Raw genomic sequence first — 72,089 nt, forward strand, 5'->3', positions numbered from 1 at the left:
CTCTAAGCAACTCTTTGCATTTCCTATCTCTTCTTCCCCTATACACTATCTCCACTCTGTCTAGTATCTCTTTCCTAATTTTATCATTTACAAGGTCTATGCTCACATTTACTTTCCTGAATATTTTTCAATTATATATATGGTATTTTGGTCTGTCTATCAACATTTAAATTATGCAACACTACATACAAGTAACACACTCTTAAAGGTGCATGCATGTATTTAACAGTAATTACTATGGACGTATCTCAGTTTCTGACTGGGATGAAACCCATGTAACTTAAGGGCAGACAATTAAGTTACTGCTAAATTTTTACTACTATTAATATTTTACTGAAATCAGATGCACAACAACCATTTCAAGTCAAACACTTATATCCTTTAAATACCTAGTAGGGAAATTCTAATGTCTAAGTTATCTACCAAAATAGTAATATTGATAAACAACAACAATAAATTAATTTTTCATTGTTAAGAGTCTTGTATTAGTTGAGACTGAGAGTTTAGTTCGTTGTTTCTTGTGGTCTTGGATAAACATCACCTTATCATAATTAAGCTAACTTTTGGGCTGTGTTGAAACTACGGCTATCAAATTTGGTCCAAGCCCAAATGAGCCGCCAAACTCGCCCAAGGTTGGACTGGTTTTTGACCCGCTCATTTATTGAACTCAACTCATCTTGACCCAAACCATTTCAACCCATTTAAAATTGGGGTATTATTACTTTTAGCCCGCGCCAGAAACTATTTACCTCTGGTAGCCGAAAAAGTGTATAAAATTTGTATATAACATACATAATGTATATTTATACAAAAAATATACAAATTTTATATATTTTTTCGGCTATTATTTTAACAGCTGCCAGTGTCATTTTTCCTTTAAAGTTGAGTTGATTTTTAGCCTAAATTGATCCTTGAGTAACTTTGCCAAAACACCTTAAAAATAAATTTATTTTGTTTGATTTGTTATATATGACCAAACAAAAGAAAAAAAAAATCTTAGTTATTAATTATATAATTCATAATACAACAACATATATTAACTAAAGATTGCAAAGAGTTGGGTGAGTTGAGCTATGACCCAAATTTTAGTCTATCTTGGTCCAATCCATCTTAGCCAAAGTAATTTTTGGGCAGATCTCTTGACCCGCCTAATTATTGACTCAACCCGTTTTGACCCACCCAAAATCGACCAAACCCGTTTAATTGGCACCCCTAGTTGAACCCAATATTCATTTCTTTTGACGTGTTATCAAAATCAGACTCGTTTCTATGGGTATTTGGTTATTCAATGTTGGTTTTCCATTATGCTGTATATCAACGCTCAAAGTTGTATCCACTCCTGGGCATGCGAAGGGAATTAAGAGGGGAGTTGGAGTCCCATATTAGTTGATGATACGCGATGTTTTCGGCCTACATGATTTTAGACAACAATTAATGAGTTGCCTTGTAAAATGGAGTCAAGTCCAAAATATGTTTTGCTTGATAATACAGGCTCAAACTACCAAACCAATAAGAAGTTGGATAATAGTAAAACTAAGGTGTGATATTTCCCTATAAATAAACATTTCCAAAATATTGTTACCATACTTTGTAATGGAAGGCCATGAAGATTTTTCAAATTATAAACAAAGTCCCCCCAAAAAACAGATGTCTAAGAGGATTATCTAAAAGCCTTTGCTTTTCTTCTTTTTCTTTTTATTTATTCGCAAATTTTCAATAAATAAGAGTAGTACTTAGTACACGTGAATTGGACAATTTGCTCACGGTTGTCCAACTTCTCAAGCTGTCTAATTCTTAAATTAGGAATTAGAGGATAAATATGCTTCCTAATACAAATATCATTGGTTACGTTGTCTGAGTTAGGACCTCAAGTACTCAAACATTAAAGTCGTGACTTTTTATGAGTTTGACCTGTAACCTTTCATGGGAGGACTTTTTTTTGTACTTGTCATTGTTCAAAGGTGCAAGAATCACACTATGGGCTAAAGATTATCATAATTACATGTGTACCTAGTCGATATTAAGAAAGTCTTCAAAAGCTGTCACGTGAAGCCTTTAAAAGCTGTCACGTGTCATCGATTTGGTTTCAACAGAGGACGGAGACGAGGACGAGTACTTCTTCAGTAAAGTAGTAACGGTTAAGTTTTAGAGATAAGGTCCCCAAAGAATATTTCAGTGAATTGTCCTCACAGTTGTACTATTTAGGATTTTGTGGCCCATGTATCCTTATAAATAGAAATATATGTAGTTAAAGGGGGGATTGTACACTCATTGTAAAAAATAATAAATTGACATTCTCCGAAGATTCTTACTTTATCATTCACATAAAAAAATCCACTTTTTTCTCATATCTTTATCTATCTTTTCTCCCACGGGAGGATCCGAATATTCGAAAGCTTAGCACTATCTATCTTTGTCGGAAGGAATATTAAGGAATCTCACCCTTTTTGTGTGACCCACATTCATTTATTTACATTAATGCCATTTATTATTATTTATTGCTATTTATTGCTATTTTCTATATTTTTGGATCATTGATTATATCATTCTTGTTGTTATTTATTGCTGCTCAAATAGCACACGTGAGATTTTATTACAAAGATATTTGGTCTATCTTTTGGATATTAATATTGTCTAAGATTAACCATACTTTATTATCAAATTCGATTGTATAAACCTAGATCTAAATTTTGGGTCATACAGTTTGGCGCCGTCTGCGGGAATTTCTCAGCTAATTTTTTAGTTTCCATTAGATCCATAACTCATGTGACTTGTTAAGCTAACGAACTACAAAGTTTATATTTTTTTTTGTGCGAACAAAAATCTCCATAGAAGATAACCAAGGAAACGTAACGAAGGCAACAGACAATGTTTCCCTCAACGTCATGAGTGCCATCAACGAAGGCTATGACACCAAAGATGAAGAGGTGATGCCCACAGTCTCTCCCAGACGAGAAAGGTCACTTGCACCTTTCTGCAGCACAACAAAACAAAACGATAAAGGGGTCTTCACGTCCACGGGAGAGATGGCGTCGACTGCTATAAAAAAGTTCCTCAAGGCGTGGCTAACTGACACTCTAGTCAGAGTGCTCAGTAAACAATCCCCATGCACGACCATAGATACCACGAGAGCCCATGCATCACAACACGGGAACGAACAGGACGGCCGATCAAACCCTCTGCCTTCATGTAAAACTTACACTATTACTGACAATGCAGGTGAAAACATCCTCGCCGCTGTGCTGAAAAGAATGGAGGAAATGAAAAACAAGAACAAGGCACTCAGGGACCAAATGAAAGAGCACTAGAAACGGGTAGACAAAATACTAGATGCTCCCAAATTATTACCAAAAAGAGACGCCGACAAGTTTGTGGAATAGTCGTACAGGGAAGAAGAGGCTCCACACGCCATACCAAAGACCTTCAAGATGCCCCCTATCTCAGAATTTACGACGGGACGACCGATCCCGAAAACCATGTCACCCACTATGTCACCGCCGTGAAAGGCAACGACCTCACCAAAGAGAAAGTGTCCTCCATCTTGCTGAAAAAATTTGGTGAAACTCTTATTGGATGGGCTTTGACGTGGTACTCTCAACTGCCAGCTTATTCCATAGAAACTTTCGAAGATATGGCTGATAAGTTTGTAACAGTGCACATCGGGGCCAAGAAAGATGAAACAAGGGTGAAAGATATCTTCGCCATCAAACAATACCTAGGAGAGGGATTGAGGGACTTTCTCGCCCGATTCAACAGGGTGAGGATGACTTTGCCAAACGTCTCCGAAGGGATGGCCATGGAAGCTTTTTAGAATGGGTTAAGTAGAGAAGGTTCGAGGGCGATCAGAAAATTACTGAGTCGATTGATGAAATACCCACCGACCTCTTGGGACGAAATATACAATGCCTATTGTGCCGAGGTTAGAGTAGAAGGTGACGATCTCAATGGACCAACTCAACGGCTTACCTCAGTATAAACCAAGCCTAGGAAAGAACGCAATGATAATACAAGGATGTATATTCTCGTATCATGGTCAGGCAGGGAACGATACCAATGTTATGTCAGGACACCTGTTCCCTCCTTTCATTATGAAAACGGCCCATCTAGGCCGAGATCAGGCACTCACAGGAACTATCGATGTATGCCTCCTTGCTATCTGCTCACAACTTTTGTGTGTCTCCCACAGAGGTGGTCTACGCTCTTAAGAAGCTCGGAACGAAGGTAAAATTACCACCAAAGATGAGATCCGACCCAAGCACAAGGAAATATGATGCCCTCTGTGAGTTCCGCAAAAACGTGGATACAAAACAAAAGATTGCATCACCCTAAGACTAGAAGTAACAAACTTGCTGCAGCAAGGGCACCTCAAAGAACTACTCAATGACAAAGGCAAGAACACCTTAGCAAGGGGTCGAGAACGTCCAGGCCCACTAAAACCACCTTTACCAGCTCGCACCATCAATATGATTATTAGTGGCAGTTATTGCACCTCCATCAATGACATCAAATTCACCGCCACCCACAAGCTCAAAAGATCGATCACCCATGAACGTTATGATGGACTCAAAAAAAGTATCATCTTCGATGAGTCAGATGCTGACAGTTTGACTTTCCCTCCCAATGATGCACTTGTTATTACTTTACGAATTTTAGATACTGATGTTAAGAGAATTATGGTAGATGACGGAAGTGGGGCGTATATCATCCATACTCGAGTCCTTGCACAAATGAGACTAGAGGATAAGATAATACCACGATGCATCACACTAACTTCTTTTAGTAATGCAGTTGAACGGACTTCGGTAGAAATTACACTCCCCATCCTCACTGATGGGTTGACTCTAGAGATAACATTCCATATCATGGACCAGGACACCACATATAACGCCATCGTGTGACGCCCATGGATACACCTTATGAGAGCCGTCCCCTCTAGCTTATACCAACTGATCAAATTCCTAACTCCTTGGGGAATATTTAGTATATGAGTGGAACAACGTACATCCCAGGAATGCTACCGAATCGCCATAGACATCACAAAAACTCAACAAAAGAAAGATAAGGAAAAAGAAGCATAGCAATCAACATGGTCGAGGTCGCCACAAGTCGAAGCCAAAGAAGCTATTATGGACCTAGAGATGGTCGAAGCATCATGATCGACCATAGAAGACATTGATCCCATTCAGCTAGATCCTAGCGACCTCATCAAAAAAGCCTACATCGGCTGCAAACTCCGAGATCTAGGTAAATTTAGTATACTTTTAGTAACTAATATGTATTTGTTTGCCTTTTGTCAAGCAGCTATACCAGGAATCCCCAAAGAAATTGCCATGCACTGACTGCATGTCGACCCCTTCTACCCCCGATAAGGCAGGTCTGATGAAAGTTCAACCCCGCAATCAATGAGGCCGTCCATGAAGAAGTAGAAAAGTTATTGTCAAATGGCTCTATCAGGGAGGTGAAGTACCCCAAATGGATTGCCAATATAATGATGGTTAAAAAGAAAAACAAAAAATGGAGGATGTGCATGGACTTCACAGACCTAAACAATACATGCCCAAAAGATTCATTCCCGCTACCATATATCGACCAACTCATAAACGCAATGACATGACAAGAGCTGTTAAGTTTTCTAGATGCCTACTCATGTTACAATCAAATACTCATGGAGGAAGAAGACCGGGAGAATACTACGTTCATCACATACAGGGGAACGTATTGTTATAAAGTAATGCCATTCGGGTTAAAGAACGTGGGGGCCTGATAACTAGAGATTCTAGTCTATTTTATGCTCCTTTTTGCTTGAGTTTTGGATTAAAAATGTGTACAAGTATTCCCAAAAGCTAACTTGTTGTGCTTGTTTGCAGTGTTAGGTCAAGAAGAGACAAGGATGTCATAACCAGATCAAAAAGGAGTGAAACCTGCACAAGTTCAAAGCCAAGTCAAAGCAGCGCTACCACGGGAAATCCACCGCAGACGCAGAAGACCCACTGCGACCGCGGTCCTTTTATCACGGTTTGCGGTGGCAATGTTCAGAGAGAGGAATTTTCTGGGATTACAAGTTACCATGGTCCGTGGTGATTTTATGCGACCGTGGTACCTCTACCGCGACCGCGGTACCTCTATCGTGACAGCGGTCCTTTTACCGCGGTCTGCGGTACCTCTACCTCGACAACGGTCCTTTTACCGCGGTTCGCGGAGAAGAGATTCAGAGAGCCAAAGTTGAAGCTAAAACTAGAAGACCGCGACCCGCGGTTGATTTTACGCGGCTACGGTAGGCTCACCGCTGCAACGGTCCATTTTCTGCTGTCAGCGGTACCTCCGTCAGGGGCATTTTTGTCCGAAAAATTTAGCTGTGTATAAATACTACTTTTTTAGATTTTTAGGTCATCTTATCTTAGCTGAGCAAGTGAACGCCGACTTTTGTCTATTTTGAGTAATTTTGTAGCTTATTTAGCAATTAATCTTAGACTCTTATCTTGTAATTGCAATTTATGGATTATTCTTCATCTCAATCTATGATTTCTTCTTCAATTATGAATAGCTAAACCCATTAGCTAGGGTTGTGGCTTAACCTTAGTGTGGGTATTTAATGGGTCTCTTATTTTAGGGCTTAGATTTGTATGGGTGATTGATATTTGGCATGATTTATGCTTTTTATGTTGAATTAGTAGTTACAAACACTAATTTGTGCCTTTTTGACTTAGGCTCTTCTTGATAAAGAGAGCTTAAGTCTAGGAAATTCAGGCTAACAAAGAATTGGGGTGTATTCAAGAGATTGATAGCCTAACTAAAGGGTTAAATCTAGAGATAGTAATACCCAACTTGAGCCAACATTGCTTATACAAATTGAACACCCAATTGGGCTTGAGAAAATCAATTAGGGCAAAGTCACTCTTACTACGGAGAGGTGTAGAGTGAGTAGCTTTGTGCATTGGCTATATCACGATCCCAACTATAACATTATTGCCCTAAGTTCTAGAGCCCGTTAGATACTCACCTAGAAGTAAGTCACTTCCCTAGTGCCTCTTTAACCATTTAGAAAACCCTACAAAAAATATCTACTTAGCTTAATTTCGTGCATCATTAGTATAAAATTAGAAGTAAGAAACAAACAAGAATGGTTGGAAGTGTAATCAAGAGCAGTAAACATTGCTAGATTAGATAGGAATCCAACTCCAAACATTATATTAGCTCCCTGTGGATTCGATCCCGACCTTTTCGGGTAAAAGTTTCATCAACTACTCTTGCCACTCTGTAGTGGTGTAGGGTTGGACCCGATCACTTTTTGGCATCGTTGCCAGGGAGCTAACGATTTTGGCTATCTATCTAAATAGTTTTGTGTATTGTTTTTATTTCCTTCTATGATACTAATTTGTGTGTGTCACCAAATCAGGTAAAAATGGTGAACAACGATAATCTTGGAAATGCTATTCCGGGGGAGGAGGTTGATGATAATATTGATGATGAGGTACCTATAGTGCCTCAAGCTCAAAGGAGAAGCCGCCATGCTAATGATAATGTTCCAGACCCTCCCCTGCCACCTCCAAGAGTGGCTCTATGGGTTCTTCCAAACGAAGAATATGCTAGTGCAATTGTCCCATCCCGGACCGGGCGGGCAATTTCCAAATTACAAATGTGATGTTGACTTGTTTGGAGCAGCGAGGGTATTTCACAGGTGCTCCCCATCAGAATGCTTATAAACATCTTAAAGGTTTGTGGATACCTGTTGGTGAAGCAAGCAAACAAATGTGTCAGAGGATGTACTTCGATTGAGATTTTCTCTTTCTCATTTAAAGGGAAATCTTTGGACTGGCTTGAAAGGCTTCCCAACCATTCCATCACTACTTGGGATAAGTTGACGGACAAGTTTATAGCCAATTTTTTCTCGCCAAGGCATATGGTGACTTTGAGAGATGAGATTTTGGCCTTCAAACAGGAACCTAATGAACCAATTCATGAGATATGGGAGAGATATCGGACAATGGTGAAGGAATGTCCGAACAATGACATGATCGAAGCAATGATTTAGCATACATTCTACCGTGGCATTAACACGACCAATCAGTGTGTAGTGAACCAACTAGCAGGGGGAAATTTTATGAACACACCTTATGATCAAGCATGTGAGATATTGGATGAGATGCAGATACTTCCTCAGCTTGGCAAAGTCGAGCCAATGTGACACAGGGTGACTCCACTGTCATCCACTTGCACAAAGAGCTCCATGATCATGGCTAGACAATAGCAGAGTTAACTACCACAATGAACCAGTTGGCAAAAGCTCAATTGCAACAAGTTCAAGCTCCTAGACAAGTAAATGCTATGGAAAGTGTCAACATGTTGGTCAACAAGACGCGACAAAGAGGTCAACAAGGTCAAGGTAGTCCGTATCAATATGACCAACAACAGTGGAGATGATGAGCAAAATGAAGAAGTGAAGTATGTGAATAATTACCAAGGCCAAAGGGGCAATGCTCCTAACCAACAACAACAGTGGAGATCCTAAGGAAATTGGGGGAATTAAAACCAACAAGGCAATAGCAATTGTGGGAACAACAATCAGAATTGGGGCAACCAGAATAACCAGGGCAACTGGAGTGGCAACAACAACAATTGGGGAGGAAACAACAACCAAGGGGGTTGGAACAATGGCAATAAAGGGAATCGGGGGCAAGGCTTCCAATGTATCAACAACCAAACAACCCACCTCCATTTTCGTCCCAAGATCCTAGCTAGTCAAACAATAAGATGGGAATGATCGAGATGATGTTTGAACAAATGATGAAGAAGACCGCCGACTCTGATGCCCAGTTGGCATCCCACAATACTTCAATCTGGAATTTAGAGGTTCAACTTGGCCAGATTTCACATTCTTTGAATACTCGCCCTAAGGGGGCTCTACCTAGTGATACAGTAGTAAACCCAAAGGGTGGGAACAACATCGGGAATGCAATGGCGGTGATTACTAGAAGCGATTGAGGTGGTGATGTGAATAACTCCAAGCAAAAGGAAATTGTGAGTGATGAGATTCAAGTACAAGATGATGATGTTCCTTTAGTTGATAAGCAAGTGAGAGAAGAGAATGTGAATGGGGAAGTGAGGATTGATGTTCATGATGATGAGGTGGAGACCCAAGATGACGTAAACCCATCTAGGGAACACGTAATAGACATACCAAAAATGGTAGTGCCTAAGGCTAAGGCTCCCTTGACAAGGCCTCCTCCACCTTACCCTCAAAGACTTGTGAAAAAAGAGAATAAGAACCAATTTAGGAAATTTATTGACATGATGAAGAGCTTATCGATCAATGTCCCTTTAGTGGAAGCTCTTGAGCAAATACCGGGATATGCCAAGTTCATAAAAGACTTGGTGATTAAAAAGAGATTCATGGATTGTGAGACCATCAAAATGACTCACCAAGTAAGTGCAATTGTGCACTCGATGGCTCCAAAGCTTGAAGATCCCGGCGCTTTCACCATCCCGTGTACCATTGGGAGCACGGATTTTGCAAAGGCATTGTGCGATTTGGGTGAAAGTATCAATTTGATGCCTTACTCCGTGTTCAAAAATTTGGGTATTGGTAAACCGAGAGCTACTTCAATGAGGTTGCAAATGGCGGATAGAACTATAAAAAGGCCACTTGGTATTATCGATGATGTTCTTGTTCGTGTGGATAATTTCATTTTGCCTGCTGACTTTGTGATCTTGGACTGCAAGGTTAATTATGAGGTTCCTATCATATTGGGAAGACCTTTCCTTGCAACTGGGAAGACCTTAGTTGATGTGAAAGCAGGGGAGCTCACCTTCGGGGTGGGTGATAAAAAAGTGGTCTTTCATGTGTGCAAATCAATGAAGCATCCCAACAGTACTGAAGTATGCTCTTTCGTGGATCTTGTCATGGAAGTGATAGTTAATGATACTAGTGCAATAATCAACGCGGAGGATCCTCTAGAGGCGGTGTTGTTGAATCTTGATGTAAATGAGGATGGCGGTAGGGTGGAGTGTGTCAATGCTTTGCATGGAATGGGCTCTTACTCTTATGAGCCTCGAAAGCTCTCTTTGGATCTTGAGAATAGAAAGACTCCACCAACAAGGCCCTCAATCGAGGAACCTCCTGTGTTGGAGTTGAAGCCTTTGCCGCCACACCTCAGGTATGAATTCTTAGGCCCTAGTTCAACTTTGCCAGTTATTTTTTCTTCTTGTCTTACTAACATACAGGTAGATGCCACATTGGAGGTGCTCCAAAAACAGAAGAAGGCAATTGGTTGGACTTTAGCTGATATTCGGGGAATAAGCCCCGCCTTTTACATGCACAAGATTATTCTTGAAGATGATGCCAAGCCCTCCGTGGAACATCAGAGGAGGTTGAATGAGGCTATGCAAGAAGTTATGAAAAAGGATGTAATCAAGTGGTTGGATGCAGGGGTTGTGTATCCCATCTCGGATAGTTCTTGGACTTCGCTGGTGCAATGTGTGTCGAAGAAGGGTGGTATGACTATGGTTACCAATGCGCAAAATGAGTTGATTCCCACCAGGACTGTCACCGGATGGAGGGTGTGCATGGACTACCGCAAGCTGAATAAAGTGAACCGCAAGGATCACTTTCCATTGCCCTTTCTTGACCAGATGCTAGATAGACTTGCTGTGCTTGCCTTCTACTATTTTCTAGATGGGTACTCAGGTTACAACCAGTTATTGATTGCTCTAGAAGATCAGGAGAAAACCACCTTCACGTGTCCGTATGGCACCTTTACCTTTTTTAGGATGCCATTTGGGTTGTGTAATACACCGACTACATTCCAGCTGTGTATAATGGCCATATTTATCGACATGGTAGAGGACATTTTAGAGGTGTTCATGGACAACTTCAGTGTTGTGGGTGACTCATTTGATGAATGTTTGAAGAATCTTGACAAGGTGTTGGCCCGGTGTGAAGAGACCAATCTTGTGCTTAATTGGGAAAAATGCCTCTTTATGGTTGAGGAGGGCATTGTTATCGGCCATAAGATCTCAAAGCATGACATAGAGTTGGACAAGGTAAAATTGAAGTGATCTCAAAGCTTTCTCGTCCTACTTCAGTCAAGGGGGTTAGGAGTTTTCTTGGGCATGAGGGGTTCTACCGAAGATTTATCTAAGATTTTTCTAAGGTAGTGAATCCCTTGTGCAAGTTATTGGAAAAGGATGCCAAGTTTGTGTTCAATGAGGAATGTATGAAAACTTTTGAACTCCTCAAGTACAAATTGACAACCACTCGCATTATTACCGCACCCAATTGGAGCTTACCTTTTGAGCTCATGTGTGACGCAAACGATGTTGTGGTAGGAGCGGTCTTGGGTCAAAGAGTGAATAAGATGTTTCACCTAGTGTATTATGCAAGCAAAATAATGAATGATGCTCAAGTGAATTACACAGTGAAAGAAAAGAGTTGTTGGCAATTATGTTCGCAATGGAGAAGTTTAGGCCTTATCTCATGGGTGCCAAGATGATAGTTCATACCAACTATGCAGCACTCCGCTACTTGATGGCGAAGAAGGATTCTAAAGCTCGGTTGATGATATGGGTCTTATTGCTTCAAGAGTTTGATCTTGAGATTGTGGACAAAAAGGGTGTGAAAACCAAGTGGCGGACCACTTATCCCGCTTGGAGGGGACCACTTGTCCTGCTTGGAGGAGGAAGGGAGGCCCCTTGATGGCCTCGAAATTAATGATTCATTCCCTGATGAACAACTCCTCTCTGTATCTGTGAATAGCATGCCTTGGTTTGCTGATGTTGCCAACTTTCTTGTGACCAGTATTGTTGTGTGAGCTCTCTTCTAACCAAAGGAAGAATCTTAAACGGGTTAGCTTGGACTACTACTGGGATGAACCTTACTTGTTCAAAATCTGCAATGATGGTATGATCTGGAGATATGTTTCGGAGGAGGAGCAAATGAGTATTCTGGATGCTTGCCATTCCTCTCCCTTCGGTGGTCATCATGGTGGGGCGAGGACAACTTCAAAGGTGCTTAGTTGTGGCTTTTATTGGCCTACATTGTACAAGGATGCAAGTGAACTTGTGAAGAAATGTGATGAGTGTCAAAGAGCAGGTGGAATTTCAAAGAAGGATGAGATGCCTCTCACCAGTACTGTTGAGGCTGACATATTTGATGTGTGGGGCATTGATTTCATGGGTCCATTTGTAAGTTTTGGTGGCAACACGTACATTCTTGTGGTTGTTGATTATGTTTCAAAGTGGGTTGAGGTCGTGGCTTTATCCAACAATGAGGCCCAGAGTGTTGTGGCTTTTCTCAAGAAGAGTATCTTTACTCGGTTTGGCACTCCTAGAGCAATCATTAGTGATGGAGGGTCTCATTTTTGCAATAAGGCATTTGACACTTTGCTTGCAAAGTATGGTGTCAATCACAAGGTTTCTACCCCTTACCATCCTCAAGCTAGTGGGCACGTTGAGGTCTCCAACAGGGAGATCAAGAGTATATTGTCAAAGACGGTTAATGCAAATAGGACGGATTGGTCAAAATAATTGGATGATGCTTTGTGGGCTTACGGGACTTCTTACAAAACTCCGATTGGTATGTCTCCGTACCGGTTGGTGTTTGAAAAAGCTTGCCATCTACCGATTGATTTAGCGCACAAGGCCATGTGGGCTTTGAGGAAGTAAAATCTTGAATGGGATGTGACAGCCAATCTTCGGGTGGAGCAGCTTAATGAGCTTGATGAGTTCCAGTTTCATGCCTACTCCAGTTTGTCCTTGTATATAGACAAGATGAAGTACCTTCATGACAAGTATGCTCATGGCAAAGAGTTCAAATTGGGTGATTTGGTTCTTTTGTTCAACTCCCGGTTATGACTATTTCTGGGAAAACTTAAATCAAAATGGAGGGGACCTTTTGAGGTGGTGCTTGTGACTCCTTTTGGTGCTCTTGATTTGAAAAATAAAAATAGTGAGATCTTCAGAGTTAATGGGCAAAGAGTCAAGCACTATCTTGGCAAATTTGATGACAGCCATGTGGTGGCAATGATCTATCTCAAGTGATTGATGGTAACATGCGTCGTGCTGCGACGTTAAATCAGGCGCTTCTTGGGAGGCAACCCATGTGTTTTTCTTCTTTCTTTTTTGATTTTCTTCTTAGTGTAGGATTTGTTTCTGGACTAACTGGTGTGAGATGTGTGTAGGGATGTTTGATGCAGTGCAGGACTAACCTATAAAATTTTACACTCTCTGAAGTTTAGACCGCTCCCGCGCTCCATGTTTGATGCAGTGTAGGGATGTTCTCTGAAGTTTGAGCGGTACAGTTTTCGCTGTCAGCGGTGGCTTACCACTGTCGCGGAGCATTTTTCGCAGTCCACAGTGGTCTCAAAACTGCAACCCTTCTGAACTTCACAACCGCGGTCCGCGGTGATTTAACGTGGCCACGGTAGGTAAGATTGTGTGGGCCCCTAGGACTTTTCAATAAATAGTCGGTCCTAGGCCCTTTTACACTTTTTGCCCATTTCACTCTACAACTACACTCACTACTGTTCATCCACGCCCTAATTGCACAAACACAAGAATTAGATTACATTTTCATCACTCATCTCACATCTGGTAAATCCACTCATTCCTTGGTCGTTAATTTTGTAATTATTTATTTTTAAATTGATAGTTCTTACTTTTTCTTCTTTCTTTTTCTTTTAATTTTGACTTAGGGTTCCATAGTGTTAATTAAATTAGGTTTCAATAAGTTAGAAATGATTATTAACTACCTAGTGGGATTGAGAATGTGTTGTTAATGCTAAAATGCATGAAAACTAGAAACCCTAGGTCCGATGAGCCCTAATTTGACTACCACGACCGCAGTCATTTGTTTATTTGAGAATGTTAAGTCCTGATAACCGCGGTCAGCGGTAGAAACTTCTGACAGGCGACAGCAGTACCTCTCCGCGGCGGCGATGGATTTTTCGTGGTCCGCGATGATAAAGTTCATAGAGGTACATTTGAGGGTATACGACCGCGATTTATTTTCCACGGTCCGCGGTGCACTTACCGTGGCCGCGCTCCTTTTTCCGCGGTCCGCGGTGCTATTGAATCATAGAGTGTTTAATCATAGAGTGGGTGGTTTGAGTCCCACCTCTCCGCGGTCCGCGGTGCAGCCTTTGCGGCCGCAGTGCATTTTTCATGGTCTGCGGTCTGCTGTTTTGTCTTGCACTGTCAACTATTTTTTCTGTACTACTTTTTCTAGTATTTGCATTAACAAGTTTCTACTGATTGTACTTGCAGACAATGGTTAAATCTAGAGGAGGCGGTGAGACAAACAAAAGGGTAGAGCAGAGCCCTCCCGGGGTAAGGGACGAGGGAAAATAAAGTTGACCCCAGCAGTTCGGAAAGCAAATGGGGAGATGAGAAAGAATATCAAAGCTGCAGATAGAGCTGCTTCCCATTCTGAGGGAAGTGAGTATGTGCCCTACCGGGAGGCATCAAAGTCTGATTTAGTGCCAGAATATGTACCCGACTTCCCGGATATAAACAGGTTGAGAGATGTACCTACACATCCCAACTCTCCTACTGATCGTGCTTCAGTTCATATTTCTTCTGAGTCGTCTGAGGGCTCAGCAGAGAGCAGTGATAGTTCAGCTTCAACCTCACCTACACTTTTTGTTAATACCCAATATTTTCTATATATTTTAAATATGCACAAATACCTTCAAAATAGCATATATATATATATATATATATATATATATATATATATATATATATATATATATATATATATATATATATGCATATTAAGCATGCACAAGGTTTTTATAATTTTTTCCATAATTTTAAGGGTTTAAATTGATTTATTTCCTCCCCTTTTTATTCATAAAATCCCCAATAATTATTTCCAAAATTATTGTTATGATAATTTATTTATTTTATTTCTGTACTTATGACAAAATATGGCTAATATAATTTTTATGAATTTTTATAATTACATTTAGTATTTTTTAAGCTAAATTGCAAATAATTCCAATGTTAGCCCATTTTAAGGTATAATTATATTTTTATGCGTAAAATTGGTCCTTATATTTTTAAAATTATAATTATGTATTTTAAATCATTTTGGCACATTAAATTATTTTCTAAAAATTACATATTATTTATTATAAATTAAAATAGGGAAACTGTCTTTTAAATAATAGCCAAATTTGGCTTTCAATCGTCGCCCAAATCGGACCCCTCACCAGCCCAATCTCCTACCCAATTAACCTGATCCAAACCCCATAAACACCTACCCAAACCCGGAACCCACCTACCTAGTTGAATCCTGACCGGTGTTCTCCCAGATCAACGGTCCATACACGACCTTTCCTTTTTAATTCCTAAACGACCCCCGAACCCTACTCATTTCCAACCCCCCCACCTTCAGATGCTCTCTTCTCTCTTCTCTCTCAACCTAACCCTAATCATTCTTCAACCGCCGCCTCCTTCTCCGGCCATCTCCGGTGACCACCTTTCAACCCCAAGCCTCTAATGGGTCTTCCATCGCCTTGCTCATCATCTCTGAGGCCTTCAAGGGTCCAGGGCCATGCCAATTTGGATCTAGGGTTTCTGTTTCTGTTGTTCATGGCTTCTCCAGTGTGATTTTGGGCAAAATCACACCATATATGTTACGATCTGTGAAGTTTACAACAGGTTCTTTCGTTTCTATTTGGGTTTCCTTTGAAACCCTAACTCTCGTTTAAATCTCTTAGATCCGTGCTATTTTTAACGCTTTAAGTCTGTTTCTTCCTATGTTTTGCACTATTCTCAAACTTCTTCTGAAAGATCCTCAACTTTAAACCGTTTTACTTTCTTTAAAACTTAGGATTTCTCGGAGTTTCTTCTACACTTGTTTTAACCGATTTTTTCTTTATAATTAAACCTCTTTCCTTGCTTACCTTGACTGATTTCATGTTCTTAATGCTTTTTCAACTTGACTTTGTTAAAATCCCTAATTTCTTAGATCCTCTTTGTTTTGTTCTGTGTGATAGCATGACTACTTGATCTTGTTAAAGTTTCTATCGCTTACCATGCTTAGAATGGGTTTTCTATTGAGTCTTTAGCCTATTTGCATCACCTTTGTATGATTGTTATTCATCTTGATTTGTTCATCTCTTGCTTCTTTCTGTTGATATAGCTGACCTTACCTATTTTCTACGTTTGTTCGTTCATCTCTATTTATATGTTGCAATATAGAATCATGACCCTCTCTTGATTTGATTCTGATTCACTTATTTGATGGTTCGATTGAAAGGTTTTCTTTAAAAACCCTAAAATTCTACTCGTCTGTTTAAATTGACTGATTTCATTACCTTATTTGCTATGGTACTTGGTTCTTGCTGAATCATTCCTTAATTGGGGTGTTTCTGAACCTAGTCCTAATTGACTACCCTATGCTTACTAAATCTTGATTCTTTCCTTAATTAGTCCTGTACTGATTTTCTTTTCTTGCCTTATATGCTGCTGTTTCTTACCGTTTGAATTAACTCCCTTAACTTAAGGTAGTACTTCCTTGATTTTCTAATTGATTGATTCTGAGTTCCTCAATTTATGGTACTATGATTATTACCTTATTTTACTACCTATTTTCAACTATAAATACCCTATGTATTTCTTTAACACAAATGAACACTTAGGATCAAAAACTACCTCGCTTACTAAAATCTCTACTCTCTCTCTCTCTCTCTTGTGCTATTTGCTACTGTTAGCCGGCTGCAAGTCAAGGCCAATCATTTGTTCTCTCTTGTTCTCTCATTCTGCTTACTTTTCTCTTCACTGGTATGTCCTAGTTTTAATTTAAATCTCTAACAACAACATGCTTCTCTTATTTTTTTGAGTTTCTCTTATTGCTAGTTTGCTTCTACTTGCGGTTCTGTTGTGAAACTTGTAGTTAAGTTACATTATCAACATGTTATTGTCTTTCCCCTTCCTTTAAATTAGTGTATTCCCTTATGTGTGTTTCAATGCATGCCTTGCCAATTGTCTTTTACTTATTGTGTACTTACCATCCTATGAATCCCCAAATCCCTATCACCCCTCTATGTGTTTGTATTCTTCATGACTGGTTTGTGACTATGCCAGTGTCAACTATTTCTGAGCATGTCTAAACCAGTCCTAAGATCCTTGCTGGGTTATGTGTTTGCAGCCAAATGTCTATGTGTCCCAAACCCCTTGACCCCTGTGTGACTACTGAATTCATTTGGATTCTGTAAACTAGCTGTGTGTGATCCTATCTTAAGGTGTTTGAGCTTTGTTTACTACTCCAACTTCTTTTCCAAACAATCTCTGTTGCTTTACTAATTACTTTCAAAACAGACTTTCTAATATAGTCCTTAATAAACGTTTTTCAACTTGTGTCCTGCACTTTCACTTTACTCTTAGTCAATAAGTTCTGCCCCCTCTAGTATGTGTACTGCCTTGGGATCCTCTTGAGAGCCCTCTGAACTCTGGCATACTAAGGCTGGCCTTTCCACACTGCACTGGTTCAATTCTTGGTTGCTAAGTCTAGGTGTAAGCATTGGCCGGGGTCCTTGAGACCCTTATGGAACTTTGATGCACCTAATCTGATTTGTCTATAGAATTGAGTCTTATGAGACCATTGGAGCTTTGGGAAACTTGGGCCTAATTGAAGGCTCCCTATAGAATAGCTTCTTGATTTTCTATTTTACTTATGTAATTCATTCATTGGCCTGTAATAATTTGTAAACAGATATTTGGGGGTATTTAGTAAAGGGGTGGGTATATGAATACTTTCTAGGGTAATATGGGTATAGATCTTGCTCTTAGGACATTATTTTTAAAAGTCTGACTGCTTGCATAAATAGAAAACATGCTCATAGGTCTGCTCTCTTGAATCTGATTGATGTGCCTAAATAGAAATCATGCCAATAGGATGTCACTTCTAAGTTTGTTTGCATCAAGTAGAAATCATGTTCATAAGGTTATGCATTTTGTCATGTTAGAAACCATGTTTATAGGTTCCAAACAATCATGTCTTAAATCAGTAGTTGCCATGCCTATAGGACTCAATTCCGATTCAGTTCTAATGAGTATTCCTATATGTTGCTGCAAATCGAATAAAATCAGTAATCCGCCTAGATATCAAGCCTATAGGGATCTCCACTCGCAATTCTGTCTGATAATTTAATTTAGCCTAATAAATCAACTTCATTACGCGTAGTTCATTTTTTTAAAAAAATTGGTCTTATTAAGTGTTAAACATTTCCTCACACAAGTTCTTTCAAAATTGCCTCAATCTCATTAGATATCATGCCTATAGGTATTAAAGGAGTCTATTTCGAAAACCTATTTGTTTTTGCATTAACATAGGTACTAGTGTTCTGCATATAGGCAAGCCTTAGGGCATTTTCAAAAACTGCATTTCCCTGAAGCTGTCTCTGTCGCTTAACATTTCTGATTCTAACAGGCTTTTAAAAAGAGTCCCTAGGCAATCACTAGGGTATAACTTCTGAGTATAAAAGGTTTTATCTGTTTCTGCATCTTCACTTAGATATCCTACTTAAGGACATCGATTAATAAGACCTTAACTGTGTTTAAGTCGTGTTGATTTGTACGTTTGTTTGAGGAGGAAACTTTGGGCCTCTTAATTGCTCCCATTATGTGTGAAAATCCTAAATGTTTTGACTGTCGCCTTAGAGTTTTCGCCTTTCTAAACCTTAGGGGTACATCTAGAACTACCTATAGGTAGAGGTCCTAACTCCCTCTTGGATCATTAAGAAGGGACGGGTAGCAGCACACAATAGGAATCATTGACCAAACACTCGCTTTGCATGACCAATAAGGGGATGGGAAGGGTACACATGGGGTTCATTATCTAATGGATCTTTCCGTTCTAATACTCTATCCGAGAGTTATCAGTATTTATCAAATCTGTTCCTATCTAACGGAACGCTATTGGATCAAATGACAAAGACATTGTTGAGAAAAAACTTTTGTTTTTACAACTTGTTCAAACCTTTTTCTTGTCACTCGAGTTATCTAATGTGCTTTACTTGCAACTTATTTGATTTAACTGTTTATATGGACTAATTTGTGAATATAAGTTCGGCCGGGACCCACAGTTGTAGACCAAGAGAGGTGCCTAACAACTTCCCCTCGAGGTTACATCGAGCCCTTACCCTAATCTCTAGTAATGCAAACCAACCCAAGAGTTAATCACTCTAGGTTTCCTAACACACCATAATCCGTTAGGTGCCGACTCTTCAAATACCCAATTCCCAAAAGGAAATGAGTCATTACACCCCGTGAATATCGAAACTCGAACCTCTTCCCCTGTCAAAAAGCGGAGGGAAAAAGGGGGCGCGACAACATGGCGACTCTGTTAGGGATATTTTTAGGCTCTTACCATAGCGAACTTGTCTTTTACAGTCAAAGAGGGGCAGCTGTAAGCACATGATTTTTGACCCTCCCCGGGAATTTTTACGCTCTTAGCTTAAAATATCTAATTTAGGACTAATATAGCTATTTTAACTATTTTTTACTTTATTTCGTTGCAAAAAAGAAAATTTCAAAAAATATATATATAAATTTTAGTTTATGTATCTCTCATAAACTTGAAAAATACAAAAATTGTACTTTATTTTGGTACTTTATATAAATTCGAAAATTACAAAAAATATAGTTCTATTAATGTTTGCAGTCATTATAATACAAAATATTACTTCATATTTTTGTCTTTATTAAAGAACGAAAATTACAAAAAAATAGTTTTATTAATATTCTATAATTATTTTAACTTTGAAAAATACAAAAAATATTATTTCATATTTTTATTACAAAAAAATAAGTTTTATTAATATTTTGTAGCTATTTTAAATCTTGAAAAATATTTAAAAAAGATATAGTTTTGTTTAAATACTAGTCTTATTTTTGGTAGTTATTTTGCTTACATAGGACTAGTTAAGCAACGTGTTCCTATTTCTCGGGTCCGGGCAAAAGAATAATATTCGGGTTTAAACTACCCGGTTTTAGGCCTAATTTTCGGACCTAGCCCATAATAAACCGTGTCCAGGACACATGGGGAACCCCACCACGCGTGGGGGACATATGCCTCGAACCCCACCACGCGTGGGCTCATTTTTCTGGGCAGAACCCAGTGCAAAACACGGACAAAAGCATAAAAGGACAGGGGGGACCAACGAAAAGGGACTGGGGAAATTTTAAAAGAAGAAAGAGAGAAAAACCTGCAAAAGAAACGAACGAGGAGGACTTTTGGACTTTTAAAAAAGAAAAAAACCGACTGGGACCAAAGGAGGGACTTTTGGAGAATTTGGAAAAGAGACCACTGTAGCTCTTTCTTCTTAAAAAAGAAGAAAGCAAAAAACCCTACAGGCACTGTTCACGCTTCTTCTTCCTCAAGAAGAAGAAGCAAAAACCCTAGCTCAATCCCATTCCCAAACTGCCTCACGAGCTCCCTCTCCGCCATAACCACCAGCCCCACCATCGTCAAAACCATCTCGTCGCCAAACCACTGCCCGACGACCAAACAACCAGTTGCACCTCCACGCACCTCTATCACGACCACCACTCCGTCCCGACCAACTCCCCCATAATAACCAACAAAACCACCTCCATCACGAACCAGACCCACCTCCGTCAACCACCATTGCCATCCGCCACGAGCTCCAGCTCCACCCAAAACCAGTCGCGACTCGGAACAACCATCGCTGCTGTTCCGTTCAGCTCCCTCTCCGCCATCGTCACTGCCCACGTTGCCACTGTCCCTCGTCGTCGACCACCAAGCCTCCCAAACAACCACCCTCCGACACCCCAAACAGCTCCCTCCGTCCCTTCTGTCCCAACGACCAAAACCAACGAAAACCCTCACCCAAACCATCTCCGGCTGCTGCGTCGTCCAACCACCCCCCGTCGTCAACTGCCCAAACGACCTCTCCAAACGCAGCAACAACCAGCTCCGTCAACAGCCAAACAGACCTCCATAGCTGCTCCTTTCATCACCTCCAACGACCCCTTTGTTGCAGCTTCTCGCAACAGTTGCTGCGTCGAAAATACAACAGCTGTTGCTGCGTCGCTGCGTTGCTGAGTAGCTCAGCCGTTGCTTCAGTTCGGTGAGGTTGTTTTGATCGTCGAGGTCTGGTACGTCGAGGTGCTGTCCGAGGTTCCGTCGTTGTTCTTCGTTCAGAGAGGTCCGGCTTGAGTTCCGTCGGAATCGTGTTTGTTGTTCTGAGTTTGTCGAGGTGCAAAGGTTAGTAAACCTCGACGTATTAGATAAATAAACTTTACGTTGAATGTTTGAGATGCAATATAAAAATTGGTATGGAAATTTTCCGCCTATGTTTCATTGTCTGCATTTTGTTCATTTTCATGTTATGTTATTCTTGTTTATTTGATGTCGTTTAATTAAGTTGGACTAGTCGTACTATGACACAAGTTTGACATTAATCTGTTCGTCCTTTCCTTCGGTTAGTTCATTCGAAAAAATAGTATTAGTGCATGCTGTTACTACTACCGAAATGCTCATTTGCTAAAACTCTTTTTATTAAACTTCTAACAAGTTATGAGATTTTAGTTGTAAAGAAGCTATAAGGTTTAATATGGTTAAAAGCGTAAAAATGGCATCCCTTTAAAAATATAAAAAATAAATAAATAGTAAATAATAATAATAAAAAATAAAATGAGACGAGCCTCGCCAAATAAAAGGGACAAATTGCGGGGCCCTCACAAAATATATGTATTAAATATTTAGATTTCGGGATGGGTCGTTTAGCAAATTTCACGGCCCTACCCCAAAATAATAATGCGCTAGTTGCTTTAGGCGCGCCTTTAATAATTTTATCTCCCTAAGCTCGGGTGCACATTTATGTGACCCAAATCCAAATCTCAACGGAGTCGAAATATGTCTCTAGTCACGGGCGCATTGATTGTGGCGTGGCCCGAGATGCATTTCCATGACGTTGCAAATTCTTTAAAAAAAATAGGAATGAGATGAGCCTCGCCGAATAAAAATACAAATTGCGGGGCCCTCAGTAAATACTTGTTTAAAATTTCTTAGAATTCAGGAGGGTCGATTAGCGAATTTCACGGCCTCCGCAAAATAATAACGCGATAGTCGCTTTAGGCGCGTCTTTAATAATTTAATTTTCTTAAACTCGGGTGTGCATTTCATGCGACCCAAATCCAAATCCTAAAACATCAAATAAAATATGTTTCGGATTGTGGGTGCATTTCATGTGACACAGTCCAAAGATATATTTTAAGCGATGTTCACATTCTTGTAAAAACAATAATAATAAAGCGGTTAAAAGTTAGAATTCGCATATAAGGTCATACTTGTATAAAATCAGATAATCAAGCCGAATATAACAGTTGAGCGACCGTGCTAGAACCATGGAACTCGGGAATGCCTAACACCTTCTCCCGGGTTAACAGAATTCCTTATCTAGATTTCTGGTACGCAGACTGTAATATATGGAGTCATTCATTTCCTCGATTCGGGATTAAAATTGGTGACTTGGGACACCCTAAATCTCCCAAGTGGCGACTCTGAAATAAATAAACCAATCCCGTTTCGATTGTCCTTTAATTGGAAAAAACTCCCCTGCGCCCCCGGGCGCGGAAAAAGGAGGTGCGACAGCTCTGGCGACTCTGCTGGGGATTAGACCCAGAACCACTGGTTCAGGTTTAAGAATTCGAGCTTGAAATAATTGTTATTATTTGGCTTTATTTATTATCTGGTTTTTTTTTACGTGTTTGAGCCTAATGTGCTAAATGCTGCTTTTACCGCTTTGATATTATTTGGACTGTATATAAACTGTGCCGAAACCCTTCTCTTCTTACCTCCAGGGAGAAGCTCGCTGGTCGAGACTCCCTATTCTGTTAGTGTCAATACCCGAAATAAGAAAGGGGACGGATAAGTTACGAAGCCGGACGGCCTTTTGGTTCCCGGTAAGTTGCCCCTCCTCGACTCGAGTTGTCCGCTCGGGTACACTGTCTAGAACACTTACCCAGGCTTTTGAACATAGAATAACGTGACTTCATGCCGGATCCCTAGTAGGAACGTTTATTTGCATCATGTGCATTTGACTTAGGGGACTCAACATAGGGGTTGGGTCCGTCTAGGACAAGCAACCTGAAAATAATAGACCATCTTATGGCATCCTATGTGCTACATGTTGTATTCAGTCAAGGGCGAATGAGTCATTTGGTCATTTCCAGCATGATTTTATTTTAATCAAAGCATGGGGAACATTTGTGAAATCCAAGAAGCCTTGGAATTCCCTATGTCCTCCACGCTTGCTTTTTGGGAAAGCACATGGGGAACATTTGTGGAATCCAAGAAGTCTTGGAATTCTCATGTGTCCCCCACGCTTCATATGTTGGGAAAAGCGCATGGGGAGCATTTGCGGAATCCAAGAAGTCTTGGAAATCGTTATGTCTCCCATGCCACATTTTGAAAATATAATAAAAATAAAAAATAAAATATATATGTATATATATAAAATAAAATAAAAACATTGAAAATTCAAAAAAAAAAAAGGATTGTGTATGTTTTCATCATCATCCACAAATTAGAAAATTGTGGAAAAGAGGAGAAAATAACAGCGTGGAGAAAAAACCAAGTAGAGTCGAAGCTCTGTCGAAATTTGGAGAAAATAAAAAATGTCTTATTAGTTTGTTTATTAGCAGTCTTGTTTTGAAAAAATGTCAAAAGTCCAAAAGTTTATTTAGGTTATAAAAAAAAAAGAGTCGGGCGTCGAAAGGGGTTTAATTATTGCAAATATATGTTATATATAACAAATCCAAGAGTTTTCCTTTATTTCCAAAATGTATATATATCTTCATGTGTTGCAAGTGCATTTGTCTTGCCAAAGATTTAGAGAAGTTGTTAGAACCCCAATCTTCAAAAATAAAAAAAATCCGAATATATTTTCCATTATTGACTTCTTTAGAAAGTCTCGCTAATTGTGTAAATAATAATAATAAAAAAAATATAGAAAATGGAAAAGGGTCCTCTCAAAAACAGTTTATTTGCCCGAACTACGCGGGTTTGATTCTCACCGGATGTGAGATACGTAGGCAACCCTCATCGGGTCCAACCCCACCTTTTGCTAAAATAGCTAAAAATCAAAAAATTTAATCTTGTCATAAATAAGTCGGGTGATGTCCAACCCACCTTTTGCTAAAATAGCCAAAAATCAAAAAATTTAATCTTGTCATAAATAAGTCGGGTGATGTCCAACCCACCTTTTGCTAAAATAGCCAAAAATCAAAAAATTTAATCTTGTCATAAATAAGTCGGGTGATGTCCAACCCACCTTTTGCTAAAATAGCCAAAAACGAATAAATAAAAAATATATGTCAAATTTTAATTTTGCCATAAAGAAGTCGGGTGACGCTGTTTTATCAAGACATAGCCGAATGTTCTCGAAAGGGACGCCGGAAGGCTGACTTTGCATAAACAGCCATCCTTGGGTCATTTTTTTAAGACTTGGTCCAGTTGACCCCCACAGCCTAAAAATCTTCGTCCCCGAGACGTTGAAAGGCCGTGTTTGCAATATTGACTTTTCTCATTTGAAAAACGATAAAAAAAAGTTATAAATAAGTCAGGTGATGCTGTTTTGTCATAAAAAGGGCCGAATGTTCCCGAAAGGGACGCCGGAAGGCTGACTTGGCATAAACAGCCACCTTTGGGTCATTTTGAGATATGGACCCACACAGCCTTATAAATCTTCATCCCCGAGGCGCTGAAGTGCCGTGTTTACAACGCCAAGTCTTTTATTGTAATTTGAAAAGAAAAAAAATCAAAGAGTCAGCGGTCATGTGAATACCGTCTTTTGTCATAATAAGCCGAGCCAGCTTCGGCCGCGTCTTAAACCGTTCTTGCCAAAATAGCCTTAGAGTATCTTTCAGTTGTCGAAAGGTTATTTTCGTAAAAGAATGGACAAGTTTTAAAGTGTCAAAATAATCCTCCCCGGCCTCAAAATTCATGTGAAAATTGGAAGGGGACACATTTGCAAAAAATAACCATTTGGTTGCATTTGTCGAACAGAGAAAGGGAGCTGGAATTTTATTTTTATGTCTACCAATCTTTTGATTAGAACATGCGGGTTGTTTAATTTTCAAGCTTGTGGGTAATCTTTAAATCCTTGAAACCCAGTTTGTTTTAATTTTTTTTTTAAAAAAATGTGTGTTTAGTGTTGTTTATCTTTTATTGTTCCGAACTACGCAAGGTCTGATTCACGCAGGGACGTGATACGTAGGCAATCTCCATAAGATTCGACCACCACTAAAAAATAAAAAAAAAAATAAAAAAAATAAATAATAATAAATAAATAAAAGAGAGTGTGGAAGATTTTCAGGGGGCACAATTGCCTAACTGCTTGGGTACATTTTTGATATATGATTGTCTGTCCAATGCCCTAACACTAACGTGATGACTTCCCTTTGATGTGTCCATATATAGAGAGTGGTTGGTTGTGGTAACTCCTCCCTGCAAAGCAAAATCAAAGGACAATGGCTCAGAACCGCAGAACCGAGTGGGTCGGTACTGATGACCGACAACAATTGATCGAACGGAACAACGGGTTGGTAGAAGAAGTGAAAATGCTGAGACAGCATGTGGCAGACATGTATCAGGCATGGATAACAGGAAAAGCACCACCCCCTCCACCGCCAAGTCTCTTGAGCTCGGTCATTTCCCAAGCACCCAACACCATAATGGAAGATCCCCCATACTCTCCATCCCAACCCACTTATGGCAGCCTTCCCAGCTACCCGAGTAGCTCCATCACTCCTTAATGCTTCTCCACTCCCCAACACCACTTCTTTCCCCGCCATACTTCACTTTCCAGGCACCCGGCTCCACAAAATTCCTACCCACCTACACAAGCCTACCAAAAGCCACCTGGATCAGGTTTCCGGCCCTGTCAACATGCAAGAATGAAGAGGTTGCTGAAACGAGGAAAGGCTCTCACCCCCATCGGGGTATCTTATGCCAGTCTGTTTGAAAGGCTAAGGCATGCTGGTTCGATTGAGCCACTCCCCGCATGTACTATAAATCCGCTTGCAAGGAGCTTTGATCCGGCAGCACGATGCGCCTACCACTCCAATGTCGTAGGGCACAACATTGAGAGCTGTCATAGCTGGAGAAAGGAAGTAGAGAAAATGATCCGAGAAGGGCGGGTTGCGATTAATAACAGTGACATGGAGCACTCGAACCTCCTCAAGAACTTGCCTACGGAGGTTGATGAGGTTGAAGCTGGTAATATTGATGCAAAGCTCAGTGGCTAAAATGCCAATTTTGATAAAGTGGGAGGACGTTTTGTTCCTTGGTCAGCAAGAGAGAAGCTTGTGGTGGCTCATTTTGTTGTCATTTCTGTTGTTCGGATTATTAGGGTTATGAGTCGGATGTTGTCTTATCCAGTTTGTTTTTAGGATTTTGTTCTGGATTGTTTTGTTTGTTTTGTTATTTAAATCATTTCGCCGGTAGTCTAATGCAAAGCCGGTCTTTTGTTAAGTTCCAGTCGTCTTTTTGTTTAGTCCTTTTATCATTTCGTTCAATGCCGATTCTAGGGACATGACATGCACCCAGTTTGGGCCTAATCTTAAAAGTTAATCATAAAACCCTAGGAAGGTGATCAAAGCATTCAAAGGAAATAAGAACGGTTTGAGATTATTCAGAGCCCGAGTCATGTGGAACTGGGGCAAGTTAAACACAAAGAAAATCGTTAAATAAAGATTCGCCTAAATTGGCATGAGGGTCGTTCATAATAATGAGAATGAGAGTGTCGCCCAACGGTGCTTTAGAAGTGACAAATGAACAAACAGACGTTTAACATAATTGTCAAGTCCAGCACCATCAGAAGGGACTACAAGTTTAAATTGTGTTGTTTGCACTTGGCATGTTTTAAAGACTGGAATGACGAAGGCATTTTGTTCTGCTACCTAAACACTTTATCCTTCGTTACCCCTTTTGAGCCTTATTTATTTTTCCTTCATACCCCTCGTTCGGAATTAGCAGCAACGAATAAAATACGCGAGCATGGCGGGTAAGAGAAAAGAAAGAAAAGAAAACAACAAAATGGAAGAAGAAGAATAAAAGAAAAAGAGAGAAAAAAAACGACAAAAAGAAAAGAGAAATGAGAAAGGAAAAGAGAAAAGAAAAGAAAAGTGATAACAAAAAAAAAAAAAAAGAAAGTCAAATGGAAAAGAGGAATTGGGAACTACGTTTGACCTGATTCCTCAAAGAGGATACGTAGGCGCTTCACGGCTCGGTCATAGTTTTGAAAAATGAAAAAAAAAATCAATTAAAATATCCCCAAGCAAGAAACTGGGGCAGATGTTGCGTTTGATGTAAATAAATCTAATTCCGAAGGTTGTAATTAATAACCCAAAATTAATGCATTTTTGAGCCTTTTATACCCTTTCTTTCTAGCCCTATCCAAAACCCACATTACGGTCCAAAGAAAGACCTTCCGATCAGTCTTCAAAAGATGCCAAGTCAGACAAATGAAGAGTCTTACCGGCGAACATAACATTCTATTCCACAGTAGAAAGGACTCTAATCTCCAACAGAAAGAGTCATACCAGCAACACTTCAAATCCCCAGCTGGAGAGAGATATAAAACGAGAGAGTCTTATCGGTGAAAACCTTCACAGGCACCATAAGGCGATGAAAGCTGAGAGAAGAACCCAAAAATGAGAGAGACTTGATAGTAAAAACCCTTCGGGCACTACAAGTCGAATAAGATTGAGAATCAGAGGGGGAATCACCAATTGAAGATCTTGAAAGATGATTGACGGTAAAGGATAGGCCTTATATGCGTGTCATGGCCATTAGAGTCGGTATCTGCGTTTGGTAGGTTTTTATTTATAGTTTCTTTTGTAAAAGAGTCATCGTTTCCTTTGTCTTTTGTTTTGTATCTTTTATCTTTCTCCTTTCATAAAAAAAAAAAAAAGTTCCCCAATAGAGTTTGTCCGGTCAGAACAAGTATGAAATGATTTCAGAATATGCCATCAGCTTTCCAATATGAGATCTGACTAGTATATCCAAATGGTATAGTCAGCGAGGAACAAGCGCGAGGCCAGTGTCACAAAGATAACCCCAGCAAAAAAGAATTGACAGAAGGATTGACAAGCGTCAAGAGGGATACCATTGCCTTAATCAAGGTTATAAACCTCAAAGACAAAGCCCGTGAACAAATCAAGGAGAGCAGTGAGCATGATTCGGCGAAATCCATACTAGACTAAATGGTCGGGGAAATGCCAGTTTCCAAGCTATGCCACAAAAAGAAGAGGGATATCCCCCAGCAGGAAGGGATTATCCCCAGCACATAATATTATCCCCAACAAGTTGTGCAACGCAAAGCAAGGAAGGAAAAAAGGAAAAGCCATCCCGTTGGGAGTATCACAACCAACCACCATGTTTTAAACTAACAATTTTGTTTGATTTGAAACAGGTAAAGGAAATGGCATTGATGCCAGAACTGCATGCCACAAGGGATATTATCAAACTGGGGCAGAAAATTTTCCTTCCATTTAGAAAATTTTCTGGAAGTCAGGTACCCCCAGCTGATAACATTTTACCCCCCAACAGGTAAGTAAATAATTCCCCAACAGTGTTATCCCTAGCAGTTGCGAGGAGTCCAACACAAGGTTGGAAAGACGGTATCCTCAGCGGTTCCTTTCGGGGAAAGGCAAAACGACTCTCAAGGGAGGTAGTCTTCGAAGGAAGAGGCTATGCAAAAACATAAAAAAAAAAGAATAATAAAAAGAAAAAAAAAGAATAATAAATAAAAAAAAAAGAATAATAATAAAAATGGGGAAGGTAGAAAAGGAAAATTCATCCCAACCCCCAGCAAGTATTCGAGGTAAGACATTTTCAAGTCTTAAAGATATTTTGGGTTAATCCGCCCTCAAATAGGATCTGTCGGGTTCATCCGCCCTCAAATAGGATATGTTGGGTTCATCCGCCCTCAAATAGGATCTGTTGGGTTAATCCGCCCTCAAATAGGATCTGTCGGGTTCATCCGCCCTCAAATAGGATATGTCGGGTTCATCCGCCCTCAAATAGGATCTGTTGGGTCCATCCGCCCTCAAATAGGATCTGTCGGGTTCATCCGCCCTCAAATAGGATATGTCGGGTTCATCCGCCCTCAAATAGGATCTATTGGGTTCATCCGCCCTCAAATAGGATATGTTGGTTTCAGTCTTTTTATTTCAAGTTTTAAAACCAGGCGCCCACCTGTATAACGAGAGGAATACTTTTATGTCTTAGTTTCACCAGGCGCCCACCTGAATAACGAGAGGAATACTTTTGTCTGTGCATTTCATATTTTAGGCGCCCACCTGTATAACAAGGGAATACATTTTCTGTCTTTACCATTAGGCGCCCACCTGTATAATAAGGGAATACATTCCACGTCTTTACCCATAGGAGATGCATTTCCTCCTAGGTTTGTTTAGTTTTACCCATAGGAGATGCATTTCCTCCTAGGTTTGTTTAGTTTCACCCATAGGAGACGCATTTCCTCCTAAGTTGGTTTTAGTTTCACCCGTAGGAGATGCATTTCCTCCTAAGTTGGTTTTAGTTTCACCCATAGGAGATGCATTTCCTCCTAAGTTTGTTTCAGTTCTACCCATAGGAGACGCACTTCCTAAGTTAATTTCATCAATAGGAGACGCACTTCCTAAGTTTATTTTACCCATAGGAGACGCATTTCCTCCTAAGTTTAAGTTTTACCCATAGGAGACGCAGTTCCTCCTAAGTTTAAGTTTTACCCCCTAGGAGACGTATTTCCTCCTAAGTTCATTTTAGTTTCACCCGTAGGAGATGCATTTCCTCCTAAGTGGCTGTTAAAGATAAAAACAGAAAAAAAAACAACCAAAAAGAAAAAAACCCTAGTCTGACGAACCTTCTCCTAGGATCAAAATCTCAGTCTGATGAATCTTTCTCCTGAGATACCAAAAACAAAAATGACCTAGTCTGATGAACCTTCTCCTAGGATCAAAGTCTTAGTCCGATGAATTTTTCTCCTAAGATAGAGACCTAGTCTGACGAACCTTCTCCTAGGATCAAAATCTCAGTCTGATGAATCTTTCTCCTGAGATACCAAAAAGAAAAAACCTAGTCTGATGAACCTTCTCCTAGGATCAAAATCTTAGTCTGACGAATTTTTCTCCTAAGATAGAGACCTAGTCTGACGAACCTTCTCCTAGGATCCAAATCTTAGTCTGATGAGACCTATTCTGATGAACCTTCTCCTAGGATCAAAATTTTAGTCTGATGAATTTTTCTCCTAAGATAGAGACCTAGTCTGACGAACCTTCTCCTAGGATCAAAATCTTAGTCTGATGAATCTTTCTCCTAAGATAACCATAAAACAAAAAATGACCTAGTCCGATGAACCTTCTCCTAGGATCAAAATCTTAGTCTGATGAATCTTTCTCCTAAGATAACCAAAAAAAAATGACCTAGTCTGATGAACCTTCTCCTAGGATCAAAATCTTAGTCTGACGAATTTTTCTCCTAAGATAGAGACCTAGTCTGACGAACCTTCTCCTAGGATCAAAATCTTAGTCTGATGAATCTTTCTCCTAAGATACCAAAAACAAAAAAATGACCTAGTCTGATGAACCTTCTCCTAGGATCAAAATCTTAGTCTGACGAATTTTTCTCCTAAGATAGAGACCTAGTCTGACGAACCTTCTCCTAGGATCAAAATCTTAGTCTGATGAATCTTTCTCCTAAGATAACCAAAAAACAAAAAATGACCTAGTCTGATGAACCTTCTCCTAGGATCAAAATCTTAGTCTGACGAATTTTTCTCCTAAGATAGAGACCTAGTCTGACGAACCTTCTCCTAGGATCAAAATCTTAGTCTGATGAATCTTTCTCCTAAGATGCTAAAAAAAACATTTTGAAAAAAAGAGTCATTTTCCTAAAGCCAGGCGCCCACCTGTATAACGAGAGGAATACATTTCAGTCCTTACATTTCAAGCATTGAAGTTAGGCGCCCACCTGTATAACAAGGGAATACATCCTAATCTAGTGTTTAGTTCACTCTCAGCACTGCATCAGTAGTATCAGTGGGCTACGATTTTTCTAACGACTCACAAACCTTCCCAGTACAAACTGGGTTAGGAAATTTTGTTTGTTTTGTTTGTTTTGATTGTCAGGGGCCTGCCTGTAGAGCAAAAGATTGTTATATGTCAAAGATTGAAGAAGTTAGGGGTCCGCCTGTAGAACAACGGGATCGTTCAAAGTCAAGACGTAACCCATTGGAAGCCAGAAAGCCACAACAAAAATCCCCAGCACTCAATCCAAGATAGAAGCAACAAGAATCTCGCCCCAAGAATGCGAGTCAACAGTCTGAGAGGGTCAACAAAAGCTAGTCACAAAAAAAAAAAAGAAGAAGAAGAAAAAAGAAGAAAAATGAATGAATCCGAAGCACGGAAGTGGAGAACGGATGTAATCTGCTCAAGAACTAGCGCCTACAACTAGCAAGTATCAAGGTTCAAATCCAAAGTCTGTATGAAGCACCATTCAAGACTCAAGACCAAGTTTCAGAAGACTTAAGAGATAGGAATCCTTGTAACTAGTAGCTGATAGGCTTAGTTAGTCTTTTTCAGTTTTCATTTTTGTTGTAATGACAGGACCGCGGACCGGAACCTCAACGGAACAGAACCTCGATCGGCTCTTCACCTCGGTACACTCTACCATCTCTCTCATATCCGAACTACACGTGGCCAGATTCCTGTATAACCAAGGATATGTAGGCAGCTCAGATACCAGGGCTCGGTCACATTCCCTCCCTTTCCTTAAGTGTGGTCCGTCCAAGTAATGGTCGGGTCAAAAACACGTCTAGTAGTTCTTTGTCGGAAAACTCTTCGTGTTTCCAGTCAAAGAGGGGCAGTTGTAAGCACGTGATTTTTGACCCTCCCCGGGAATTTTTACGCTCTTAGCTTAAAATATCTAATTTAGGACTAATATAGCTATTTTAACTATTTTTTACTTTATTTCGTTGCAAAAAAGAAAATTTCAAAAAATATATATATAAATTTTAGTTTATGTATCTCTCATAAACTTGAAAAATACAAAAATTGTACTTTATTTTGGTACTTTATATAAATTCGAAAATTACAAAAAATATAGTTCTATTAATGTTTGCAGTCATTATAATACAAAATATTACTTCATATTTTTGTCTTTATTAAAGAACGAAAATTACAAAAAAATAGTTTTATTAATATTCTATAATTATTTTAACTTTGAAAAATACAAAAAATATTATTTCATATTTTTATTACAAAAAAATAAGTTTTATTAATATTTTGTAGCTATTTTAAATCTTGAAAAATATTTAAAAAAGATATAGTTTTGTTTAAATACTAGTCTTATTTTTGGTAGTTATTTTGCTTACATAGGACTAGTTAAGCAACGTGTTCCTATTTCTCGGGTCCGGGCAAAAGAATAATATTCGGGTTTAAACTACCCGGTTTTAGGCCTAATTTTCGGACCTAGCCCATAATAAACCGTGTCCAGGACACATGGGGAACCCCACCACGCGTGGGGGACATATGCCTCGAACCCCACCACGCGTGGGCTCATTTTTCTGGGCAGAACCCAGTGCAAAACACGGACAAAAGCATAAAAGGACAGGGGGGACCAACGAAAAGGGACTGGGGAAATTTTAAAAGAAGAAAGAGAGAAAAACCTGCAAAAGAAACGAACGAGGAGGACTTTTGGACTTTTAAAAAAGAAAAAAACCGACTGGGACCAAAGGAGGGACTTTTGGAGAATTTGGAAAAGAGACCACTGTAGCTCTTTCTTCTTAAAAAAGAAGAAAGCAAAAAACCCTACAGGCACTGTTCACGCTTCTTCTTCCTCAAGAAGAAGAAGCAAAAACCCTAGCTCAATCCCATTCCCAAACTGCCTCACGAGCTCCCTCTCCGCCATAACCACCAGCCCCACCATCGTCAAAACCATCTCGTCGCCAAACCACTGCCCGACGACCAAACAACCAGTTGCACCTCCACGCACCTCTATCACGACCACCACTCCGTCCCGACCAACTCCCCCATAATAACCAACAAAACCACCTCCATCACGAACCAGACCCACCTCCGTCAACCACCATTGCCATCCGCCACGAGCTCCAGCTCCACCCAAAACCAGTCGCGACTCGGAACAACCATCGCTGCTGTTCCGTTCAGCTCCCTCTCCGCCATCGTCACTGCCCACGTTGCCACTGTCCCTCGTCGTCGACCACCAAGCCTCCCAAACAACCACCCTCCGACACCCCAAACAGCTCCCTCCGTCCCTTCTGTCCCAACGACCAAAACCAACGAAAACCCTCACCCAAACCATCTCCGGCTGCTGCGTCGTCCAACCACCCCCCGTCGTCAACTGCCCAAACGACCTCTCCAAACGCAGCAACAACCAGCTCCGTCAACAGCCAAACAGACCTCCATAGCTGCTCCTTTCATCACCTCCAACGACCCCTTTGTTGCAGCTTCTCGCAACAGTTGCTGCGTCGAAAATACAACAGCTGTTGCTGCGTCGCTGCGTTGCTGAGTAGCTCAGCCGTTGCTTCAGTTCGGTGAGGTTGTTTTGATCGTCGAGGTCTGGTACGTCGAGGTGCTGTCCGAGGTTCCGTCGTTGTTCTTCGTTCAGAGAGGGCCGGCTTGAGTTCCGTCGGAATCGTGTTTGTCGTTCTGAGTTTGTCGAGGTGCAAAGGTTAGTAAACCTCGACGTATTAGATAAATAAACTTTACGTTGAATGTTTGAGATGCAATATAAAAATTGGTATGGAAATTTTCCGCCTATGTTTCATTGTCTGCATTTTGTTCATTTTCATGTTATGTTATTCTTGTTTATTTGATGTCGTTTAATTAAGTTGGACTAGTCGTACTATGACACAAGTTTGACATTAATCTGTTCGTCCTTTCCTTCGGTTAGTTCATTCGAAAAAATAGTATTAGTGCATGCTGTTACTACTACCGAAATGCTCATTTGCTAAAACTCTTTTTATTAAACTTCTAACAAGTTATGAGATTTTAGTTGTAAAGAAGCTATAAGGTTTAATATGGTTAAAAGCGTAAAAATGGCATCCCTTTAAAAATATAAAAAATAAATAAATAGTAAATAATAATAATAAAAAATAAAATGAGACGAGCCTCGCCAAATAAAAGGGACAAATTGCGAGGCCCTCACAAAATATATGTATTAAATATTTAGATTTCGGGATGGGTCGTTTAGCAAATTTCACGGCCCTACCCCAAAATAATAATGCGCTAGTTGCTTTAGGCGCGCCTTTAATAATTTTATCTCCCTAAGCTCGGGTGCACATTTATGTGACCCAAATCCAAATCTCAACGGAGTCGAAATATGTCTCTAGTCACGGGCGCATTGATTGTGGCGTGGCCCGAGATGCATTTCCATGACGTTGCAAATTCTTTAAAAAAAAATAGGAATGAGATGAGCCTCGCCGAATAAAAATACAAATTGCGGGGCCCTCAGTAAATACTTGTTTAAAATTACTTAGAATTCAGGAGGGTCGATTAGCGAATTTCACGGCCTCCGCAAAATAATAACGCGATAGTCGCTTTAGGCGCGTCTTTAATAATTTAATTTTCTTAAACTCGGGTGTGCATTTCATGCGACCCAAATCCAAATCCTAAAACATCAAATAAAATATGTTTCGGATTGTGGGTGCATTTCATGTGACACAGTCCAAAGATATATTTTAAGCGATGTTCACATTCTTGTAAAAACAATAATAATAAAGCGGTTAAAAGTTAGAATTCGCATATAAGGTCATACTTGTATAAAATCAGATAATCAAACCGAATATAACAGTTGAGCGACCGTGCTAGAACCACGGAACTCGGGAATGCCTAACACCTTCTCCCGGGTTAACAGAATTCCTTATCTAGATTTCTGGTACGCAGACTGTAATATAGGGTCATTCATTTCCTCGATTCGGGATTAAAATTGGTGACTTGGGATACCCTAAATCTCCCAAGTGGCGACTCTGAAATAAACAAATAAATCCCCTTTCGATTGTCCTTTAATTGGAAAAAACTCCTCTGCGCCCCCGGGCGCGGAAAAAGGAGGTGTGACAATGTGAACAGGTGGCTGATTGTATGCTTGAGCATGGTTAATGGAAAAATGAGGCTCTGAAGGGTGATAGTAGTGTTGGGAGGTCCCCAGTTTCAGTATGGTTAGCACGCCCCCACTCTTGCTAGACTGGTGGAGGAGTCTTCCATTAGATGACCAAATCAATGAGTGGAAAGAGAGGGCTGCCAAAGCTAGCGAAAAGTTGGAATATCTGGAATACAGTCTACTGGAATTGGAAGGAAAAGTGAGGAAGAGAGTCACTGATTGCCAGAACGTTGAGGGAAACGAGGGAGAACACCTGGCAAAGTCATTTTTACTAGTGAACCTACACGAACTGGAGGATTTGATCAACGAGAGCATTCAACCCGAAGGAAGTCCTCCTGGGACCAAATAGATTAGATTTACTTGTTTTTCTTAAAATGTTATAAGGCCAAGTGCCAGTAGTGACTTGTTTTATTATTATGTTAGTGTTGTTTTTGGATTTGTCTACTTTTATATTATGAAATGAAGCATTTATTGGCATTTGAAGTTCTCCAAATTTATTTGTCGCTAGGCCTACCTCAGTCACAACGACACTCCCAAATTAGGATACGAGTTTATATTTTGCAAATATTTCAGGATCCCCACTAACTTGTTACCTTTTTGTTTTGTTTATTTATTTTTTATTATTCCCATCCCCATAGGTTGGTTCATCCATACTGGTCTCGTTAGCATATCATACCAGATCTAGAGGCCCTCCACCTGCTCCTCCTCCAAGCAACACAAAAAACAGAGGGAAATCAAAGATGGACGACTTAAGTGGAATCCGAAAGGAAAACATTGAGAACGAAGAGACTTCCGATGGCCGTTGTACTCCGGACCCGAATGACCTGGTTTTGAGACTTGAACAAAAGATACTAGAACTACAAGGAGACCTTGATCATGTCCGAAATTTGGCAAACTTGCCACTCACCCTCAACGTCCCTGATATCCTCCACCAACAAAACACAAAGAATACAATGCCTCCTCAGAACACACAAAACCAACAACCATAAAATCCTACCGCACCAAGTCAATACGCAACTCCACCTCAAAATATCAATCCATTGTCAGTACCAACTCCATCATAACAACATCATCAGCCAATTCCATACCCACCAACCACCACTTACTACACTCCTCAAAATACATCGCCACTCATTCCCGATCCACAATACTCCACCAATAACCATCACTACACCCAAGTCCCTAGCACCCATCAGAGCAACCCCATATACGTGGAAACTATACCACATTCTACCCAGCCATTATCCTATGCATCGAAATCCTCCGTAAAGGACATGCGCATTAAGAACACGGCCGAAGAACTCAAGAAGTTAACAAGCCGAGTTCAAGGTGTTGAAGGCGATAGAGGAATAGAAGGTTTGAACTATGATGATCTGTGCATACAACCCGATGTGGAATTGCCGGAGGGATACAAACCTCCCAAGTTCGAAATGTTCGATGGAATAGGTGATCCCAGGGTTCACCTAAGGACCTAATATGATAAGCTGGTCAGGGTTGGAAAAGATGAAAAGATTCGGATGAAGCTCTTTATGAGGAGCCTTAATGGGGACGCTTTGACTTGGTATATCAGTCAGAATCCCAAGAAATGGTAAAATTGGGTGAGCATGGCGTCAGATTTCATGGACCAATTCAGGTTCAACACAGAAAATGCACCGGATGTCTTCTACATTAAGAATCTCAAGAAGAAACCTACTGAGACTTTTCGCGAATATGCTACTCGTTGGAGGTCGGAAGCCGCCAAGGTCAGGCCCGCTTTGGATGAAGAACAAATGAATAAATTCTTCGCCAGAGCACAGGATCCACAATATTACGAGAGACTGATGGTCATCAAAAATCACAAATTCTCTGATATCATCAAACTCGAGGAAAGGATCGAGGAAGGAATCGAGAGCGGGATGGTAACAAATTTCGAGGCATTGCAAGCCACGAATAAGGCACTCCAATCAGGTGGCATATCAAAGAAAAGAGATGTCGGGGCAGTAATGGTGGCCCAGGGCCCAAAAACTCCACTCATATATCAAACACCTCCACCCACCTATCAAACACCTCCACCCACATATCAAACACCTCTACCCATATATCAAGCATCACCACCTACATATCAACCCTCATCTCCCAGATATTCTCAACCAGCCACTGTCCATCATACCTGCAATTCCCAACCATCCCACTTCCAATCACCACCAACCTGCCAAAATTATCCAATACCAAGACCCAATTTCGACCGCAAGCCACCCAGACAATACACCACCATTGCTGATCCCATCGACCAATTGTATGAAAGGTTAAAGGCCGCAGGTTACGTCACTCCTATTCCCGCTGTGGCGCTAGAAAATCCATCCCAATGGGTCAATCCGAACAAAACCTGTGCATACCACTCCGGTATGAAAGGGAACACCACTGCTGAGTGCCGAACATTGAAGGATAAGATCCAGACACTCATTGACAACAAGGTCATACAAGCAAAGGAAGCCGCACCTAATGTCCGCCAACAATCCCCTCCCTAATCATAGAGGTGACAGTGTACATGTTATAGAAACAAATGAGGAATAGGACCCTGAGGGGTCAATCGGGCTTATCCAAGAAGGCGATGACTTTAAGGTTGCAGTTACACTCACTCCTATCGTGGTTCAGACTCAGGCACCTATTGATGTTGAGGTAACTGCATCAGTTCCATTCGATGTGGAAGTAGCTCCGCCCATAGCCACCTCTGCTCCATTTGAAGTAGAAGTGGTCACACATTTCACTGTGACGGTGTCAACCACACCCCATTCAACTCAAAAGCGATACCCTGGGATTATGTCGCCGAGGTTCGGCAAAAAGGGAAGACTAAGATTGGGGAATCTGACGCCGCACAAGGGATGACTAGAACTAGAAGATTCTACACGCCTGAACACCTGGGAGGTTCAAGTAAGGATGCCACTGCTAGGCAACCTGTCATTAAGACCGGGCCGGATGATCTATGGCAGAAAGTACAGGCAAAAACGTATTCTATTATTGATCGCCTAAACAAAGTCCCTGCTCAGATTATCTATCCTATCGCTATTACAGAATTCAGAGGCACACAAGAGCGTCTTGATGAAAGTATTGAGTGAGGCTTATGTACCCAATAATATCACCGGTGGAGAAATGGCCAAAATGGTCGGTCAGGTGCTGAAGAGCCATAAGATTATCTTCCATGAAGATGAGCTGCCACCCTAAGGTTTGAATCATAATCGAGCATTGCACATTACGGTACAATTTGAAGACAAGTTCATTGCCAGGGTCCTGTTTGATAGAGATTCGAGTCTAAACATTTGTCCGTTGGAAACCCTGAAAAGGTTGGATAAAGGTTTCCATGAAATACAGACCAGAAGCATGAATATGAAAGCTTTCGATGGGTCCTAGAAGACCACGATCAGGGAGATCAACCTTTGCTTGCAGATGGGGCCAACCTGGTTCGACGTTGAATTCCAAGTGCTTGACATACTAGCCTCATATATAATATTTTGTTAGGCTGCCCGTGGATCCATGCTGCTGGAGCCGTGCCCTCCACATTACATTAGGTCGTAAAATTTGAATGGAACAGTAAGGAGGTAATCATTCATGGAGACGGGAGTAACCCCATCTACACTAGTCAAACCATCATGGCCATTTGACATAGAAGGAGGCTAGGAGGGGAAACCTATCATCACATTGAATGAGCCAATGCCACTGAGAAGGATAAGTGGTGTAGTAACAAAATAGAAAGCATACTAGCATGGTTCGAATATGAACCCGACGAAGGGTTGGGAAAGAACCTCAACCGATACAACTGAAAAATTGTGGTACCACCTTTGGACTCGGGTACCAGTATACATGGCAAGAGTACAAGGAGTGGTTGCCTCCATGGCGTGGACATTATTACCCTCTTGAGCAACCAGTACCCTATTTGGAACAAGCTTTCCATTAGGCTGACACAATATGGGGAACTGCGGAAGAAGAAACACTAGCTAGGCTGAAGGACCTGTTCTTGGAAGATGAGGATTTGGACTGTAGTGCCATAATTGAGGAGGAGGACAAAGAAGGCCTCTCCATTCAGACTGTGGCAAAGGGAGCTATTCTAAGAAACTAGACCGCCATACCATCCCAAGCCCACCGAGTCCCTGGGTATCTTGGCAAAATTTATAGTCGTTCTAGGCATTTTAAATTTCCAGCAATTTTGTTTTAAGATTTCTTTGTTTCAAAATAAATGCTTGATCCACCGAGCCAAGCTTTGTTTGAACAATTTTCTCAGCTTTAATCAAATGCATTTGTCCTTTATCATTATTCATTACTATTTTTATACTTTCCCTTCTACAGTGTTATTATTACTTTTCCCGTTGAACCAGTGACTGTTACATGTAATGAGGCAACACAACATGAGAATAGTGACTCAGAGGAAGAAGATGAGATACCCAAGGAAATTTTAGGGAAGTTGAGAATTTTGAGAACAAGCCTAAATCCAACTTGGACGAAATAGAAGCAGTAAATTTGGGAAACACCGAGACCGTCAAAGAGACTCGCATCAGCATTCATTTGTCACCAACAGAAAAGGAAGAGTACATCCATTTTCTAAAGGAATATGAGGATATCTTCGCATGGTTGTATGACGATATGATCGGTTTGAGCACATCTATAGTAACTCACAAGTTGCCTACCAATCCCATGTGCCCGCCAGTCAAGCAGAAACTCAGAAAATTCAAACCAGACATGAGTTTGAAGATCAAGGAGGAAGTTACCTAGCAGATCAAAGCCAAAATTCTCAAGATGGTTGAATACCCAACCTGGTTAGCTAACATCGTGCCAGTTCCGAAGAAGGACAGGAAGGTCAGGGTATGTATTGATTATCGGGATTTAAACAGAGCAAGGCCCAAAGACGACTTCCCACTGCCAAATATACACATCCTGATCGATAACTGTGCCAAGCATGAACTCAAATCCTTTGCAGATTGCTTCGCAGGTTATCATCAGATCTAGATGGGTGAAGAAGATGCCGAGAAGATAGCTTTTATTACACCTTGGGGTGTATACTATTACAAGATGATGCCGTTCGGTCTAAAGAATGTTGGGGCCACTTACATGAGGGCCATGACAACTATCTTTAATGATTTGATACACAAGGAGATAGAGGTATATGTGGACGACAACATTATCAAATCTAAGAGGGCCGCAGATCACATAGTAAACTTAAGGAAATTCTCTGACAGGCTCAGGAGGTACAATTTGAAGTTGAACCCCGCAAAGTGTGCATTCGGGGTTCCTGCAGGAAAGTTATTGGGATTCATTGTCAGTCGCCGAGGGATCGAGCTAGATCCAGCTAAAGTCAAAGCTATTCAGGAGTTACCACCACCCAAAAGCAAAAAGGATGTAATGAGCTTCCTAGGACGGCTCAACTACATCAGTCAATTCATAGCACAGTCCACTATAATATATGAAGCCATCTTCAAGATGCAGAGGAAAGATGCCGAGACAAGTTGGACCGAGGATTGTCAGAAATCTTTTGACAAGATCAAGGAATACCTGTCCACACCGCCAGTTCCGGTCCTGCCAGAACTAGGACGACCTTAACTACTTTATCTATCCGTGTTAGATAGAGCCTTCAGATGTGTTTTGGGACAACATGATGAGACATGAATAAAAGAGCAAGCCATATATTACCTGAGTAAGAAATTCACACCTTATAAAGCACGGTATTCTCCGCTTGAACGCACTTGCTGTGCTTTGACCTGGACAACCCAGAAGTTGAGACATTATTTCTGTGCCTACACTACATACCTTATATCCAAGATGGATCCTCTGAAATACATATTTTAGAAGCCCATGCCTACTGGGAAGTTGGCTAAATGGTAGATACTACTGAGTGAGTTCGACATCGTCTATGTAACTCAAAAGGCAGTCAAAGGACAAGCATTGCCAGATCACCCCTCGCTGAAAATCCAGTGGGAGGAGAATAAGAACCCCTGAAAATGTATTTTCCTGAAGAAGAGGTATCATTCGTAGGAGAAGACATTACGGAAGCATATGACGGTTGGAGGATGTTCTTTGATGGAGCCGTAAATTTCAAAGGAGTAGGCATTTGAACAGTTTTGGTATCAGAAATGGGTCAGCATTATCTGGTATCTACTATATTCAGATTTCCCTGTACCAACAACATGGCAGAATATGAGGCCTGTATACTAGGGCTCAACATGACAGTCGACATGAACATTCAGGAGTTGTTGGTGATCAACGATTCAGATTTGCTTGTGCACCTGGTGCAAGGAGAATGAGCTACCAAAAATTCCAAGATATTTCCATATCTGCACCATGTGCAGGAATTGAAAAGGAGGTTCACGAAGATAGAATTCCAACATGTGCCTAGAATTCAGAATGAGTTCGCCGATGCATTAGCCACCTTGATCAATGATACAACATCTAGATAAGAACTATATTGATCCCATTCCGGTGAGGATCCATAATCAGCCGGCATATTGTGCTCATGTCAAGGAAGAAGCAGACAGAAAGCCTTGGTTCCATGACATCAAGGAGTACTTATCCAAAGGAGAATACCTAGAGCATGCAAATCACGCTCAGAAATGCACGCTCTGAAGATTGTCAAATCACTTCTTCCACAGCGGAGGGAACTTGTACAGGAGAACTCCGGATTTGGGTTTACTAAGGTGTGTCGATGCAAAGGAAGCTTCTAAGCTATTTGAGGATGTGTCTGCTGGGACCTGCGGTACGCACATGAATGGTTTCGTTCTAGCCAAGAAAATACTCAGTGCAGGTTACTTTTGGATGACCATGGAGAAGGATTGTATTCAATATGTCCGCAAATGCTTTCAATGCCAAGTGCATGCCGACATGATAAAAGTGCCACCAAACGAGCTCAATGCCACAAGCTCACCTTGGCCATTCGCCGCCTGGGGAATGGATGTTATTGGTCTGATTGATCCTACGGCTTCCAACGGACACCGGTTTATTCTGGTTGCCATTGATTACTTCACAAATTAGGTAGAAGTTGCATCTTACAAAGTTGTAACCAAGAAAGTCATCGCAGATTTTGTCAAGGATCGTATTGTCTGCCGATTCGGAGTTCCTAAGTCCATTATTACTGACAATGCCGCCAACCTCAACAGTGATCATATGAAAGCTATATGTGAAACTTTCAAAATCAAGTACAAGAATTCCACCGCCTATAGACCTAAGATGAATGGAGCCGTAGAAGCTGCCAACAAAAACATTAAGAAGATACTGAGAAAGATGGTAGAGAATCATAAGCAGTGGCATGAGGAGTTACCCTTTGCTCTGTTAGGGTACCGCACCACAGTTCACACATCCACTGGGGTAACCCCTTACATACTGGTTTATGGTACCGAGGTTGTCATCCCAGCCGAGGTGGAAATTCCTTCTTTGAGAATCATACAGAAAGCTGAACTCAGCGATGCAGAGTGGATAAAGAGTCACTATGAACAATTGGCCCTTACCGATGGAAAGAGGATGAACGCAGTATGTCACGACCAACTTTACCAGAATAAAATGTCTAGAGCTTTCAACAAAAGAGTCAAACTAAGAAGTTCGCACCAGGGCAACTGGTATTGAAGAAAATCTTCCTGCATCAAGATGAAGCCAAAGAGAAATTCTCTCCCAACTGGCAAGGTCCGTACATGGTTCACAGGGTCCTGATAGGAGGAGCACTCATACTTGCAGAAATGGATGGGGAAATCTGGCCAAAACCAATCAATTCAGATGCAGTCAAGAGATACTATGCCTAAATTATTTCACATTTATTTTCTTTTGTAATTGAACTACGCTTGACCTGATTCCCATTTAAAAGGGGATACATAGGCAACCTTATGGGTTTGGTCATATCATAATAAACTTTTCCCCCAGAATCAGAAACTGGGGAAAAATTTTGAGGAGGGTCCTCAAAATTCCGAGACAAGTCCAGCCAGTGCCATCACATGCCAGGAAGTCAGTCATCAGTCAAGAACTGGGCCAGAATTTTGAGAAGGTTTCTCAAAATTTCAATGAAGGTTCAGCAAGGTCCGCCATCCGCAAACAGTTAAAAAATCATTTATCAAACTGGGGCAGAATTTTGAGGAGGACCCTCAAAATTCCAACATAAGAGAGCTGGAATGCCTTTGAAATATGTCACAGTCGCTAGTTCGTCGAAAGTTACTTGATATATCAATACGCTTCCAAAACAATCCTATTTTATCAATGAATTCATATTTTTCAAAATTTCTATTTTTCATAACAGTCAGGTGCTACCTAGGGTAACTCGAAGGGGGCTTCCAGAGCGGAGCAAAGCAAGGCCGGCAGACGAAGCAAGAACCAACCTCCCCTCATGAAACTTACAAGTTTTCTTTGAACGCAGACATATTTGACGATAGCATTCGTACACAAAGAAAATTCACCATCCATACGGACGTTAGACGCTGAACATATCCTAGCTAAGATATACTCTACCCTTATCTGCTATTTTCTCTTTGCATGAGTCTAATCTCTGACTCCATATTTGCATGAGTCTAATCTCTGACTCCACATTTGCATGAGTCTAACCCTTAACTCCACATTTGCATGAGTCTAATCCTTGAATCCACATTTGCATGAGTCTAAGCCCTGACTCCACATTTGCATGAGTCTAAGCCTTGACTCCACATTTCCATGAGTGTAATCTCTGACTCCCCATTTGCATGAGTCTAATCCCGAACTCCGTATTTGCATAAGGCTAAGCACTGCCTTCTCTCTGCATGAGAATAAGCCCTAACTCCAATCTTGCATGAGTCTAATCCCTAACTCCATATCTGCATAAGGCTGATCCTTGCCTCCATACCTGCATGAGTCTAAGCCCTGACTCTATATTTGCCTGAGGTTGATCCTTGCCTCTATACCTGCGTGAGTCTAAGCCCTGACTCCATATTTGTATGAGGTTAATCCTTGCCTCCCCATTTGTATAAGGCTAATCCCTGCCTCTCCACTTGCACGGGACTAAGCACTGTCCCTCTTTGCACCAATATTGCTCTATTTTCTACTACTATCTACTTGATTTTCAATCGGGCTAAGCTCTGCCCTCTACCTCGAAAGATTAAACCTTGTCTTGTCACATCATATTATTGCATATCATGGGCTGAAATATCGCCAATCTATCCAAAGACATCATTGTCTAAAGGCATCATCCTCATAGCCGGAAGACACCATGCCATGGCCTGAGGATCTCTCAAATTTGCATATCATTATTCAAAGGCATTATTGTTCGGGGGCACCATTTTCATGGCCCGAGAACATCATTTCATGGCCTGCGAATCCCTCACTAAACAATTCATGGCCCAGGACGTCATAGTCCAAGAACATCATCTTTAACCGTCCGAAGACAATCTTCATTGTCCAAAGGGAATCTGCATCATGTTTAAATTCTCGCAAATATGTTTGTAGCATCTTTTACCTGTAGGTAATCAGCAAACAACCGCTATCCTACCAGGAGTGATCTCGCTCCAGTACCCTCTGACCGTCCCGAGCCTTAACCGCTCTCATAGCCTCTTCCACATCTCGTGTCTGTTCTTACAATAATTTCATCGGCATACTCCGCAGGTGAATCCAAAACTACACGTGGCCTGATTCCTGAAAAGCCAGATATATGTTAGCAACTTGAATACTGGAGCTCGGGCTCTGTCTTTCATATATATATATATATATATATATATATATATATATATATATATATATATATATATATATATATATATATATATATATATATATATATATATATATATATATATATATATATATATATATATATATATATATATATATATATATATATATATATATATATATATATATATATATATATATATATATATATATATATATATATATATATATATATATATATATATATATATATATATATATATATAAGCATGCACAAGGTTTTATAATTTTTCCATAATTTTTAGGGTTTAAATTGATTTATTTCCTCCCCTTTTATTCATAAAATCCCCAATAATTATTTTCAAAATTATTGTTATGATAATTTATTTATTTTATTTCTGTACTTATGCCAAAATATGGCTAATATAATTTTTATGTATTCTTATAATTATATTTAGTATTTTTTAAGCTAAATTGCATATAATTGCAATGTTAGCCCATTTTAAGGTATAATTATATTTTTATGCGTAAAATTGGTCCCTATATTTTTAAAATGATAATTATGTATTTTAAATCATTTTGTAACATTAAATTATTTTCCATAAATTACCGATTATTTAATATAAATTAAAATAGGGAAAGTGGCTATTTAAATAATAGCCAATTTTGGCTTTCAATTGAAGCCTAAATCGGACCCCTCCCCAGCCCAATATCCCATCCAATTAACCCGATCCAAACCCTATAAACGCTTACCCAAACCCGGAACCCACCTACCCGGTTGAATCCTGATTGATCTCCCTAATCAATGGTCCACACACGCCCAATCCTTTTTAAATCCTAAACGACCCCCTAACCCTACTCATTTCCAAACCCTCGCTGCCTTTAGATGCTCTCATCTCTCTTCTCTCTCAACCTAACCCTAATCATTCTTCAACCGCCGCCTCCTTCTCCGGTCATCTCCAGCAACCACCTTACAGCCCCAAGCCTCCAATGGGTCTTCCGTTACCTTGCTCATCATCTCTGAGGCCTTCAAGGGTCCTGGGCCATGCCGATTTGGATCTATGGTTTCTGTTTCTATTGTTCATGGCTTCTCCGATGTGATTTTGGGTAAAATCACACCATATATGTTATGATCTGTGAAGTTTGCAACAGGTTCTTTCATTTCTATTTGGGTTTCCTTTGAAACCCTAACTCTCGTTTGAATCTCTTAGATCCGTGCTATTTTTAACGCTTTAAGTATGTTTCTTCCTATGTTTTGCACTATTCTCAAACTTCTTCTGAAAGATCCTCAACTTTAAACCGTTTTATTTTTTTTAAAAATTAGGATTTCTCAGAGTTTCTTCTACACTTGTTTTAACCGATTTTTCTTTATGATTAAACCTCTTTCCTTGCTTACCTTGACTGATTTCATCTTCATAATGCTTTTTCAACTCGACTCTATTAAAAGCCCTAATTTCTTAGATCCTCTTTGTTTTGTTCTGTGTGATAGCATGACTACTTGATCTTGTTAAAGTTTTTGTAGGTTACCATGCTTCGAATGGGGTTTCTACTGATTCTTTAGCCTATTTGTATCACCTTTGTGTGATTGTTATTCATCTTGATTTGTTCATCTCTTGCTTCTTTCTGTCGATATGGCTGACCTTACCTATTTGCTACGTCTGTTCGTTCTTCTCTATTTATATGTTGCAATATAGAATCATGACCCTCTCTTGATTTGATTCTGATTCCCTTATTTGATGGTTAGATTGAAAGGTTTTCTTTAAAAACCCTAAAATTCTACTCTTCTGTTTAAATTGACTGATTTTATTACCTTATTTGCTATGGTACTTGGTTCTTGCGGAATCATTCCTTAATTGGGGTTTTTCTGAACCTAGTCCTAATTGACTACCCTATGCTTACTAAATCTTGATTCTTTCCTTAATTAGTCCTGTACTAATTTTATTTTCTTGCCTTATATGTTGTTGTTTCTTATCGTTTGAATTAACTCCCTTAACTTAAGGGAGTACTTCCTTGATTTTCTAATTGATTGATTTTGAGTTCCTCAATTTATGATACTATGATTATTACCTAATTTTACTACCTATTTTCAACTATAAATACCCTAAGTCTTTCATTAACACAAACAAACACTTAGGTTCAAAAACTACCTCTCTTACTAAAATCTCTGCTCTCTCTCTCTCTCTCTTGTGCTATTTGCTGCTGTTAGCCGGCTGCAAGCAAGGCTAATCATTTGTGCTCTCTTGTTCTCTCATTCTGCTTACTTTACTCTTCACTGGTATGTCCTAGTTTTAATTTAAAGCTCCAACAACAACATGCTTCTCTTATTGTTTCAGTTTCTCTTATTGCTAGTTTGCTGCTACTTGTGGTTCTGTTGTGAAACTTGTAGTTACGTTACATTATCAGCATGTTATTATCTTTCCCCTTCTTTTAGATTAGTGTATTCCCTTATGTGTGTTTCAAAGCATGCCTTGCCAATTATCTTTTACTTATTGTGTACTTACCATCCTATGAATCCCCAAATCCCTATCACCCCTCTATGTGTTTGTGTTCTTCATGACTGGTTTGTGACTATGCCAGTATCAACTGTTTCTGAGCATGTCTAAACCAGTCCTAAGACCCTTGCTGGGTTATGTGTTTGCAGCCAAATGTCTATGTGTCCCAAACCCCTTGACCCCTGTGTGACTACTGAATTCATTTTGATTCTGTAAACTAGCTGTGTGTGATCCTATCTTATGGTGTTTGAGCTTTGTTTACTACTCCAACTTCTTTTCCAAACAATCTTTGTTGCTTTACTAATTGCTTTCAAAATAGACTTTCTAATACAGTCCTTAATAAACCTTTTTCAACTTGTGTCCTGCACTTTCATTTTACTCTTAGTTAATAAGTTCTGTCCCCTCGAGTATGTGTACTACCTTGGGATCCTCTTGAGAGCCCTCTGAACTCTGGCATACTAAGGATGACCTTTTCACACTGCACTGGTTCAATTCTTGGTTGCTAAGTCTAGCTGTAAGAATTTCCCGGGGTCCTTGAGACCCTTAGAGAACTTTGATGCACATAGATTCTGATTTGTCTATGGAATTGAGTCTTATGAGACCATTGGAGGCTTTGGGAAACTTGGGCCTAATTGAAGGTTCCCTATAGAATAGTTTCTTGATTTTCTATTTTACTTATGTAATTCATTCATTGGCCTGTAATAATTTGTAAACAGATATTTGGGGTATTTAGTAAAAGGGTGGGTAGATGAATACTTTCTAGGGTAATACGGGTAGAGATCCTGCTCTTAGGACATTATTTTTAAAAGTCTAACTGCTTGCATAAGTAGAAAACATGCTAATAGGTCTGCTCTCATGAATCTGATTAATGTGCCTAAACAGAAATCATGCCAATAGGATTTCACTTCTAAGTTTGTTTGCATCAAGTAGAAATCATGTTCATAAGGTTCTGCATTTTGTCATGTTAGAAACCATGTTTATAGGTTCCAAACAATCATGTCTTAAATCAGTAGATGTCATGCCTATAGGACTCAATTCCGATTCAATTCTAATGAGTATTCCTGTATGTTGCTACAAATCGATTAAAATCAATAATCCGCTTAGATATCAAGCCTATAGGGATCTCCACTCGCAATTTTGTCTGATAATTTAATTTAGCCTAATAAATCAACTTCATTACGCCTACTTCATTTTTTAAAAACTGGTCTTATTAAGTGTTAAATATTTCCTGAAAAAAGTTCTTTCAAAATTGCCTCAATCTCATTAGATATCATGCCTATAGGTATTAAAGGAGTATTTCGAAAACCTATTTGTTTCTGCATTAACATACCCCCCAGTGTTCTGCATATAGGCAAGTCTTAGGGCGTTTTCTAAAACTGCATTTCCTTAAAGCTGTCTCTGTCGCCTAACGTTTCTGATTCTAACAGGCTTTTAAAAAGAGTCCCTAGGCAATCACTAGGGTATAACTTCAGAGTGTAAAAGGTTTTGTCTGTTTTTGTATCTGCACTTAGATATCCTACTTTAGGACATCGATTAATAAGACCTTTACTGTGTTTGAGTCATGCGGCTTTATATGTTTGTTTGATGAGGAAACTTTGGGCCTCTTAATTGCTCCCATTATGTGTGAAAGTCCTAAATGTTTTGACTGTCGCCTTAGAGTTTTTGCCTTTCTAAACCTTAGGGGTACGTCTAGAACTACCTATAGGTAGAGGTCCTAACTCCCTCCGGGATCATTAAGAAGGGACGAGTAGAAGTACGCAATAGGAATCATTGACCAAACACTCGCCTTGCATGATCAATAAGGGGATGAGAAGGATAGACATGGGATATGATGACTACGCGTTAATGTCAAATGTAGCCCCTTATTGAGGAGTATTTATCGGACATTGCGTGGGGTGATCCTATAGGATAAACAACCTAGGACCCCTCTTTACCAAAACCTCTCTCTCTTTATTTAAACTTTTTGTTTTTTACAACTTGTTCAAACATTTATCTTGTCACTCGAGTTATCTAATGTGCTTTACTTGCAACTTATTTGATTTAACTGTTTATATGAACTAATTTGTGAATATAAGTTCGGTTGGGACACATAGGTGTGGACCAAAAGGGGTGCCTAACACCTTCCCCTCGAGGTTACTTTGATCCCTTACCCTAATCTCTGGTAATGCAAACCAACCAAAGAGTTAATCACTCTAGGTGCCCTAACACACCATAATCTGTTAGGTGGAGACTCTTCAAATACCAATTCCCAAAAGGAAATGAGTCATTACACCCCGTGAATGTCGAAACCCAGACCTCTTCCCCCGTCAAAAAGGGTAGGGAAAAAGGAGGCACGACACCTTCGTCACTTGGATAGGATATAGATATTGGGGTACCAGATTAAGAGGGAGAGGGTGTGACCCAAACCGGGGGTATGGAAAGAACTAGAAACCCTGAAGTGTGGTAAAAGTGGTTCATCAGTGAGTTGGCTTATCACAAGTTCCGAGAGTGGTGGCATCTAAGGTCACTTATTCATGAGCGCCAGTTCATAGAGAGGGATCTCCTGCCTCACAACCCCAATGTGAAACATCAATTCAATGAACGAGTGGGGTGGGATTACTTCACTAGCAGGGTGTCAAATGCAAATGAGCACTTAGTCAAGGAGTTCTACGCCAATGCCTCCCACACCAAGAAGGATACAAAAGTGACTAAGGTGTGGAACTTGAAAGTGAAGTTTGACAGGAAGATAATCAATGAATACCTTGGCTTCAATGAGGAAGATAAAATATTGTACTTGGAGAAGGTGGTGCTTGATGAGGCATCCCGCCCGTAGTTGGCATCATACCTGGCTATCCCGGACACCACCCTAGCATGGTTGACAGCAAGGGTTACTATTTTGAGGAAACCCTAAATTTTGAGGCAAAGGGGTGGGAGACTTTTGTATGCAGCATACTAGACCCCACTACCCATGAAAATACCATGCCGGTCTCCCAGGCAATATTAGCGGCGACTATTATGGAAGGGTTCCCGATCAATGTCGAGAATGTCATGTCTAGGGTGATCAATGAGGGTGATAGATCATACCCCTTCCCAAACATCCTTACAATGTATTTGGAAGATCAGGAGGTAGAGAAAAGAAACTTTGACGTGAAGGTGAAACCCAAGATGCCATTTTCATAGTACAACCTCAAGGGTCCAGACAACCCCAAAGCCAAAGAATCCAAGGGCAAAACCACTACTTCTACTGGCCAGTCTGAAGAGCCAGTAGTGGTAGTCACTACTTCTCAGCCTTCCACAACCATACCAGATCCTGCCTCCAGACAATCTACCTCATTGCCTCCAGATATTCCATCCTCCTCAGCATACCCATTGACTGCCCACAGATTGAGCCAACCACTCTCCAGTATCAACAACTGGATGCATGCAACAACTTTTAAGCTGTCTGTGGTATCTAGTTCAGTGGCAGCCCAGTCAGTGCCCCCACAGCCACATGTGCCAGCTTCGGTAGAGGAGTCTCTCAAGGAGCTTCTGGACAACCAGAAGAAGCTCTTGGAGAACCAAAAGCTTATAATGGAGGCCCTAGCAAATCAAGGAAAATCACTTCAGGAGCTGAGCAAGTACACAAAGAAGCTGAAGAAGACTCGGGCCTCGAAGGAGTCAGTTAAGGAATTGAGGGGTGAAATGGACAAGATGAAGGCAGCTGGCCACTTGCCTTTGGAGTTACTATTGCATGATCAACCTCCAGCAGCTCAGACAGAGAAGGTTCCAGAGCAGGGGATTGAGAGAGCTCCAAAGAGGAGGAGAGTGATGCCCCAGGTGGATGATGTAGAGATTGAGCTTGAGGAGACAGAGGGTGTTGCTTCTGGCCAGCGACAGGCCCCCCCCGGACAGATGATCCAGGTGCCCAGTCACAGGACCCCATCCAGTTACAAGACCCTATGCTACCACTGGATCCCATGCAGACGGAGGATCCATAGGGAGTTTTCTTCACTCTCTATCTTTCTTTTTGAGCTTATTTTTGGTTAGTTAGCATTGAGGACAATACTAGCTTTCATTTGAAGGGTGGACCTACTTTGATACTTTGATGATTTGGTTTGTAATTATGACATTATTTTCTTTCTTTCTGCTTATTTTCATTTTTGGTATGTATATAACTTTACCTTTTATTTCACTTTTTGTTATTTTTCGATCTTGGTATGTATATAAAGTTACTCACTTTACCTTTTATTTCACTTTTTGTTATTTGTCGATCTTGGTATGTATATAAAGTTACTCTCTCTCTCATGTATATATTCATTCCCTCTTATGTATATTCATCTAAACCCCCTATTGTACATATTCAGTTTACTTTCCGCATTTTATTTCATAGTTTCTTTTGCAATTTCCCTTAATAGTATAGCTTTTTATTTCATTTAATAGCTTCTTTTTTGGTTCGTAGCTTCTTATTTTACAATTTTGTGTGATCAATAAACCTTTGGTTTTCTTAAGGCCACGGGTCTTTCCAAAGGTAGAGTTTGTGTGAACTGGATGGCTCTTCCTGATGATGGATGGCATAACAATCTTCTTAAGGGTTTGAGTCTGTTTTTCTTTTCGTTTTTGTGTAAATAGTAGTTAGTGAGAAATGGTTCCTCAGGCAAAGCTTCACTTGGGCCTAACACATTTACCTTTGACCTTATGGTTAAAAACAAATTGGTGTGTATAGGATGGTGATAGTTGTGACCTTGAGACTCTTGTGTTGGCTAAACAATCATCGAGTGGTTTCTCAGAACTATTTGTGTTGCTTAAATTTTAGCTAAGGTTGTTGTGGGCCCCCGACTCTATTTCTTTAGCAATCCTATAGCTTGTGTGGTGAGGTATTGATTTGCAAGTCCAAGTCCTGTGCCAATGAGTCTAGAACTAGCCCTGAATGTCTGTCTAGGCAAAATCCTAATTGAAGCTCGACTTGAGAAGTGAGTATAGGCTCTCCTTGATCCTAATTGAGACTTTAAAACATCCATAGCCTACCAATGATGATATCCCTAGTCAACCCCGTTGAGCCATAGCCCTTATTCTTTCAATAACCATGATACAAGCCGTTATCCGTTCTGAAATGATTCTCGCTTGGCACCCTATCTTTCCTTAGCACAAGGCAAAAGCATAAGTTTGGGGGGAGAGACAAGGAATGCAAAAGTGATAAAAGGTACAAAATGAAGAAAAGGAAAGGCAAAAAGAAAAAGAAAGAAAATCCAAAAAGTCAAAAAGAAAGTGAACAATGTAGAGGAAATGAAAGGGATTCAATAAAAGCAAAAGATGAAAGGCATGGAAAGATTAGAAAGGAGAAAAAGGATTGAAATGAACAACAAAGAGTGACAATGTGTCTCTCTAGCCCCTAAAGAAGAAGTAAATGACTCAAAGAGTCAAGAAAATGTGTGCCAAAATGAAGCAAATGAAGTGCTTAAGGGAAGATGAAACCTTCTTAGACCAATATATCCTACCCTGAACCAAAAGCCTTCATGACATTTACACAAAAGCCCTATATAATCTTGACTTGAGTGAGCTTACATTAGTGATGACTCACATAAGGGGAAAGCTTATGGTACTTAGAGCCGGACTAGTGACCTTCCTTTGAGAGAGATGAGCATGTTATCCACAATCCTCGTTCTGAGTGCAACAATCTAAAAGTGAGGTTTGCTTATGGAGAGTTGAGAAGTATGAGTTTGGGTTCCTGAACGACCAATGTAACAGAAAGAGTTTCCTTGATGAGTTGAGTTAACTCTTGATGCTTTTGTGTCGCACTATAGCCATGGTGCTAACATGTTGTGTATTGTTGATAATTCATTTGAGTTGAGGGTAATTGTTAGTCCCAATTGATTCTAGATGAGGTTACTTTAGGACAACTGAATTTTCCTTTCTTTTATCTTGAGGAGGTGGGAATTACTTTGTTTGCTTGAGGACAAGCAAAAACTTAAGTTTGGGGTAGTTGATAACTAGGGATTCTAGTCTATTTTATGCTCTTTTTTGCTTGAGTTTTGGATTAAAAATGTGTACAAGTATTCTCAAAAGCTAACTTGTTGTGCTTGTTTGCAGTGTTTGGTCAAGAAGAGACAAGGATGTCATAACCAGCTCAAAAAGGAGTGAAACCTGCACAAGTTCAAAGCCAAGTCAAAGTAGCGCTACATCGGAAAATCCACTGCGGACGCAGAAGACCCACCGCGACCGCGGTCCGCGGTGGCAAGGTTAAGAGAGATACATTTTCTGGGATTGCAAGTTACCGTGGTGATTTTATGCGACCGCGGTATCTCTACCGCGACAGCAGTCCTTTTATCGCGGTCCGCGGAGAAGATATTCAGAGAGCCAAAGTTAAAGCTAAAACTAGAAGACTCCGACCCGCGGTAGCCTCACCGCTGCAATGGTCCATTTTTTGATGTCAGCGATACCTCCGTCAGGGGCATTTTTGTCCAAAAAATTTAGCTATGTATAAATACTACTTTTTCTGATTTTTAGTTCATCTTATCTTAGCTGAGCACATGAATGCCGACTTTTGTCTATTTTGAGTAATTTTGTAGCTTATTTAGCAATTAATCTTAGACTCTTATCTTGTAATTACAATTTATGAATTATTCTTCATCTCAATCTATGATTTCTTCTTCAATTATGAGTAGCTAAACCCATTAGATAGGGTTGTGGCTCAACCCTAGTGTGGGTGTTTCATGGATATCTTATTTTGGGGCTTAGATGTGTATGTGTGATTGATATTTGGCTTGATTTATGCTTTCTATGTTGAATTAGTGGTTGCAAACATTAATTTGTGACTTTTTGACTTAGGCTCTTCTTGAGAAAGAGAGCTTAAGTCTAGGAAATTCAGACCAACAAGGAATTGGGGTATGTTCAAGAGATTGATAGCCCCAATTAAAGGGTTAAATCTAGAGATAGTAATACCCGACTTGAGCAAACATTGCTTACACAAATTGAACACCCAATTGGGCTTGAGAAAGTCAATTAGGGCAAAGTCACTCTTACTATCGAGAGGTGTAGAGTGAGTAGCTTTGTGCATTGGCTATATCAGATCCCAACTATAACATTATAGCCCTAAGTTCTAGACCCCGTTAGATACTCACCTAGACCACTTCCTCATGAATTTATCTTGAATCGAGATCTTTTGGCTCAACTTTATCCCAGTTTGCCGAGGGAGCAACCCCATTTTTCACCTTGAATTGGTCAAAATATGCGGAATTTCTTACTTTTCGTGGAGGATCACCAAGAGAAAGTCTCTCTCTTAATCTTAAGGTGAAGCGCGTTTCAGCCAGCTGAAGGAAGGTCGCGTTAGCGCCCCTGCAATCAGAAAGCCTTTTGATAACCTTACTACTAATAGATAGTAAGTCACTTCCTAGTGCCTCTTTACCCATTTAGAAAGCCCTACAAAAAATATCTACTTAGCTTAATTTCGTACATCATTAGTATAAAATTAGAAGTAACAAACAAACAAGAATGATTGGAAGTGTAATCAAGAGCACTACATACTGCTAGATTAGATAGGAATCCAACTCCAAACATTATATTAGCTCCCCGTGGATTCGATCTCGACTTTCTTAGGTAAAAGCTGCATCAACCGCTCTTGCCACTCTGTATTGGTATAGGGTTGGACCCGATCAGGGCCACCTACCAAAGGTTGGTCACAAAGATGTTCAAATACCAACTCGGCAAAATCATGGAGGTGTATATCGACAACATGTTGGTTAAGCCCGTAAAGGCTGAGGATCATATCGACCACCTAAGGGAAGCCTTCGACATACTATCAAAGTATGGGAAGAAACTAAACCCCGAGAAATGCGCGTTTGGCATATACTCGGGGAATATTTTGGGGTTCTTGGTATCACAAGGAGGGATTGAGATCAACCTAGATCAAATTAAGGCGATCGACGGGATACTACAAGAATTAACAACTAAGAAGAAAGTCCAGAGACTGACTGGTCGAATTTCCGCCTTATCCAAATTCATCTCGTGATCATCTGATAGGTGTCACAGGTTCTTCAACATACTCACAAAGGAAAACAGCCTTAAGCGGACGCCCGAGTGTGTGAAAGCGTTATTAGAATTGAAGGAGTACCTGTCTTCACCACCCTTTCTCTCAAAGCCCGAGCCCAAGGAGCGCCTCCTCATTTACCTTGCCGTCTTGAAAGTGTGCAGTCCTGGTTCGAGAAAACAAAGGTACACAATCTCCTATTTATTATATCAGTAAAACACCGATCGATACCGAGATGAGGTACCACACCTCGATAAACTGGCCCTGGCCCTGGTCGTAGCTTAGCGAAAGCTCATATCATACCTTCAGTGCCACCCAATCTTGGTTGTCACCACTTTCCCTTTAAGAAATATATTGCACAAACCCGAGTTGTAGGGGAGGCTGTCCAAGTGGGCCATTGAACTAAGTAAACATGACATCACTTATTAGCCTCACACAATAATAAAGTCGCAAGTGCTCGCCGATTTCATCGCAAACTTTAGCGCAAAGGTAATGTCTGAGGCCGAAAAGGAAGCTGCTCAAGCTTCTCTCCAAACATATGACCTTTGGGTCCTGTACACCGATGGCACATCCTATGCCTTCGGTATCAGACTGGGACTCGTGCTCGAGGTTCCCACAGGTGAAGTAATTTGCCAATCTATAAGGTTCCCATTTATGACTAACAACGAGGCTGAGTATGAGTTCGTAATTGCATGTTTTTGAGACTAGCACTCAAATATGTGGTGAAGCGATTAAAACTCCGTTGTGATTCTCAGCTCGTAGTCAACCAAGTTATTGAGACTTTCCAAATCAAAGAGCAGAGGTTGCAGAAATATCGAACGGAGATCTGTAGACTACTGCCCAATTTCGATGAATGCCAGCTTGACCAAATCCTACAAACTTAGAACATCGAAGCAAACGGCCTCGCCAAATTGGGCACCGCCACCAGAAGCATAAAGACTGGGGACTATAGCATTGTTCATCTCCTCAGATCGGCATTAGACCATATCGAGGTAAAATCTGCAAATTTAACTTAGGACTGGTACTATTGTATTATTAATTATTTGCAGGACGACACCCTTCTAAGCGACAAAAGGGAAGCTAAAAAAGCTAAGGATGCAAGCCGCTAGATACAGCCTCCTTCACAACGACTTATACAAAAGAACGTATGACAACCTTTTGTCAAAATGATTAGGCCCAAACCAAACCCAACGCGTTCTCGAGGAAGTCCATGAAGGTCATTGCGGTGCTCATTCTGGTGACCGGGTACTCGTTAGGTGCCTCATACGAACCAGGTATTATTGGCCCACCATGAAGAAAGATGCCTCGGAATTTGTGAAGAAATACGAGCAATGTCAAAGGTACACCCCTATAATCCACCAAACAGGCGAACACCTACACTATGTCACCTCTCCATGGCCATTTATTAAATTGGGAATGGACATCGCGAGACCGTTTCCCCCAGGACGAGGTAATGTAAAATTCCTTTTAGTTTTAACTGATTATTTCTCTAAGGGGATAGAAGCAGAGGCATTCTCCCAAGTTTTTTAGTAAGAGGTAATCACTTTCATATGGAAAAATATCATCTGCCGATTCGGCCTACCTAAGGAAATAAGTTGTGACAATGGGCCCCAATTCACAGGAAGAAGAACCACCGAGTTCTTCGAGAAATGGCATATTAAAAGGATACTTTCAACTCCTTACCACCCAGCTGGCACATTGGGCCTCCACGCCCTTGCTCAATTCGAGCTCCTTTTCCTTTCTCGTCAATGAACCCTCAAGAACACTGAACCTCTCCATAACTGCCATCAACTCTTCATCCTTCTTCTTTAACTCCTCCCTCATGGCCGCCACGTCTCCCTCCTTTCTGAGCGTCCCAGTACTTGCCACGAAACTCCTAGTATTTTCCTTTCAGCCTCTGATAAATCTCTTTTGTTTCTTCTCCCTCCGCACACTTTAAACTCTGGAATAATAGTCTACAAAACAAGGAAGAGTGAAAATTAGAGCCTAAAATCAAGTCAAAGGAAAGAAGGAAGAACGAAAAACAACCACACTTACCCTAAGTGCGAGGCCGACAATTCTCATCGACAGGGTACCACCAGTTAGTTCCTTTAGAGTCACCCGCTCGGCTTCGGAGCATAGAGGATCGAGAGCGTTGACCACGTTCTCGGTATTATTCAGCAGATCACGATTCTTGGGAATTGTAATAGTCCTTGAACCCCCCTTTCTGTCCTCACCTCGATCTGGGTGGTCCCTTCGTCAATCATCTTAAGGTCGTCAAGGTCCATGTCGACCCGACTAGTCTCCCTCGCCGACAATACCTTTGCCTTTATCCCCTTCACTAAGATAAGCATCCCCTGATGACCTAGAAGAAGAGGCCTCATTTGCCCTAAAGGCATAAAACTATCACCGATTGCCCCCTCCGTAACCTTCTCCTCCTCGGGATGCAAAGTCATATCCACATTGGTCTCTTCGAATTGAGGGGCCTCAGAAGTATCCCCAACATCGTCCTCGATGTGTATCGTCATTGTCTTCCATATCACGAACTCGTCCTCTAACGATTCGATAGCCGAGGGAACTCCTCCTCCTATGTCCACGACCTTCCTTTTACGGGGCCTCAGGTTAGTGTCATGAGGATGGACCTCATCATCTTCATCGATGAGTGAAAATAAGGGAGGAGCGGGTGCAACAGCCGAAACGGGGGTAGAGATGAAAGGCGTACCGACCCTTCTACTCCTGAACGAGGGCATAGGCACCCTATTCCTTATTGTAGCTACCCTAACTGAACCTAGAGAAAAACATAAAAGATGAGTGCAATGATACAAGCCAATACGAGTATGAAAACGATTAGGAAAAGGAGATTACCTGTCGAGGGGAGGGCCGGTTTGAACTTCTAAAAGAAGATAGATTAGTCACGAATCCCCATAGTGCAGGGGAGAATCTGTCTAATCCAGTCAGTGAGATGTATCACCAACTGAAGAGGTCGACTAGTGGCCGTAGAAAAAGATGAGTTACTTAACCATCTCATAATGAACAAAGTATGTGAAAGGGTAAAAGCAAAAACACGAATACTTACGTGTGTGGTTCCAGGCCTTAGAGAAACCAGCAACATCAGCCACGACGGCCTCAGTCTTGACAAAGAAATAGTCGAGCCAGAACTGCCAACTACCTTTATCATTCTTCTTCACCACCAAACATTTGCACCCACGATGTCGAAGGTTCAACATCGTTCCTCAGTAGTAGCCTCCATGAACAGATGCATCAAGTGCCGCATCATGACCTCGACTAGCTCGGCAAACTTCGGTAACATTTTGATCCCTTTATAAACGTATGAGGCGATCTGAGCAGGCAAACGTTGTAATGTCGGCAAAACTCCTCCACCAGTAAAATGAGGGGGAGCGAGTAGTAGATGGCGAATAGGTACACATAGAGAGCACAATACCCAGGACGGTGAACATGAACGTCATCCTCACCAGCAGGGATTAACTCTACATGGTCAGGGAAACCAAACTTGGCTTTGAATTCAGCCAAGCACTTAGACATCATCGACGATTGAAATTTTCCAATTATCACATCCGGCGGCCTTTGAAAATCAGATTTAGAGTCAGGATTACGGGGAATTATTTCCTCCACTGAAGGTAGGGCCTCCTCCTCAGCGGCGGCGACGGTGTCTCCCTCGTGAATGGGAAATACAACAGCCAAGGGAATGGGGTGGCTCTCCTCATTAACATTAGAAGGAAGTTTCGACATAGCTGTGAAACTTGTAGAAGGTTGGGATATGGAACATAAGAGTATGATGATAAGCTAAAAATCATAAGGCAAAGAAAATTCGGATGTGATAAAACTAAAAGAACTTCTGTAGAACAAAGATGGTTCCAAAGAAAGTAAAACATGAATAATGGTGGAACAATCCCTATTTATAGAGATGAAGGCATTGAACACAAAATGGTACATCATGATTGACACAAGAATCGAAATGAAAGAGACAATCAAAAGTCACACGTAAATCGATGAGATGCTTCGGGAACATACGTCATCATGACGAACGACGTCATAATGTCACTTCTTTTCTTGGACAAGACGGTTCCAGAAAATCACCCTGGAAAATTACGAGTTTGAAATATGCGGTCCACAAAAAGCCACTTCGCCTATTTGTCACAACGACCATGACCGCTTTTATCTGCTCATTGAACTCGCACATGAGCACGATCTCAATAAGCCGAGGGGCTAACTATATGAGCTAAAAATTATCATAATTATATGTGGGCCTAGTCGACATTAAGAAAGCCTTTGAAAACTGTCACGTGTCATCAATTTGGTTTCAACAGAGGACGAAGGCGAGGTTGAGATGACTCAACAGAGGATGAAGACGAGTTCCTTCTATTAAAGCAGTAACGGCTAGTGTTGTACCGAGGGCTCCCCATAGAATATTCTTGCGAATATTCCTCCCAGTTATACTATTTAGTATTTTGTGACCCATGTACCCTCATAAATAGAAAGATATGTAATTATAGAGGGGATCGGACACTTATTTTGTAAAGAACAACACATTGACATTCTCTGGAAATTCCTATTTTACCATATACATAAAAGTCCACCTTTTCCCCATATTTTTATTTTTTATTTTCCACGGTCCAAGGAGGATTCGAATATTCAAAGGCTTATCACCATGTATCTTTGTCCGAATGAATATTAAGGAATCTTATCTTTTTTGGATGACTCACATTCATTTATTTACATTAATACCATTTATTGTTATTTATTGCTATTTGTTGCCATCTTCCATATTCTTGGATCATTGATTATAACATTCTTGTTGTTATTTACTGCTGCTCAAATAGCACACATGAGATTTTACTACAAATATACTTGGTCTATCTTTTGAATATTAATATTGGTTAAGATTAACCCAACTTTATTATAAAATCAATTGTATAAACTTAGATCTAAATTTTCGGTCAAACACACGCAAATTAAATTCAATCAAATTTTACCATCATGAATACTAAGCCAAGGACACCAAGGAACATTGGTGTGGATCGAGTTCATCTCTTTTACTAACCAATTAACAACTACGCCCAGTGGGCTATCTTTTTAAATTATTTTTCTCTTTTGCCCAATTACGAAAACACATGTCGGGGTTTAGCTAAATTCTCATTTAGGATTGCATACAACTAATTAATAATAATAATAAAATTATATTATTATTATTATTATTATTATTATTATTATTATTATTATTATTATTATTATTCAAATTGAATGATGCACTAGCTCCGCCCCTGCATGGAGGCGTGTTTATTAACTGTAACTTAAAAAGGCGGTTGTTGAGTATCTTGTTTTCTGGTAGTGATAGAAAGCTACTTCTCAAGTGCTTTCTCTCCGTCCAGTCAGCACTGATGATGATTATAATTAAGCACTTTACAACTCAACCTTTTATCGTTCGATCGAATTGTAACATTTTAATCACGTCATTGCACGTTAATTGGTTGGTTCTAATCAACTTTCATTGTCATATACTAGTGTGGATATGCCTGGGCTAAGCCCAGGCCCAACGGCTATTTAATATTAGGAAATTTTATCTCATAGTGCAAAGATATACACCCTATTTATTATAAATCAAAATCATTTTAAAATATTATTTTCTACAATTACCTTTTATATTTTATAGCAAAATAATTATTTATGGTGTGTACTACCATTGAGGCATGAAATACGCTATTTATATTTTTCCTTTCTCTTAGACAACTGGACGTACCTATTTTTAAGGTGATTGTCGTTACTGTATTTATGAATACATGACGCGAATACATGTAAATACATGCACATATAGCTGGATTGCCCTGATTTTAGGCGGTTTTTACTGCTGTATTCATGAATACAACAGTGCGAATACATATGAATACATGCGCGTACAGCTGGACTGCCCTGATTTTAGGCGCTTTTTACTGTTGTATTCATGATACAACAGCGCAAATACATGTGAATACATGCGCGTACAGCCGGACTGCCCTGATTTTAGGCGATTTTTGATACTGTATTCATGAATTCATGGCGCGAATACATGTGAATACATGCGCTTACAGCTGGACTACCCTGATTTTTTGGCGTTTTTTGCTGATGTATTCATGAATACATCAACGTGAATACAGCGAATACACTACCGTATCAACTAAGTAGTAGCTACAGAAAGTAATTATGTATATAGTAGCTATAGGAAATTAATAGCCGCTAAACAATAATGGTTCATGAAAATTCCTCTTAATATTATTATTCAACTCCGCATTTAAATTCTTGATGTTGATTTTAGGTATGGTGATAGATTTATGCTTTTCAGGGCTATTTACAACATGCTGACCATTCTTTTTTGCAAATCAGAACTAAATACGTGAGAAATTTATATCTATATGACTATATGTATGTTTAATTGTTTCTCTGCCTATTCCAATGATAATACCGTTTTGGTACCATTTAGAAACTTTTGAAGTTGGCTATATTCATCCAATTGTATTTGTAGGAGGCTACTTAAGTGATGAAAATAAGTTCCATTGTACGTTTAGCTCTCTGAGCTTTGAAGCGTGGGAAGTGAAGTAAATAAGATGTTCTGCTATAACGACATGTATAGAAATGGAAAATACTAAATGAAAATAGCAGAATGGTTAGAAAAAGCAGTTGTCAATACGTTCAATGAAGCAGATACTTTGAAAAAAAAAAACAATACTTTGAATTTTTTGTGCATGTTCTGACGATCTGTCGAAATTTGCCAAACAATTGGTACCAAAGTTGTGATACAATTTGTACCAGAGCTTTGATGATCCGCTTGGAGTCGTGGCAATGCTCATTTACCAAAACTTTTGGGGATCCTGTTCCAAATTCTCTCAGGCAAGTTATTTTAGCAGCACTTATTTTACCGCGTAAAAATTTAAACAATGACACAAAAAATAGTATTTTTGTGCAAATCACTTAGGGAATGCTACTATAATTTGTTTAAATTTTGCATCTTCTATTCATGATTTAAACTTCTCAATCCCTCTAGTTTGTAACCTTTTCACATAACCATCTTAAGATAACCTATAGTATTGATACAGTTTCTAAAATACTAAACTTAAATTTTCCATCTATTTTATAACGGATGCATACAAAAGCACAAAGCTATTTAGAGACAGTCCATTACTCCTAATAACTACGTAGAAATATTGCAAAGCTGGACATAAGCTACTGAAAGAGAGTGAAACATTGAAATAAGGCAAAAGTGAAAAAAAGTTATCCAGAGAGAGACAAAAGTATTTACATATTTAAAAAAGCAACAAATAGAAAATTCAGTGGCCCCTAATTTCTACTATCTTATAAGTGAGAGTTAGCATAGACTCTCCGTCAACATGTCTGCTTGTTGACGAGGGTAGTTTTGATAATTTAAGTTGAGTTCGTTATTCTAATTGGTCGACATAAAATATTACTGTAGCAGCTTTGGTTATCTTTCTTTGTGCTGACATTTTAGCCCTAAACAGTGGACCCCATCTACACTTTTTGTCACACCCCTTTTTTATCAAACTTCACTAAGCTCTCTTAAAAATAATAAAAAGATTTACTAAACCTTGAAATGGTTTTCAATTAGAAAGTGACAAAATTTTGTTCAAAAGGAAATAACTCAGAGTCGCCACCTGACATTTGATTTCGGTGTGTCAGGTCACCGTTTTTTTTAAAAATGATTTTTCCTTTTAAAACGTTTCAGACTCTAAAACCAAGTCCACACCAGAGATTCGGGTAAGGGGGTTCATTTGACTCAGGGAGAAGGTGTTAGGCACTCCCCAAGTCCCGTAACTAATACGGTTGCGTACTTGATCTAGTCGGCTTTTAAAATGTTTGAATTGAGGCAAAAATACACAATGAGAAAATAAACAATCAAAAGAGGCTCGAGGTCGTCCCCACCAAAATGAAAGAAAATTAAAGTTCTAATTATCCTAAGCTATTTCTTCTACGATGTACTCCATGGCCTCCAACTACATTCACTTCGGAGCATACCCCTGAAATAAAATATATACAAATCTCTCGGGGCATTCCCCGAATAAATTTAACTAAAGAAATGACCTCTCGCCTCGACACTAACAAAATCCTAAGGCTATCCTAAAGAACGGCCTAAACATGCTCCTAGCGATAAATTAATAACTAGATCTATGTAAATGAGAAATTCAGAACACAAATAACTTATGTTTTACCTAGTTCCATAACTTATGTTCTCTTAGCCCAATAAGTAGCAGCCAGATTCATCCAAATTCACAAGAATGTCCGTTAACAAATCAAATAATTCCAAGTGCCTAACATGGATTAACTTCTTGAAAATGCCCGAGAGAAACCAAACAGTAATGAAACACACGAACAGTAATCAGCATAACCAAAACGCGCAAACAAATTCTACTAAAGCATCACAAACAAAATGAAACATTAATTCAAAAGATCGACACAACGGATCAAAAAGAGATTAACAAGACTACCAGGAGCATTGAATTAAGCTAAAATAGTAAAAGAAAGGGATAAATAAACCTCGAATAGATATGAAATCCGATTGTTGGACAGTTAAACAATGCTAAGCATCTGAACCGCGCACAAGATCCAAGCTGAAACCTCGCCGGAAAACCTCGTCGAACTCTGACCGGACTACCTCGCTATCTCCTTGTTCTGCTACGTCTATGCGTGGGTAAAGGAGTTCTGTTAGGAGCCCTTTCGTGGTGATGGACGACTGATCTCGTTGGAGGCTAGCAGGGGTCACTGGTTGGCGGCGTGGAGGTCTGGTGGTCGTTGTAGAGCTGGAGTCGTGCGCGGGGATGGGTGGTTGAAGATGGAAGATGAAGAAGCGACTCGTTTGGTGTTTTTGAAGTCAAGGGTCTGTTAGGTTGGTCCTTGGTATTTTTGGGGTAAAGCTGTGATAGTTTATGGGTGTTAAAAGGTGAAGGAGATGAAGGGGTAGGGACGGAGGCAATGGTGGTAGTGAGAAGGCCCGACGACTGGTGGAAGGCTGGCAGGCGGCGCTTAGGGATTTTTCTCGTCTCTCTTCTTTCACTCCCTGCCCTTCCCTTGTGAATAATAAGTATATATCTCCAATAGAGTGAAAAATGAACCCTAGCCATTATTCTTGGAGAGGAAGAAAAATCTCCATCATAACCTGTGGTCCCATGTATTTGCATTCCTTGTCCGTGCCTCTGTATGCAAATGTGAGTGTGTAAAAATGAAAATGGGATGTGCAATGGTCTAACGTGGCATGAAATTAAAGTGAGAACAAGAATTGTGAATTTTAATTGTGCAAGTGAGTCCAAGAACGTGAGAATGAGGGTGTCATCCTTTTACAATGGATAGGAAGAATTCGTTGATTTTTTTTCCTTGTTTCTTTCCTTTTTTTTTTTTTGTGTGATATAATGAATATTCTAGTTATATAATAAAAATAGAAAACATTAGGAAGTGACATGACAAAATCTAAATACTACTCTTAAATCACATTCAAATATTTTTTGAAAACTTTTCTTTTCATCTTTTGAAAATAAAATTTCAAAGCTATATTAGTATTAGTTTCAAAACCAAAACTAGCTAAATAAAATACCAACAAGCTAAAATAAAGGAAAATATTTTTTATAATTTTTATTTAAAGATAAAATAAAGTTAAAAGTTAAAAAAAAGTAAAAATAGTATTATTAGGCCTAAACTAATATCCAAACACTAAATATATGTAAAATTTCGGGGAGGGTCAAAAATCACATGTCTACTACTTTTATGGTGGACACGTGGTTATAGTGATAAAATTATCTTCTCTCTTGCCTATTATCTACTCTTTCTATTTTTAACTAGTGTTTTATTGTTACTTTAATAACGAAAATAAATTTCCTTACTGAAATAAATGATATGTTGGCAAATCTATTACTATAAAAGATTAACTAATGTTATTAAACATTCATAAATCACAATCCCTTTTTGTAGCTTATTTATAATTAGCTTAGCAGACATCACAAATCTTTCAGTATTTACTATTTTAGAAAAATAATGCTTAATCTTAAATTTATTTAAAATTTATAACAAATTTTAAAAACTAAACTTTAGATGGAAAATTTCAAGAGAAACATACAAATTACATGAGAAGAAAAACTAGACTTTAGATGGAAAATTTCAAGGGAAATATACAAATTATGTGAGTAACTAACAATATTAAAAACATTTAAACCTAAACTCTAAATAAATATTTTAATATATAGATTTTTTCCACTGCTAGGCGTTGGATTAAAGAAAGTGTAATCTTAGGGTTCATTTGGTTCACAAACAAATTATATTGAGATTATACTACATGAGCCTCATTTGTATTTTTCAGTTTAATTAGTGAGCTAACACTTTCTTATTAGTACTTTTTTTCAATCTCAATGCTATATAGGATTTATAATATCAAAGTAGACAAAGAAAATTCACATGTAACTACTACAGAGTTCTCTATCTGTTTTGAACATTGAAAAAACTAAAGATGCTTGTCATATTACTCATTTCCTTCAGCCTAATTGTTTGAGGATAAAATATTATAGTCAATAACGAAATGCATACATCTTTACTTTTTCTTGAAAATAAAATTTATAAATCTCAAAGTGAAAATTTAAAGGATCACTTAGTTAAATAATTCTTACATTAATGCTATTAATTAGTTAACTTTTTTAATTATATATGTCAAAACTTTAACCGGTACTTTTTGAATGAAGACAATATTACTGGAGAACCTACGCACAATTATTTTGAATAACTACATATAGATTATAATTTACTCATGCTATAAATAGGACTCAATCATGTGGGCTCTTTTTGAAGTTGGAGTCAAATAAATATAAAGGTTGGCCTTATTATATAAAAAAAGAAACAAATTCTTTTAAGCATGTCTTTAATGCAATGAACATTTAAGTCATTTACTATATATAATTTAATATGAGAAGTACTTGAAAAGAAGCTTACAAAGAATATTATGAACATCAAAAAATGACAAAACCACGTCCAATACGTGAATTACTTTGTAAGTAATATTAGGAAAATACAAATTATAGGCACCAATTAGGCCTGTGCTAATATAAGTGTCTTGAACAAGTGACACTTATAACTTCTTTATTGACACAATCATCTATGTGTGTGCATAATTCTTTTAATGCTTCGGGAAGAAGGAATTAAAACTTAATAAAGACTTAGCTCGATAATCAAGCAATAAAATTAGATATAACCTCTCACATCAATGCTATTAATCCTATTGGTCTTGTCAGGAGTACGAGTTATTTTATTTCTGTCTAACAAAATTAATTTATATTATTATTTTTTGCATAACTTATCTTTGAACTAAATGACTTCTAAGGGGTCGTTTGGTATGAGGTATAAGAAGGCATAAGGGTGGTATAAATATTTAATACTACTTTAATATTTTGTTTGGTTAGTAAACCAGGTATAAGTTATTTCGTTGTTAATTTTAATACCGGGATAATTTATACCTTATAGAAGGTGGGGTAATTAGCATCGATATAACTTATACCTTCTTCGTCGAAATTATGCAATTGTCATTCTTAATACAATATACCAAATAATGAATAAACAACAACTCCAGCATAACTTATCCCAAAATAACTTATACCGGCATAACTTATACCGGTATAAATCATATTCCAACCAAACGACCCCTAAATATATAGTGGTGGTATAGTAGTTTATAGAAGCCTATGAAAAAGTTACTACACTATAACTTTAAAAGTTTAATATAATTAGGATTTGTTATTCATTCCCCAATTTTCTTCGATGGTTGATTTTGGGACTTAAATTATAGCCGGCGTATCTATAAACAAAGAAGCTTATTTTGATTTATAAAAAGTTTACATAAGAGCAAATGGAAGATGTTACCAGGATAATAAAAGTGTTGAACTCATAAAACACTATTATAGTCAAAATTAAAAATTCAAATTGTGTTAAAGCTATATGTCCTAGAACATAACGTATAAGTATATTTGAAGGATTGAAATTTATATTGGAATATAAGTGCTTATAGTTTGAAGTTTAAATGTAGGGTGTAAAATGTAACATTTAAAATTAAAATTAGAGTTTAAAATTTAAAAAATAACGTTTAAGGCTCATCATTAGAATGCAGGACTTTGACTTTTGCATTTTTATTTAGTTGAGAAGGACAATCTAGGGGTTGGGTTGAGTTTTTTGCCCCCCTTAATTAATTATATATTTCTTATACTTTTCACTTAAAGTGTTGCTGTAAGCATCTGATAATAATTAATGCTGGGTTAGCTATTTCTTATAGGAAAGTCGAAAAAAAAAATGTGCAAAGAAGTACGCCAGAACACTCTTTCACATAATTTTTGAGTTCACCTATCTGTCTAAAAAAATATTTTTCCTTTGTATCAATGTACTCATACATATGACTGTTAATTATTTTACGTGACATCTAGCGCTTTATTTTAATAAAGTATTTTACAGAAAACTTGCAAGCATACCAATAAATATTTCATTAATTACATATAGAATTAGAAAATGCTCGACATCACTGTGACTGGGCCATGCACAGCACGAGCAACCATCACTAGTTTTACATAAGTGGTAGTTCAAAAGATTGCAAATGCAGTGCCTGGCATTGAAATTCACGCGGGGGCAAATTTCAGATAAGTCCGGAAAACACAAGGCATTAATTGAGAATACACTGATGTTTTCGTCCATTTAAGACAAATATACACGTGTTGCGCTATCAATGTAGCGAGTCAGCTTTATAGATAAACTGAATACCCATATTTAGCCATTATCCTATATATCCATAATTAATTAGGTAATGTCCCGCTACCCGGTAATTAACCAATTACCCGCATAATTAAAAATTATCTCAAATTACTTAAAATTCTACTTATATTTAAGGAAAAATACATACTTTACCCATCGACCTTGTACTCAAATCTCTCTTACACACTTGTTAAACATGGGAATAGTATTACACATCAAAACTTTTAAAAGTGTGTCAATTACACACCTCTTTTGCCATGTGTCACATGCGTCTATTACACATAAAAGAGGCGCGTGAAAACTGCAAAATTCATCTGAAACTAAGTTTTTTTAATTTTATTTTTCCCTTTTTTAACTATTTTCTTTACAAATTAATGGAAAAAAAATAACACATGTCTTCTTCCCCAACCCACACCACAGCGATTCCTCCTCCCATTTCGTCTTCTTCCCCAACCTCCATCCTAATTTTGTATACCCTCTCATATTTCGTCTCTTCAACCCCCATGACTAAGAAGAAAAAGAAAAGGAAGAAGAAAAGAGGAGCTATTGGGTCTTGTAAAAATCACCATTATTGACCTTTAGAAAAAGCTTAAAAATTTAATCCGGTCTTGTTGATTTTGGTGTTCCATGACCTAGAAAATTAGTTTGAATTCGTGATTATTGTTGAATAAAAATTTACTTAGGTGATTAATTTTGATAAAATTCAAAAAACACCATTAACAAGTTTGAAGCTTTGGGTTTGAGCTTGATTTTAAAATTTCTATAAGGATTTGTGATGGATGTTGTTAAAACTTGTTTAAAATAGGGCAAAGAGTTGAAAATATAGTTGGGGAAGAAGGTGCTTGTAGTGGAAGGGTTGGTGGTAGTATGGTGGTGGTGGAGAAGATGATGGGGCTGGGGAGATGAGGATGGGGTGGGGCTTTTTCTGTATTTTTTTCTTTGGGAAGATGAGCAGTGGGGGTGGGGGCAGAGTTTTTTTTTAGTTTTTCTTTTTTTTAAACGATTTATGACACGTGTCAGATGCTGATTGGCGCGTGTAATAGCAATCTTTAAGCAGACGTGGTCAAACACCGAAGTGGTGTGTAATTGACATACCTTTAAAAGTTTTGGTGTGTAATATTATTCCCGTCTTTAACATGTGTATAAGAGAGATTTGGGGACAAGATCGATGGGTAAAGTATGTATTTGCCTTAATTTATCCATGTTCATTGAACTTTCGGGTTTGTTACCCAAAAGATACTTTTCTTTTCTTTTTTTTTTGTTACGTAAAAATCATTAACTTTGTTTTCATTACACAAAAATCACTTTTCTTTCTTTGTTACTGTAACGACCTGGCTGGTCGTTTCATGAGTTACCACTCCGTTTCCCTCATTTCTGCTTCTTATTGTCTTGTTCAGCTGTGTTATGTGTTATCGGGTTGGTTGACTTGGGTTCGGAGAGGTTTTGGTAAGGTTTGAGACACTTAGTCTCTTTTGAGTAAGCTTAAGTTGAAAAAGTCAACTGGATGTTGACTTATGTGAAAAAGGGATCGGATGTGAGTTCTGATGGTTCGGATAGCTTTGGAAAGTGATTTGGGACTTAGGAGCATGATCGGAATATGTTTTGGAGGTACGAAGTAGAGTTAGGCTTGAATTGGCGAAATTGGAATTTTGGGGTTTTCCGGTTGGTAGGTGAAATTTTGATATAGGGGTTGGAATGGAATTCCGGGAGTTACAGTAGGTCCATTGTGTCATTTGGGATGTGTGTGCAAAATTTCAGGTCATTCGTACGTGGCTTGATAGACTTTATGATCGAAAGCGGAATTTGGAAGTTTTTGGAATTCTTAGGCTTGAATCCGATGCAAATTTGGTGTTTTGATGTTGTTTTAAGCGCTCCGAAGGTTTGAACAAGTTTGAATGATGTTATGGGATATGTTGGCATATTTGTTTGTGGTCCCGAGGGCCTCGGGTGAGTTTCGGTTGGTTAAACGGATCATTTCAATTTGAAAAGGATTGCAGAAAATCTGCTGTGAGCGTTGCAGACTTTTGGTCTTCGCGTTCGCGAGTGGGCACTCACATTCGCGAAGGGTTAGGATAAGAGGCAGAAGGTTTGGCCTTCGCGTTCTCGATGGGGTCCCACATTCGCGAAGGGTTGGGGTCAATGAGCTTCACGTTTGCGGGTGTGGGGTCGCGTTAGCGATGAGTGGGAAGGCTGAGGCTTCGCGTTCGCGTATGGGGTGTCGCATTCGCGATGACAGAAAAGTGGTCAACACCAGGCTGTGCTTCACGAATGCGAGGCGTTGACCGCGTTCGCGAAGAAGAGGTTTTAAGTGCTTGGCAGAATGTTTTAAAAGATCAATTCCGCGATTTTTAGCCTAAGTTTCACCATTGTTGGGCGATTTTAGAGCTTTTTGAAGAGGATTGAAGAGGGAATCAAGGGAGAATACTTGAAGGTAAAATTTATGGACTTAATACTCAATCCTAATGTGTTTTCAACCTAATTAATCATGAAATTTGTAGAATTTAAGCCTAAATATTGAAGAACTAGGGCTTGTAATTGGAGACCTAAAATTAGGGATTTGAGAGGTCATTTGTGGTTGGATTTTGGTGCTTTTGATACGAATGAACTCGAGGAGTGATAAGGAGTCTATTGATGTAATTTTTATCGAATTTCGAGACGTGGGCCGGGGGTCGGGTTTGGCCAATTTCGGGATATGTGTTGTAATTTGATTACTTTCGAGTGAGCTTTGTTCCCTTAGCATATTTTGATGGTTGTGCAGTAATTTTAGTTAGATTTGGAGCATTCGGAGGCCGATTCGAGAGGCAAAGGCATCGCGGGCTAGAATTTAGACCGGATAAAGGTGAATAATGATTGTAAATGTTGTCCTGAAGGTATGAAACCCCGGATTTCACATCGTTGTGCTATTTTGAGGTGACGCACATGCTAGATGACGAGCGTGGGGTTGTGCACCGTTGGGGATTGTGATTTAGTCCATCCCGTATGACTGTTTAACTGCATATTTGTTTGAAAACTGTTTGCTATCATCATGTTTTGGGCTGAATGCCATATTTGGGTCTCGTGCCAACTGTTTTGGACCCTTAGGTGTTTTTACTACTATTCCTCACTGTTTTTACTTTATATTTATACTCAGTCATGCTATATTCCACTGCTATCATAACTCAGCCATGTTTACTCTGTTTTGACATCTTAAATGATATTTTGAGTTGAGCATCATATTTTACTGTGCCTGAGTGGCCTTTAGAGATTTCTGATTGAGTAGGGCCGAGGGCCTGTGTTGTGAGGTTAATATGGGATCGGGTTGCACGCCGCAACGATATTGTGCTGATTCATAGTTATAAGCCAATGGCCTGATTTGTACGCCACAAGGTGGCTTGATATGAGGCCAAGAGCCTATTGATTATGTCACGAGAATGGCTTGATATTGCACTTGGGCCGTAAGGGGCCCCTTCCGGAGTCTGTACGCCCTTAGTGAGCGCGGGTACCCAGTTTGTGATGTGATATAGCCCAAGGAGCTGATGTTGTTCCATGTTATTGCCCGAGGGGCTGGTTCTGTTGGTATTTTGCCTGAGGGGCTGGTTTATGTTTCTATCTTTTCTCCCTATTTTCATTTACTCGTTTGAACTATCAAAAGGTGTTTTAAAGAGGTTTTTGCTGAACTAAGGTGTTTTTATAAGTTTTCACTATTTTATTGCATTGTATTGGCTTTATACTACCTCTTTGTAGCATTTTTGTTATGTTTTACGTGTTTTCTTATCACTCAGCTGCCTTTACTTTTATTACTCACTGAGTTGGCATACTCACATTACTCCATGCACCCTGTGTGCAGATTTAGGAGCCTCGGATCCTGCTAGCAAGGGTTGATTGCTTCCGGCAGCCTGTTCGGAGTCTACTAGGTAGCTGCTCGGCATTTGCAGCCTAGTGCTTCTCCTTCCTATCTTTATTTTCATTTGTACTGGATTTGTAGTAGACTATGCAGACTCTTCCTACTCTTAGACGGATATTTAGATGCTCATGATTGGTGACACCCCGATGTCGGCCTATGTTTATTTCCGTACTTGTTTTATTTCACTCT

The 72,089-nt window shown here is 39.6% G+C and overlaps 1 protein-coding gene across 1 annotated transcript; it reads left to right on the forward strand.

Annotated features, from left to right (window-relative positions):
- The first annotated feature begins 9,615 nt into the window (after positions 1-9,615).
- LOC142176139 (uncharacterized) lies at positions 9,616-10,283 on the forward strand. The gene is made up of 2 exons (XM_075243218.1): positions 9,616-9,994; positions 10,222-10,283. The coding sequence occupies exons 1-2, from the start codon at positions 9,616-9,618 to the stop codon at positions 10,281-10,283; spliced, it is 441 nt and encodes a 146-aa protein (XP_075099319.1).
- The last annotated feature ends 61,806 nt before the right edge of the window (positions 10,284-72,089 follow it).

This window comes from Nicotiana tabacum, chromosome 22 (genome assembly GCF_000715075.1).
Source record: "Nicotiana tabacum cultivar K326 chromosome 22, ASM71507v2, whole genome shotgun sequence".
Lineage (NCBI taxonomy): Eukaryota > Viridiplantae > Streptophyta > Magnoliopsida > Solanales > Solanaceae > Nicotiana > Nicotiana tabacum.

Excerpts from the sequence above, each read along its gene's own strand:
- LOC142176139 (XM_075243218.1), top strand. The coding sequence starts at position 9,616 with ATGGCGGATAGAACTATAAAAAGGCCACTTGGTATTATCGATGATGTT. Across the intron at positions 9,995-10,221 it reads TGATGTAAATGAGGATGGCG|GTAGATGCCACATTGGAGGT; the intron begins GTAGGGTGGAGT and ends ACTAACATACAG.